The 72,089-nt window shown below is 37.7% G+C and overlaps 1 protein-coding gene and 3 long non-coding RNA genes across 7 annotated transcripts; 2 read left to right on the forward strand and 2 right to left on the reverse strand.

The window, feature by feature from the left end:
• Nucleotides 1–7,884: 7,884 nt before the first annotated feature.
• LOC125386883 lies at nt 7,885–10,014 on the reverse strand. Of its 3 annotated transcripts, none has more exons than XR_007227423.1 (3): nt 8,951–9,995; nt 8,002–8,313; nt 7,885–7,911 (listed from the first exon to the last, which is right to left on the reverse strand). It is a non-coding gene; the product is annotated as an uncharacterized LOC125386883 (long non-coding RNA). The 3 variants fall into 3 exon arrangements; XR_007227422.1 differs by having other exon boundaries at nt 8,014–8,313; nt 8,951–9,994; XR_007227421.1 differs by having other exon boundaries at nt 7,885–8,313; nt 8,951–10,014.
• An 18,137-nt stretch (nt 10,015–28,151) lies between these two features.
• Nucleotides 28,152–32,818, reverse strand: LOC105666981. 2 transcript variants are annotated; one of them, XR_007227417.1, is made up of 5 exons: nt 31,292–32,818; nt 30,343–30,654; nt 30,076–30,252; nt 29,919–29,990; nt 28,152–29,816 (listed from the first exon to the last, which is right to left on the reverse strand). It is a non-coding gene; the product is annotated as an uncharacterized LOC105666981 (long non-coding RNA). The 2 variants fall into 2 exon arrangements; XR_007227416.1 differs by having other exon boundaries at nt 30,355–30,654; nt 31,292–32,817.
• Nucleotides 32,819–37,777: 4,959 nt separating this feature from the next.
• Nucleotides 37,778–41,202, forward strand: LOC125386884. Its single transcript, XR_007227424.1, has 3 exons — nt 37,778–39,306; nt 39,944–40,243; nt 40,346–41,202. It is a non-coding gene; the product is annotated as an uncharacterized LOC125386884 (long non-coding RNA).
• Nucleotides 41,203–59,062: 17,860 nt separating this feature from the next.
• Nucleotides 59,063–60,919, forward strand: LOC100650530 (maltase A1-like). Its single transcript, XM_020864299.2, has one exon. The coding sequence runs from the start codon at nt 59,087–59,089 to the stop codon at nt 60,803–60,805; it is 1,719 nt and encodes a 572-aa protein (XP_020719958.2). The 5' UTR covers nt 59,063–59,086; the 3' UTR covers nt 60,806–60,919.
• Nucleotides 60,920–72,089: the final 11,170 nt, after the last annotated feature.

A 72,089-nucleotide genomic window follows, 5' to 3' on the forward strand; every position in this document is an offset into this window, starting at 1 on the left:
GAACTTTGTTGTTGCACTGAACCCTTGGCTTATTTGGATATTTAATCAAACTGTAAATAACGCTAATTGTATCGAATTTAATGTTAGAAAACTCAATATTTTAGTTACACCCGAGGACGTGTGATAGTCAGAATGGCCGTGTCGGAGATGAAAGAACACCGGAACCCCTCCCTGGATTCGCGGGAATACCGTAACGTTGTAACTTAGATTAAACAAATGCCGCTCCGACTATTCGAGATTTATGATCATGAGCTTGGGCTCGAGGCGACAATCAGTCGCCGAACGTAGCCGCGGTCAAAGGGATGAACGTTTTATCTAACAAAGGCACAGAGTAACTCTATACCTCTCCTTAAAAGAAATAGCCGTAGCGACACGTGGCAGTAAATACTTCAATAGTTTCTATCCCGCGGCCCGCCACACGCAGATTTTGTTCTCCGGGTAAGATGATCGCCGGGTGTCGGCATGTCTTTGTAGTGTATGTTTAGCTAACGTGAGGACCCGCTATAAGATCTTAAGATTTAGTCAAGCGAAGTCCTTCAAATAGACTTTGTTGCAACTACGGGAAGATAAGAGAAACCTATCTTCCGCGAACGATGCCCCCCGTCAACAACCTCCCCTCAAGGGCGGCCAGCATCTCTTTCAAAACGCCGATATGGAGATCGACCAATTAGCAACAGCGCTAATTTCCCTCACCTTTGGAACGAAAGCATTCGTTGACGAATCCGAGGATCTCATGCCCTTAGACACACCCATTATAGTTTTCCTCGACGGCATCATCGAGACGGAGATTCATTCTTTCGTACGATCTCATCGACGAATGACAGTACCACCTTACAACCAGTGAATACCTCACATCTAGTTAACAAAGAGTTAGACTTGAACTGTGCGAGAACATACGTTTATCATCCCGTGACCGCGGATTCGTTTCGAACCTAAGGTCATTATCACTAGTGCTACGAGTGCCTAATCTTGTTGATAAGCCTGTGCTAGTAAACTCTTTATTGTATCACGGCAATGGCTAATTGTAATGAGAACTCATCAAACGCCCCTCTCCATAATCCTGACCCTAATCCGACATATACAAATACCAGTGAAAATGACTGGTTCTAAATTTTATAAATGTGTCAACCCCCGTTTAGGGATTATGGTCCCAGATGGATCGATATACCAAAAATGTATTACATAACATGGAATTGCTTCCGTAAGAAAGTAATAAATCAGTAAATGTAAAAATATTCTATTATTACATATCTTTTAAAAACCTGTCATTTTGCCTGATCTTGGCAGAAATAGATTCGTGTTAACTATCGGTATTTCTAGTGTTGGTGAAAAGATATAGAATGGATTCGGAAATACAAATAATTCCCTTTATTTAGCACACAATTGTTATACATATATTTTATACTCTAAAGACCTCAAAATCCTACTCGCACGCACGTGTCACGTAAAAATAAAGAGAAATTTTATTAGGAAGGAGAACACTTTATTCTTATTTCGTTTATACAAGTATAAGACACTTCCGAACTCTAACCGTGACCGTACGAGAGTGAGTCCCTACAAGCTTTTTACTTTCGGTCATCTGTTCTCTCATTACCCCCCACTACCCTGTAGGCGTACGTGACCGTTGCTACGCTTCTGGAACATTTTATGGTAGGACCGTTAGGCCATAAATGAATCCTTAGGTACTCTGCCAATATACATTGTCGCCAAGGTCACCATGTGTTCCTCTCGTCGGTGCATCGGGTGCGAAGTATGCCGACCGGGACACCATCCTGCCCGAGGTGTGTGTGTGTCCTGGTCTCTGATGTAATTTACGTTACATACCTCCCTCCTTAGATTGATTTTGGTCCTCTAAAATCTCAGTGTTTCTTCAGGATTGTTTTATGGAGGCTAATTGGCTAAAAGTGTGTTTTCTTCTTTGTCTTAATCGACAAGACAAAATAAAAACAAAGTGCATAACAGCTACTTATGGAGAAGGTGAAGACCGTCCTGGAAAATAAGGTTTAATACGATTACCATGTATTTTCCTAATCGAGTCATTCACCATTATTTCGTAATAAGGGGTTTTTACTTTTTCAATGGTGTATGGCCCTAGCCATTCAGTATCTAACTTGTGTTTTTTATGATCATTATGAACTAATATCAAATCTCCTTCTCTAAAAATGGATTGAGGTTTAATAATTTTTTTTCTTTGATCTCTTTGGTATCTTTGTTTACTCTTCATTAGAGTTTCCCTGGCTTTAAGTAGCTTGGCATCCCATTCTCGTTTCCTGAAGCTGACCTCATCAGCGTATGTTCTTTGCGGATTTTGGGATATGGTAGATGGGAGATTGGCCTTGTGTCCAAATGTTAGTTCGAAAGGGGTATCATGAACCATAGTGTTATATGCTAGACACACAAAATTTAGGTTTTGATCCCATTCTGTTTCATTATCGTTTTGTATAGCTTTTAACATGTCGGATATTACAGCATGTGTTCGTTCTAGGCTTCCGTTGGATTGTGGATGGAATGAGGTGGTTTTTATGTGTTTGATCTTAAATGCTTCTTCGTATCGTTGCATTAGCTCGCTAATGAAACTTTATCCTCTGTCAGTTAATATACGTTTCGGTGCGGAGAATATATAAATGTAATGATTCAGTAAAGCATTCCAGATTGATTGGGTCTGTTGTGTTTTTAGGGGCACAAGTATTAAATATTTGGTTAGTTCATCGTGTATAGAGAGAATGTATTGGTTTCCTATCTTGGTCTTTTTCAACGGGCCTATCACATCCATAGTGATTTTGTCGTTAGATTCTAACGAGGTGTCGGTTATCTGTGGTTCCTCCTTTCCTCTTATCCGAGTAGTCTTTGATGTTTGACATGTCGCGCAAGTTCCTATTCTGCCTTTTATTCTGTCTATTAGATGTGGGATATCATATTTGCCTCGGATTCTGTCGTACGTCTTTTGTATTCCGGGATGTCCTACCAAGTCATGATTTTCTTTTAGTACTTGTTCTATTTCCTCTTCGCTTAAACTCTGTATTGGTTCGTAAGCAAATTCTATGTCGTCGCGTTGGTCATTGAAAAATAAAAGAAATCTTTTTATGTGTGCTTTGTCTTGTGCGTTTAAGTTATTGTCTCCTATTCCTATCTTTCTATTTGTTTTAAGTATGTCTGATATTTTCTGTAACCATACGGTTTCGTCATATGGGCCCAGATATGGTTTTGTTAATTGGAAAAAGTTGTCTTTGTTAGATGTTAGTTTCAATAATTTTGGTATTTCTTCTGATTTTTCCCAGTCTCTGAATTGTCTTAATAAAACGTCAGTTTGTGTTATCGCGTGTACTCTGGATAGGGTGTCAGCGGCTACGTTTTCCTTTCCTTTTACGTACTCTATATCGTATTCGTATTCCTCTAATCTCAATCTCCATCGAATCAATCGACTAGAGGGGTCCTTGCAGTTGTGCAGCCATTTAAGGGCTTGGTGGTCTGTTTGAATTTTGAATTTGCGGCCTAATAAATATTGCCTAAATCTTCTAACTGCCCAAACGATGGCCAATAATTCTTTTTCCGTCGTAGTATAATTTCGTTCAGGGGGGTTTAATGTCCTTGAAATGAAGCAACAAGGGTGTCCATCTTGTGAAAGGATGGCTCCTAGACCTTCATTACTGGCGTCCGTTGTTAACGTAAATGTTTTCGTATAGTCGGGGTATTTTAGTACTGGTGCTTGGCATAGTCTTTCTTTTAATGTATCGAAGCTAAGTTGTGTTTTGTCAGTCCAGTGGAATTGTATGTCTTTCTTAGTTAGTTCCGTTAACGGTTTGGCAATTTTCGAGAAATTCCTAATAAATTTTCTATAGTATCCGGCTAACCCAAGGAACGATTTTACATCCGTAGGATTTTTGGGTAGTTTGAAATTCTTTACTGCTTCTATCTTTTCAGGGTTAGTTTTTACTCCGTTTGCTGTCACTAAGTGTCCTAAATATTCCAATTCGGGTTTTAGGAATTCACATTTATCCGGTTGTACTTTTAGACCTACTTCCCTGAGTCTTTGGAGTATAATGGCTAAGTTTTTATTATGTTCCTCTATCGATTGCCCGAATATAATGATATCATCGAGATAGACGAAACAATGATTATTAATTAAACCTCTTAACGCGGTGTCCATCATTCTTTGAAAGGTAGCGGGTGCGTTCTTGAGCCCGAATGGCATTCTGTTATAGTGGAAGTGTCCTTGTGGTGTGCTAAATGCAGTGTACTTCCTCGAATTCTCATCCATGGGTATTTGGTGGAATCCCGAGGATAAGTCTAAAGCGGAGAAATATTTTGCGTTCCCTAGTTGCGATAGTATATCGTCAATGTCGGGTAATGGATATGCGTCTTGGTCCGTTAATTCGTTTAACTTCCGAAAGTCAATCACTATTCGCCACTTTTGTTTCCCCGACGCGTCGATTTTCTTTGGGACGACCCAGACGGGAGAGTTATAGGAAGAGTCGGAGGGTTCTATAATCTTTTTGTCTAACATTTCCGTCATTTGTTTGTTTATTTCGATTTTATGGTATTCGGGAGGACGGTAGGATTTTACGTTGATGATTTTATCTTCTTTCAATGTAATGGAATGTTTAGCAAGAGATGTACACGGTAATGTTTCGCTGTCTAAATTAAATACATCCATGTAATAGAGAAGAATCTTTTCTATAGGTTCTCTGAGAGGTTTTTCTATGTGCGATAGTCGAATCGAAGATTTGAATTTTTGGATTTGATCTATGGTATTTGTATTTTCGATAATGTTAGAAACTTGAATTGAGGACTTACCACCATTGATAAAGCACACTGGCGTTGGCTTCCCTTCGAGGTATACAATTTTTTGAATGGTTTCTCCTGGTGCAAGGGTTGGTTCTTGTTGCAGCAGAAGGGTGTTGTTATCTAATTTCAATGTTTCGTTGGAGATTTCGAATCGATATTGATTCAAACCGGGTAAGCCTAATACGCCATCTTCTATAATTGGGAAATCGTCATCTATTAAAGAGAAGTCTATCTTTTTGTCGAACAAATTCAATTTGACTTTGGAATTAGATTCGTATTCGGAATGTCCCATGGAGAATTTCTTTGTGTCTGGTATTGTTGTCTTTCCTGGGTAGCATCTTTGTTTAAGCAAGTTGATTCCTGCCCCGGAGTCAACGAGAAATCGCAATCCTGGTCGTCCTGGTAATTGTAATAGTATTGTGGGTAATCTTCCTGAGGTAGCATTGTTAATTCTGATTGTTCTTGAACGTGGTTTATTCCTGGAGGGGCTTTTCTTTGAGGCGGTATCGGAAAATTTTGGCATTGATTTGGAAGGTGTCCCAATCGATTGCATTTGGGGACATTTCGCTTGCGTCCTTTCGCTTAATGGTCTGTTCCCAAACTTCGTAAAATTGTTCGTTCTTGGTAGAATATTTTGTGTGAGTGAAGTTTTATTATTTGTGTTACTTGTAATAGCGAGGCGATTGTCTACTGGATGAGAAGCCTGGTTACGATAAAATGGCGGGGCGGTTGTTTGTCGCGTCATTTGTCTGCGAGAGCTGTGCTCGCGAAAGTATCTTTCCATATTCATTGCTTTCCTTTCTGCTTCGATGAGATTTGGGGGGAGATTAGCCATTAGCGCCTGCCCTATTTCTGGACGAAGGCCTCTTACATAGTCGGTCACAGAGTCCATGTATAGTTGCTCGTTCATCACCCGTCGAGTTAGTTCGTCTCTATACTCGTTGGTAATGCTGTGTTGGAGTTTGTTAAAAACGCTTCGAAATCTGATGTTATAGTTTTGCACGCTCTCAGTTAATCCTTGCCTCATTCCTCTTAATTCGTCCTGTTGTTCTCTCACTGATACTTGCGCAGCTACATTACGTCTCAATGCTTCATACAGAGATTCGAATTCGGTAATACGAATATTGCGGATTGCCATTGCGGCTTTTCCTACAATCTTCTCTATTTTAATCATTTTTAGTAATAGTGTTGGTTCGCTACACATCATTCTTACTTCTTGTATTTCATGAATAAAATCCTCCACGTCTATATCATCCTTTCCGTTTAATATCGGAATGCATTTTAATGCACTCTCAGCTTTTAGCTCTGGTTGCGTATATTGTTCAGGAAAAGTCCTTTCCCAGGATGGTTGAGGTGGTGTTTGCAGTAATGGGCGAGGTTCTCGAAGGACCGATTGATCTTTAGCGGTGTGGGTTACTTCGTCTACGGTTATTAGGGAACTGGCCTCCGATACATTTCCCGTTTTTGTGTTTGCTACAACTTCATCCATACGCAGTGTAAGCATACTCATTTGTTGGGTCAGTCTCTCATTTTGCTTCTGCATTGCATCAAGCAAAGCTTTAACTGTTGAGTCTATTCCGCTGTTAGTTAAAGCGGCGCTAACAGTTTCGGTTTTGTCTTCTCGTGGCGTTGCCATTGTTATACTAATTGTGCTGTCTGTTCTCGATCTGTATTTGACAAAAGAATCCAGGGCTTGCTCACCTTGATCGTTTAACCCGTAGGAAAGGTTCCGTTGCGGTGTTCCTTTGTCGAAACGTCGAAAGTGTCTGCTCTGTTACAGTGGTCCACTGATCCTCAATCTTCAAAGTTGACCGTAGCCCGAAATGCGTAATTTCGTTTTCTTGAAGTTGATGGATCCTGGCACGGATCGCCAAAATGTCACGTAAAAATAAAGAGAAATTTTATTAGGAAGGAGAACACTTTATTCTTATTTCGTTTATACAAGTATAAGACACTTCCGAACTCTAGCCGTGACCGTACGAGAGTGAGTCCCTACAAGCTTTTTACTTTCGATCATCTGTTCTCTCATTACCCCCCACTACCCTGTAGGCGTACGTGACCGTTGCTACGCTTCTGGAACATTTTATGGTAGGACCGTTAGGCCATAAATGAATCCTTAGGTACTCTGCCAATATACATTGTCGCCAAGGTCACCATGTGTTCCTCTCGTCGGTGCATCGGGTGCGAAGTATGCCGACCGGGACACCATCCTGCCCGAGGTGTGTGTGTGTCCTGGTCTCTGATGTAATTTACGTTTCACACGCTTGTTGTCAACCGACTCTTCCAGATACTTCTAACGACTGCTCTTGTCTTATGTCTCAACCAAGGCCTGGACGTCCTCTGACGCTTACACACACATTCACATGTACAGTGTACATGTTCCCAACAGTTGGTCGGCGAACGAACGTATCCTTAACGAATGTTTTCACAATCAACGCCGGATATAAAGATTTTATATTTCTAAATAAAATTCTAATATTTATTTATTCCTACGAATTATTCAATGCTCAGTATTGCTATCATTCAACTAATTCTACTTCGATGCTATCAAGAATATAATTCTATAATTATAGTAACAAAAACTTATATGCATGTAGTATCGTGGACAAAGGGACTAAGATATCGGTCGAACCATTAACAATGTCGCGGAAGTCGAGGCGTCGTCGGGTCCATCAATGTGTCGTCGGTCCTTCAAGCGAATAGTTTCGTAGAAAAGGCCTACGTATCCTGGCCACTTGCCTTCGCAGAACACATGCGAGGTGGGGATAAGAAAGGACAAAGGGTTGCTAGCTCAGGGGGTATTAGTTAGTTGGGAAATCGGACAGTGTGAGTTGAGAAGTCAGAGAGAGCGAGTGCAGAAGCCGGAGAGTGAGTAGAGGAGCCGGAGAGTGTGAGTGGAGGAGCCGGAGTGTGAATCGAGAAGTTGAGAGCCGAGTATGATAATACGACGTACGACAGTATTGTAATCAGTTTGCTGTATGGAATATTACTTGTTAAACCAAAACATCATTACTTGTCCTTCCTCTAAAGACTCAACTCCTCTAAAGACTCCTTGTCAGTGAAAGACATTACTTGTCTTTCCTCTAAAGACTCCTCAAAAGAAACTCAACATGATTTTCTTCGGATCTGTATTATGATTAAATTTTATTATTCAGTGCTCTAAAATGTTCCGTAAACGCTTCAAAATAATCAGTAAATATTATGAAATCAACTTACAACAATTATTACCTAATTTCTGTAATCTCACGAACATCCATTTATTACTAGCAGTTACTACCAACATTGCCTTCTGCGAAACAGTTGCAAAAGTACCCTCAATTGGAAACTAACAGACGTATCCTTGGGATAATTTCCGACTTTCTTATCTTTTTAACTTCATCCATTTCCGTAGTAATTTCGGTGGTTTCCGATTTTTCTGCTGCCCTACTGCCACCCTCTTGGTTCCTTACATTGGCCGTGATTAACGCTATTCGGAGTGCGTTGGAAAGGGCTCCAGGTATTTCCATACATCCCATTCTTGAATTCTCTCTAAAAAAGAAAGAAAAACGAACTTTAAGACCAAATTTCTTTTAGTGTCCTTCTTACAATTAATTGAAATGTTCTGTATAGCATGTTTTCATTTTTTAAAAATATGTTGAAATCACGGACTATGATGTTTGTTACCCAAATTTACAAATTTATAATATAAACGTTAGCATCTTACAATTATTTTAAACTGTTTTCATCAGAAATAATCGTTATAATTACACAAACTTCTTTGGTTAAAAATTCCGTCACCGATAATGATTATCAATAACTAAAAATAGTTCATTACAGTTATGGTTATGGATAAACAAAAACAATATTTATCGTTAAGAATAGTTATCGATAACCGTAGAAATGTCCACTGATAATGATTATTTGTAATCAGAACACTCGAAAATTAATATTTTTGAATCACTTAATTTTTTCAAAACATCTGTTACAATTTAGTAGGTTTCTTTATTGCCAAGGAGAGGTAACTTTTTTTTCAAATAACTTCTCTCGTTAGAATTTTGGGAATATTTGCTATTTTTGGCCACTGGTTGAAACATTCGAAATTCTCCATATTTTTTACCTTTTAAACTTTATTTACTCTAATTGTTTTTAAGATGCCAATTTATAATGTTCTATTACTCGTAAGTACCTTTAAATATCGATAGGACGTTTTATTGTAATACCACGTACATATGTTGAAACCACTAATTTCTTAACAATTTTTGTGTATAAATTGTACGTATATTTAAAAATATTAGTTAAATCTGTGTTGAGAATATTGGATCTTAATAGCCGAAATAATAGTATAGGAACACTAAATATACACTTTGAATTTATATTAGAATAGTTATATATTTATTCGATAAACGATTCCAAAGATATTCATCGATACACATTTGCACGCGTCTCAGCACTTTCTCCCATAACAGATTGTTAACTGGACAGTTTACATTCCTTTGTTTTCGAGACGCCGCGCACACACATACTTCCTCACACTGATATTCGCACACAAGTCCAATCTAGTCTAGCACATAAAATTATACATATCTCAATAATATGATTTCAAGTCATTGCTAGATAGAAATGTCTTATTTCGCTCCTTTTATAAAATTAAAATGTTCTATCTGAAGCATTTAATTCGTTAATACATTTTTATCTATTTATTTATTTTTTTTTCATTATCTAGTGCTATCATCTATGTATTATTTACCTGTATGCTTAGTTATAATTCTAGGTAGGTGTAGGCTGTTACGAAAAGCTGACTAAATTAAATCGAATAAAGAAAATTAAGAATCACAGGAAGAAAATGTAAAACCTCAGTCTTTTCAGTTTCGAACTGCATCTAGAAGTTTCAGATGGTAGCGTCTCCTGTATGTCTCAGACTCATTTGCATATACTGAAACAATGAAGAAACACGCTTCTGTTTTCCAATAAGGGTCATTCCACATCGAATCTATCATTTTTTGACGTCGAAGATAGGAATTTTTTCAGTGAAATATCATATAATTTACACGAATTTCTCATTTTCCTGAAAATGGAATTCAGAAACGGTTTTTGTATTGGAGTTGCTCCTTTTGAGCTTTAATCTGTATGGTTTGATATATTTAAATAAAATTTTGTTTGCATTAAAAGATCAGTATTTTGTGATGTTGGAAATTATAAAGACACGTCTGTCTTTCAATTTTGAAAATTTTACTTCTAACTGATTTTCGAATATTGAATCCGCCTTAAACGTATGTAAGTACATGTCTGACAATCGTCTACTTCAATAGCAAACTGCAGACGTAAATATATTGCAATCAATTTCGATCATGTTTAAGAAATGTGGACAAAATCTTTTGTTTCTTTTCAAGCGAATGAAACTCTATTAGAATATATTGAGAGTAAATGTGTTCTGTATTTCTGTGCGGTGTGCAAAGTTTAAAAGGATATATTAATTCTTTCTTGTTGTTTATACAATTGATATTCAAAGTAACACGTTTGGATATTGATTAAAAATTCATTTTTGATTGAAAATAATCTCACCAAACGCTTGGAATGCCCATTTATATTTAACTTACTTTACTGGTCTTTTTTTGTTCTGAGGTGCTTTGCAATCTGAGCACGCTTTTCCTGGAAAGAGTGCTAGACAAGGCTCTATTGTCTAAGGATGGAATTTCCTTAGCCGTACTGCCGCGTGTTACGCGGTTGCGTCTGAAATCCCTAGTCTGAGTCTTAAACCCGAATTCTATGGGTAACATTGTTTGCCTGCCTGCACCACTCACATAGCAACACCAACTGATATACGCGTCCGACGCTTGTGTTGATACACATAGCACACACGACTGTACTAATATCATTGACAGCAATGCTGCTATTTTTCGACAAACGAGTTTTAAGTGTTGCGTCGGGTGTTTAGATACTACGTGACCTTGTAAAGATTTCGATAAACAACTGTATAATGTGTACCTTTTTTAGCGTTTATTCACAAAACATTTTTAATATAATAATAACTATATAATAATATAATATAATGATAATAATAACATAATCGTATGATATTGACTGAAATGCAACAGGTTAATAAAATATTAGTATCTCCTTTCATACCACAAAAAAAAATTTTTTTTTTTTCTTTTCCGTGGAGGAAATCTTCATAGACACCTTTACGACCCATGTAATGTGTAGTGGGCAGAAGGTAGTGCCGGATTCTTACCGGCTAAAACCTCCACGGGCGGGGCGGTAGACCAGTGCGCGAGTTATCTTCGGACCCCCTGGGTGCTTAACATAAAGCACCCTTACCAGGGCGAAACTCCCAGAAGATACACACCCACAACAGACGGCAAAGGCGGGGCTGACCAAGGGATCAGGCAAGGGCCTGTTGCATATAACTTTCACCCGAAAGTTGACTTGTATCAAATTTGTACTATATTCAATCTTAATTGCCGAGGACTCAAACTCGCGACACGTCGTCTTCAGTACTGGGCTTTAACGAGCGTAGCTGCCTACCCCGCCGAGCTTCTAGCTGATTGGAAAGTATTTGAATCTTAAGGTGGCAATGTATATCATAGGAAGTATTCTAATTAGCCTTATCTTATATAATATATTATCTTATGTAATAAGAATTTTCTTCTTTGTCGAAATTGAAAGATTAAAATATAGCACCTGTTCATTTCTTAAAAATTAATTTACATACAAAATGTTACTCACACATACATGCCTGTATTTATCATATTTCTTAATTATTTTACTGTTACGATATATTGCATTCCAATTTTTGTATTAGACATCTTTAAATTAATTGTAAACTGCTATTACTGAAATATTCATTACCGTTCTGCAAACATATTTCATCGTAAAACGAATAAAGCACGACTTGATCTTGTCTAATTTTTTTTCTCTCTTTCTTTCTACGAATTTTATTTTTCATCCAACTGGCGTCTACTGATTGTCAATTGCGATTCTACACGGTCGCATTCTAATCTCTACTCTTTCGTTCCCTTCAGGTATCTACATACCTTTTTCACAGCGGTCAAATGTATTGCTTTTGAGTTCTGATTATATTGTGACAGTTTACTTGCCGTGTACAAAATATCTCGATCCGATAGCTATATATTGGGTTGGCAACTAAGTCATTGCGGATTTTGTCATTAGCTGGTATTGACAAAATCCGCAATCACTTAGTTGCCAATCCAGTAAATCTACTGCCACTAATCTCAGTAGTCTCGGTAATTTTTTGTATTTGGTCTTATTCGGTGTCAGGACCGGCACACTTCAAACTCGACTGGCTGATGACTTTTCTCCTTCTCTTCTTCTTTCTTTCCTCATTTTTTTGTAATTCTGGCAACCCTGTTTCTATTTCTAACAGCATGTGGTCCGACTCTGTTCTTTTTCCTACTTTCATGTCGATTATTTCTTCTGTCGCCTCCTGATTGCCAATCACATAATCTATTACCGAGTTTTCTCTCTCCCCAATATATGTTCACTCCTCTCCATCATATCTCTTCCATTGATTATCATCCAGCCTCTCTCTTCCAAGTACTTTGGCAGAGTTCTTCCTTCCATGTTTATTGTCTTGTCTTTTGATCGCAGGTTTTTTCTTTCCCTAGATCCTCGTTTATCGGCCCTCCCTCTTCTCCCGTTCTTGCATTCCAGTCTCCGCCGATGATCATCACGTCCTCTTCTCTTCCGTCTACTCTTTCCTCTATTTCTTTCCATGTCCCTTTTGTGTCTTGATTATAAACTACCATTACCCTATACGTCTTATTATTGTATACTATATTTCTTTCCACTATATTATCATTTATTTCTTTGTATTCTATTTCTCTCAGTTCCTTATTTATACCCGTTATTATTCCCTCCTTTGCTCTTCCTTTTTTACTTACTTTCATTGCTGCCCTGCATTTCCAGTCGTATTCTTTGAATAGTCTATATTTTAGTTTTTCACTCCTGCTCGGACAGCCGAGGAGGACGGACGTGTCTAGACGGTCGTCCTCTCCAGGTATAAGTGAATAGTGAAAAAGTGCTCCAAAGTAATAGTGCTGCAAAGTGATAGTGAGGAGGAAATAAAATAACAATGCAGATACCAACTATAAACATAGCAACAAAAGGTGAAACATATTATATAAAAACCAAACAAATTAACATGGAGACAGAAGAAACAAAAGAGCATCGGGGACAGGAAGATAGCAATTCAGAACATGAAAGATACTACCAGGATGAAAGCTGGAAGCCAGCGAAGGCTAGCAAAAAACGTAAAACAACCACAGACACAAGTGCCATAGGAAACTCAGTCACAGAAAAGCAGCGATGGCTGCAAGAATTACCACTAAGTAACTCCTTCAACCCACTAACTGAAGAAATAGACGCTGACCCCGTAAGTAAAACCATTATCCAAACAAACCATATTACAAAACCACCACCAATCTTTGTCGAGGCCCAAATAATAGACCCGCTCATTGATCTACTAAATAATCTAGAAGAGAAAAACAATTACACAATAAAGCAAACAAAATTGGATCAAGTAAACATTCAAACAAACACACTAGAATCATTTAGGAAAGTTATAAAAGCATTAAAAGAAAAAAATGCTATCTACCACACTTATCAGCTTAAAACGGAAAGGAGCTATAAAATTGTCATAAGAGGATTGCATCCTAAAACCAACGTACATAAACTAAGCGATGAGTTAGCTAAAATTGGACATCAAACAAGAACAATAAACAATATAACAAGATTCGACACTAAGCAACCACTACCACTATTCTTAATAGAACTTGAACCCAGAATCAATAACAAGGAAATATATGATATCAAACAAATACTAAACACAATAGTAACAGTCGAACCACCACGACACAAAAAAGATATACCTCAATGCATGCGGTGTCAACAATACGGACACACTAAAAACTACTGCAACAGAAGCCCAGCCTGCGTCAAGTGCGCAAAAAATCACTTAACTGCACACTGCCCATATTCAGGAAAAATAGAAAAAGTTAAATGCTCCAACTGTAACGGTAACCACCCAGCCAGCTATAAAGGCTGTGAAGTAAGAAAACAACTACAACGAAAACTGTTCCCGCCCCTACGAAGCAGGACAAGCACTAACACACAAGCCCATCATGACAGCACAAAACCTGAAATATTACCAAATACAGAGCAAGCAATAAATACCAAACCTATCAGCACCAACACCATTGGTGGTCTAAGCTATGCTCAAGTAACCAGCCAACCAACACACACACATAACCAATACCACAGCAATAGTAACAACGACACTGCAGAAATCAAAGAACTGCTCAAACAATCCATAAAGAACACCGAAATGCTAACCAGAATGATAAGCGAACAAAATGCAGTACTCAAACAGCAAACCCAACAAATCACAGTCATGCTACAACTAATTACAAACGTGCTAAGCAAAAAATAAAAACGGACACTCTAAAAATAGCAGCCTGGAACTCAAACGGCCTACAACAACGGGCCCTCGAAACTAAAACATTCATATACAATAATAATATAGACATACTACTTGTCTCAGAAACACACTTCACTACAAAAAGCTATTTGAAAATACCATACTACACCATATATGATACCAAACACCCCTCAGGAAAAGCTCACGGAGGGACAGCAGTGATAGTCAGAAACGATATCAAACATTATCTTCACAGCCAAGTTAATAAAGAATATTTACAAGCAACCACTGCTACAGTTCAAACTAGCAGCAACTACTTCCAGTTGTCAGCAGTATACGTGCCTCCGCGACACAAAATAACAACACAAATGTGGGAAGAATACTTCCAGGACCTAGGGGACAAGTACATCGCAGCGGGAGACTACAACTCAAAGCACACGCTCTGGGGATCAAGAAACATTACACCTCGAGGTAGAACACTGGAAAAATACATTAGAAATAATAACCTCAATATATTATCCACAGGAACACCGACACATTGGCCGACTGACCTGAACAAAAAACCAGATCTTCTGGACTTTGCAGTTACAAGGGGACTAAACACAAATAAACTAAAAATAACACCCAACCTCGAGCTCAGCTCCGATCATACACCCATAATAATTGAATACAGAAACAAACCAATTCACTATAGCAAACCAGAAACACTATGCAATAAAACCACCAATTGGCAAACTTTCAAAGAAATAATAGAAAGCAAAATAAACTGCAACATCCCGTTAAAAACTCCTGAACACATAGAACAGGCAGTAGCAACATTGACAGCAACTATTCAGGAAGCAGCAAGGACAACCACTACTCCCGAACCAACCAGCAGACAAACAATAACAATCCCGCAAGAAATACTCGACAAAATCAAAGAAAAAAGAAAAGCAAAAGCAAAATGGCAAAAATACAGAACCCGAGAAAACAAAAAACACTTAAACAAACTCGCAAAGGAAATAAAAAACAAAATAAAGGAGCACAACGATAACGAATTCTCAAAGTTCATAGGGACACTCTCCACACACGAGAACACCAACTATTCACTATGGAAAGCCACGAAAAAAATAAGGAAGCCAATAATACCCGTCCCGGCAATCAGAAAAGCAGATAACACATGGGCAAGAAGCAACGAAGAACAAGCTGAAGAATTCTCCAACCACCTCTACAACACATTCACACCACACATTACCAACAACAGCAACCTCAAAAGTCATACGGAGGAGGATCCACAAACCACTGCTACCACAGCCGACGAGGAATACACCATACCTAAAACATCGGCACAAGAAATTAGAAACATAATTGATAAAACAAAAAACAACAAAGCGCCAGGAATCGACCTAATTAATGGTAAAATCTTAAAAAACCTTCCGCCAAAAGCAATAAGACTAATAACAGTAATATTCAACGCAATTCTAAGAATTCAATACTTCCCCAAACCATGGAAATTAGCACAGATCAAAATGTTACATAAACCAGGCAAAGACCCGCACCAAACTGCATCTTACAGACCAATATCACTGCTTCCAGTATTTTCCAAAATACTGGAAAAGATAATATACGACCGCATAAAATCAATAATAGAGACAAAAAAACTAATACCGGATCACCAATTTGGTTTCAGAAACAAACACTCCACGATAGAGCAAATGCACAGGCTTATAAACGAAATAATAGTAGCACTAGAAAACAAGGAATACTGCACAGCCCTCTTCATAGACATAGAGAAAGCATTCGATAAAATTAACCATGAAAGTCTACTACAAACAATTAGGAAACAATTCCCGGAGCAAATACACCACTTAATAAAATCCTACCTAAGCTGCAGAACCTTCGTAATAAAAATCAAGGACACACATTCTCAAGTTAAAGACATCAAGGCCGGGGTACCACAAGGAAGCGTCCTAGGCCCAATACTATACACATTATACACGGCGAACATACCAACAACTACCAACAACACAGTATTGACATTCGCGGACGACACAGCTATACTAGTCAGGCATACTAACCCAGAAACGGCAGTCAAAATACTACAAGAACACATCGTAAAAATAGAAAATTGGCTACAAGAAAAACAAATAAAAGCAAACCCCAATAAATGCAACCATATTACATTCACGCTACGGAAAAAGACACCACCAAACATCCTATTGAACGGCACGCATATAACGCAAACAAAGCATGTCAAATACCTAGGACTCCACTTAGATCAAAAACTCACCTGGAAACTACACATCAAATCAATAGTAGAAAAAATACAGAAAACAAGAAGACAAATGCATTGGCTAACAGGCCGAAAATCCAAACTAAGCACAGAAAACAAGTTAAAAATATATAAAACGATCATAAAACCAATCTGGACGTACGGAATACCACTATGGGGGACGGCAGCAATGAGCCATATAAACAAAATAGAGGTAATACAGGCTAAAATCCTCAGGACAATAGTAAACGGACCTTGGTACGTCAGAAACGAAGATATACGAAGGGACCTGGGAATGCCAACGGTCAAGGAAGAAATCAACAGATACTCCGAGAAATACAAATGAAGAATAGCAACACACATAAACCGGCTAGCTTCGGAAACATACAAAATCACAAATATGGACAGAAGACTAAAAAGGAAGCACCCAGCAGACCTTATAAAGGACATAACCTAAGAAACACGAGGATGGTACCCCGCTGGGGGTAGCCACCAACATGCTAATTTAACCGTTAAAAAATTCCACCAAATGTCCAAATTGGACAAATTGTGAATTTTAATAAATAAATAAAAAAAAAAAAAAAAAAATTTTAGTTTTTCGCAATTGTCTTCCTCTATCCATGTTTCCGTGAGTCCGATCACGTCGAATGACTTCAAATATTCCCACACCTCTTTGTCCTTAATTATTAACCCTGCTACATTCCAGAAGCACATTTTCATCCCCTTTGTAGTCCCCCCCTTTTCCCCTTTTTTCATTTTCCTTCCCCTCTCTTTCTTTCTTCTTCCAGCCTCTCCTCATTTTCGTTCCACCTGTACCATCTACTTTCTATTTGTAATTTCTTACATCCTATCCTGACATATTCGCCTTTTTCTCTTCTTACTCTGCCTATCCTTCTTATTTGTTGCTGTACCTCCCTTTCTTTTCTTGTCAGATCGTCATCTCTGTATAGCCCCTTTCCCAATTTGCTTTTCTCCTTCATTGCCCTTATTTTTTCCTCCAATGATTTTATCGTCGCCACTATTATTGTGTTTTTGTCCCCCACCCTTATCATATGTGTTCTTTCTACTTCTGCCTCTATTTTCATTTTTTCTTTTATGAACTCTTTTACTGTCTCTTCATTGCTTCCTTCGTTCCAGTCTGCTCCTTTGATTACTATGATTCTTCTTCTCTTCTCTTTCTCTCTGCCCTGTCCTTCTCCTCCTAGATTCTTCTGATTCTGCTCAATAGTTTTTCCCTTTCCCACTCTTCTTTCTGTCTGTCTGTCTGTCTCTCTCTCTCTCTCTCTCTTTCCCTTCTTTTCCCTTTCCATTCCATTTCCCTCTTCTTCTTTTCCACTTGCCTTCCGAATATACCTTTTATTTCCTTTATCATTTTCTCTATTTTTTCCATCATTACCACCATTCCTCTCCCCCTCTTTGGTGTCTCATTTTCTGACAAGCTGTATTTATCCAATGTATTTTTTTAAATCTACCTTATCTCCTGCTTTACCCTTGTTCCTTGGTCTTCGATGTTTGTCGCCATCTGTCGTTTCCCTACATTACTCTGTTTGAAGCGCTTGTAACATCCTAACCTCTTCTCTTCTAGTTTTTCTTATTTGTATCTCTCTCTCGTTCCTGTCTTCTTTTCGCTTTTCTTTCACTTTCTCCTTGTATGCTCACCCTTTATTTTCCCTTCTTCGTGTTACTTTGTGTTTCCTTCTCCTTTTTCCCTTCATATTTCACTTTTTCCACAGCGCTATCTGTCCGCGTGTTACCCTCCGAAACCGAAAATCCATCATTTGTAATGATTATTCGTAATTAGAACACTCAAAAATTAATATTTTTTAATCGCTTAATTTTTTCAAAACATCTTTTATAATTTAGTAGGTTTTTTTATTGCCAAGGAGAGTTAACTTTTTTTTTAAATAGCTTCTCTCGTAAGAATTTTGGGAATAAATATTATTTTTGACCACTGATTGAAATATTTGACGTTCTCCATATTTTTTACTTTTTAAACAAAGTCAGAAAGTTCTATGTTGCTTATAGGGATCTAGGAGCAGCCTAATTTATTTACTCTAATTGTTTTTTAGATATCTTTACCAATTTATAATGTTCTATTACAAAGTATCGTAAATTAAATAGTCCTACCTTTAAATGACGATCGGACATTTTATTCACGTTGAAACCACTAATTTCTTAACAAATTTTTCTAGCTTTCATTTCTCTTCATTATTTTCTCCTTACTACGTTTGTCTTTACGTGTAAATTGTACGTATATTTATAAATATTAATTAAATGTGTGTTGAGAATTTTGGATCTTAATAGCCGAAATATAAGTATAGGAACACTAATTTTACACTTTAAATTTATATTAGAATAGTTATATATTTATTCGATAAACGATTCCAAAGATATTCATCCATACACACTTGCACGCTTCTCAGCACTTTCTCCCATAACAGATTGTTAACTGGACAGTATACATTCCTTTGTTTTCGAGACGCCACGCCCACACATACTTCCACACACTGATATTCGCATACAAGTCCAACCTAGTCTAGCAAATAAAGTTATATATATCTCAATAATATGATTTCAAGTCATTTCTAGATAGAAATGTCTTATTTCGCTTCTTTTATAAAATTAAAATGTTCTATCTGAAGCATTTAATTCGTTAATACATTTTTATCTATTTATTTATTATTTTTTTTCATTATCTAGTGCTATCATCTATGTATTATGTATGCACCTGTATGCTCAGTTATAATTGTAGGTATATGCTGTTACGAAAAGGCGACCATATTAAATCGATTAAAGAAAAGTGCCTTACGCGGTTGCGTCTGTAATTCACAGTCTGAGTCTTAAATCCGAATTCGATAGATAACATTGATCGCCTGTCTACACCACTCACATAGTAATATACGCGTCCAGCGCTTGTGTTGATACACATAGCACACACGACTATGATAATATCATTGACAGCAATGCTGCTATTTTTCGACAAACGAGTTTTAAGTGTTGCGTCGGGTGTTTAGATACTACGTGACCTTGTAATGATTTCGATAAACAACTGTATAATGTGTACCTTTTTTAGCGTTTATTCACAAAATATTTTTAATATAATAATAACTATATAATAATATAATATAATAATAATAATAACATAATCGTGTGATATTGACTGAAATGCAACAGGGTAATAAAATATTAGTTTCTCCTCTCATGTCACAAAAAAAAAATTTTTTTTTTTTTTTTTTTTCGTGGAGGAAATCTTCATAGACACCTTAATACCCATGCAAAGTGGTGGAGCATAAGGTAGTGCCGGATTCTTACCGGCTAAAACCTCCACGGGCGGAGGATCAGTAGCCAGTGCGCGAGTTTCCTCGGGCCCCTGGGTGCCTAACATCATCAAGCACCCTTTACTAAGGTGCACTCCCAGAAGATACGTGCACCTACAACAATACTGCAAGAGCGGGGCTGTCACTTGCCTGTTGCATATTTTTCTTTTCAGAAAAATTGTATATTGGGCTTTTATCGTTATCCGTAATCCTCCTGAAGTACCGAGGATTCGAACTCGCCACACACACCACGCGTCGCTTTCAGTTCTGGGCTTTAACGAGCTTTTTTTTTTTTTTTTTTTATCTCTGTTTATTTGTTCCAGGTTATTTACATATTTTTTTTACATCATTTTTTTCCAGAATAAACGCTGAATTCTAATTGTAGGGTGGTACAGGCAAGAGTACCGATACGCGGCGGTACGACGTAGCCATGCATTATTACATTCTTTTCTCTCTTTTTTTTTTTTTTTTTTTAAGATTATTATTGCTAAGTAAAATAAAATTAAGCCGCTGTTGCGCTGTGCCTATGTACGATATTTTAATTTATGTCCTGAAAGCCTGGACGCAAAAACAGGACAGTTCGCTAGCCTATTAGGGAGGGGTTGGGAGGGGATGGACTGGGAGGAGCGGGGAGGGGTGTTCTGTGGGATTAGTATAATATTTGTTTATCTATTTACATATTTACATATTTACACTTTGATTCGGTGAGCGTTGCCGTTCTGTGGCTCTTTATCTTGTTGTTTTTGTTGAGGATTCCGTATCCACCAGTATTTTTTTGTGTTTTTTCTGTGTTTGTCTTCTGTATCCTTTTGGGGGAGGGCCATGTTGTATCTCCACCTAGTGTCTGCCGTGCGGCCATCTAGGTTTTCCTCGTATTGAATAGATTTCATTCCTATTTTCCTTTGCATATGATAAATTATGGGTATGTTGTTTTGGTCTTGGAGATAGTTTTTTTCGTCTAGGTATAGAAAGGCTTCGGGGGGGATGTAGCCTGTTAACAGAGTGTTTTTGAAGTATGCGTCGTTTGGGTATAAGCAGCCGAAGATTAGGCTGTTTTCTTTGATCTTCGCGGCTTGCGAGAAGTGATTTCTCGTTAGTTTTAGGATGTGACAGTCGATGCGGTGGATGTTGGCTAAGTCGTATATTTTTTTATTTTTTACGTATTTTCTGTATCCGCTGTGTTCTGATCTGTAAATGCTCAGGCAAGCTCTGATGCATTTTCTTTCAAATATGCGAATTTTTTCCATTATTGACGCAGGTATGTTGTACCATATTGGGCAGCCGTAGGTTATAATGGGTCTTATTAGCGATTGGTAGCACATGATTTTTACTTTGCTATCGAGAAGTCTGGAGTAAAACAGCCTTTTTGTATTCCAAAAGGCTTTGCTGGCTTTGGAGAGTTGGATTTCGATGTGTTGCTTATAATTTAGTTTTTCGTCTATGTTTATTCCTAGGTATTTTACGCAGTTTTTGTGTGGTATGAGGTTCTCTTCGTTTGCTTTTTCTTTTAGGCGGAATTTCCTGACTTGTTCCCTTTCTGCTGGGCCGATTTTGCTTGTTCTGGGTCTGAATAGTATGGTTTCGCATTTGCTTGCGTTAATTTTTAGTTTCCATGTATGATAGTAATCGCTGATTTTGATGAAGAGTTCTTGCAATTCCGTTCTTATCGTTTTGGTTTTGCGGCCTGTTACGTAGATGATTAGGTCATCCGCGAAGGCTATGGAGCGTTTGTGTGTGGATGTGTTGAGGTTAAAGAGGTTTAGTAAGTCGTTATTGTAGATGCTGAAGAGTAGCGGGGAATTTACTGTTCCTTGTTGCAGGCCGTTCTCTATGGAGAATTCTTTGCTTGAAGTGTGCGAGCCGTCGGTCATTATGAAAGTTTTGTTTGTTACCATGTCCCATACTATTTTGATTAGGTATTCGGGGAAATTCTTTTTGATCATTTTATAAATGAGCCCTGGGATCCAGACGGTGTCGAAGGCTTTTTCGATGTCTATTAGGCAGGCGGCTACTCGCTGGTTTGCGTTAAGTGCCCAGCAGATATCAGACGTAAGTTTGTTTATTGCGTGGATTGTGGAGTGTTTGTGGCGGAAGCCGAATTGGTTTTCCGGGATTATCTTATTTTTTGAGCAGAAGGCTGCTAGGGGGTTGTTTATGATCATTTCGTATACTTTGCTTATGTTGGGGAGGAGGCTTATGGGTCGTAGGTTTGCAGGTGATGAGCCGTCTTTATTTTTTTTTGTAATGGCTATGAGTTTGGCTTTTTTCCATTTTTTGGGGAAGTACGTGTTGTTTAGTGCATTATTAAACAGTACTGTGTAGTACCATTTTATTTTGTTTGGTAGGCGTTTGAGCGAGATGTTTGGGATGCCATCGAAGCCGGCGGATTTTTTGTTGTTTAGCGTGGAGAAGATTGTGCTTAGTTGATTGAAGTTTGTGAAGTAGTTTATTTCTGGGTCGGGCTGTTTGGGGTCGTCCGATGTGTTTTCGTTTGAGAATGTGCAGACTGTTTTGTTTAGCGCTATGTCTTGTTTTATTTTATTTTTTAGTATGTTTGTTTCGGCGATGATAATTCTGTTTAATTGTTCTCGGCCCATGTGTTCGTTTTGTGTGTGAGTTTTGGCGAAGTGGGTGCCGATAATGTCTAGTTTTTCCGTTGTTTTTGATATTATGAAGTTGCCCTCTGCGTCTTTGTTGGTGTTGTGTATCTCGATGCCTGCTTCTTGGATGAGGGAGGCTTTTTCTGGAGGCAGTTTGAGGGGCGGGATGGAGTTTTGTTCCTTTGGTCTGAAGATTTGATTTATCTGCGGGAACATGCTAGCAGAGTCTTTTTTGGAGATATTTTTTATTTTGTTTGTCCAGTATTGATTTATAGAGTTTGCGAATTCTTGTTTTAGTTGTGATTTTATTTCGTGTAGCAGGTACTTTAGGAATTCTATGTCTTCTCTTTTGTCGTAAGAGTAGTTGTGTCTTAGGTGGTTTAATTTCGATAGTATGTAGCTTTTATCTCGTTGTAGTTTTTTTATTTTATAGTTTATATATGGCTCGCAGGAGTCTTTTTTTTTAAATGTCGGTACGGATTCTTGTAGGGCGATTTGTATATGTTTTTCTATTTCGTCTATGAACGAGTCGATTTGTCTGTCTGTTAGGTTGACATTGTTGTAGATTTTTAGGTCACAGTTCTGTTCGAGCAGGTTTTGGAACTTTTTCCAGTCTGTCTTTTTGTAGTTGTACCTGGGTGTTTCGGTCTGCGTTTCGAGTGTTAGGTAGTCGGATGTGTTTTTGCTTATCTGAAATACTATGGCGTTATGGTCGCTGTCGTAGTCTATGGTTTTGAGAGTGTTATTTGGTCGTAAGTTTTGGAATTTTATTCGGGCGTCTGCTAGGCATATGTCTAGGTAGGAGCGTCCTTTTGGGTAAGAGGGTAGCTCGGAGCCATAAAGGTTTGTTTTGTAGAAGATGCTTTTATTGTCTAGCCAGGTTCTGACGGAGTTTCCTCTCGTGTTGTTTATTTCGTTTTTCCAGCTGGTATGTTTGGCGTTAAGGTCACCGGCTATTATGTAGTAGTTTTCCTGTTTGTCGAGCTGTAAAAGTTGGAAGAGATTGTCGAATTCGTCGTTAAATTGTTTCTGGTTTCCGTAGGCTGCGTAGGCTGCAGAGATAAATAAGTTTTCCTTATTGTTTATTTTTATTTTTATGATCGTCGTCTCTAGGATTTTGAAGTTTGTTATTTTGTCGTTTTGTATTGTTTTGAACTTCAGGGGGTTTTTTATGAGGATTGCCGTTCCTCCTCCTTGGGTGGCGTTTGGTCTGTCATGTCTTATTATAGAGTAGTTTTTGTATTGCACCTTATGTCTATAGTTCAGTTTGGTTTCTGAGATAAGTACTATGTCGGGGGTTTCTTTCTTAATTAGAGTTAGTAGGCTGTATCTTTTTTGGTTTGAGATTAGAGAGTTGGCGTTTATTGATATGATTTTCAGATGTTTAACTTTTATCTGGTTTGTTTTCTGCTGTGATTGGTGGGCGGGTGTGTTTTGGCTAATCTTCGTCTATATTTTCGATGATGTTGAAGATGGAATCGATTCTTTCTTCATGCGTATTTAGTGCTTTTTTGATTTCGTTTAGTTGGGTTTGTTGGTCGTTTAGTGCTTTTAAGATGCTTTTTTTGAAGTCTTCAATGACATTTATTATGCTTATTTGGGGTGCGTCTATTGTTGGGTTTGGGTTTTGTTTGGCTTGTGCCGCTAAGTTTGTTACTAGCGGGCTTGTCTCGTTTATACTTGTTTTTTGTTTTACTATATCCGCGAACTTTAGCTCGGGGACGTACTTACGGCTTATTTTGGCGATTCTTTCGGTTTTTGATGTTTTTGCTTTGGTGATTTTTTCATTAATCTTTTTCCGGAGTTCGACGAGTTTTGGACATCCTTTGTAAGATGCAGGATGTCCGTAGTTTTTGCAGTTTACGCAGTAGATTTTTTCTTTGCTGACTACTGCTTCTTTTTTTATTTTGCACTCACCTGGCCCGTGCGGTTCAGTGCATTTTACACAGCGATAATTTAGGTTACAGTTTTGTGCAGTGTGGCCTATTCGCTGGCATTTGTAGCACTGCGTGATATCGTTGTTTTTTTTTATTTTTTCCCATGCTATTTTTAGATGGTTGAGTCTGTTTATTTTTAATAGGTTCCCGATATTGCTATCGGGGGAGACTTGAATTATATAGATTGGGAGCAATGTGTTGTTCTCCCTTGATTTTCTTGTTGTGAATCGGGTCACTTTGGTGAAGTTGACTTCTTCGATATTCAGGGCTTTCAGATCTTCTAGTATTTCCGCTTCTGTGTAGCTGTTACCTAGACCTTTTAGTAGATACGTATGGGGTTTTTGAGATTTTGGAGTGTATGTGAAGTAGGCCGTGTTGGCTGCAGTCAGTATTTTTTTTGCATTTGTGTAGTCATTTATGTTTTGGAGGTAAAGCACATGCTTACCTGAGTGGATTCTTTTGATGTGGAAATTCTTGATTTTGAGTGAAGTTTCCATGAGTGCTATTGTATCTTTTGGGTCTTGTAATGTTATTTTGATGGGGGGTGGCCTGGCCCCTTTTGCCGATGTGGGGGGGTCTGCCTGTTCTTCAGCGGGGTGGCTGGGTGGCAGGCCTTTATAATTTTGGTTTTTCAGTAATGTTGAATGTTGTGGTGTTGTTGTTTTTTTTGGCGGAGCGGCGGGGGAGGTACTTGTCCGGGCGGCATTGTTTTTGTTCGTGGTTATCGGTGATGTGACCAGGGGTGTGGGCTGTCTGGTTGCTTTTTTCCTTAGTAGGTCGTTTTTTTTTTTTAATGTTTCGATGATAGTTTCCTGCGACTGCGGTGCGCAGGGGTCTTGAGCTTGGAGGGCTTCAAATCTATTTTTTATTGGGATTGCCATTGGTTGGGGGCTTCTTTTTTGTTTCATGTTTTCGTTTTTTTCGTGACACTCTTCTTGAGAATCGCTTTCTTTTTCTTTTAAATTTTCTTGTCTGATTTCTTTTTTGTTCCTGCTTATCAGGTTTGGAGGCGGATTGAGTTTCCGCGTCTTTTGTGCAGCGGGTTTTATGCTGCTATCTTTAATTATCTGTTGCTTTTCTATCTTCCTTTTGACCCCCTTTTTTGTCGGACTTATGGCGGATTCCGCCTCCTTGGTTTCAGTCTCATTCCTTTCCTCTTCTATTTTTGTATTGTTTGTAGTGTGGGTGATGTTATCACTATTTTTTCACTGCTTAGCACTCTTTTTGCTTTTTTTTTTTCACCGCTCTCTCACTGTATACTGTACACTGAATAGCTTGCTGCGCTCACTGTTTGGGCCTACGCCTGGTAGACCCTTAGGGCCGAGAGGTCCGGCCTGCTCGGAGGATCACGGTCAACTGGGCTTTAACGAGCGTAGCTGGCTACACCGCCGAGGTTATAGCTGATTGGGAAGTACTTGAATCTTAATGTGGCAATGTATATCATAGGAAGTATTTTAATTAGCCTCTTGATGTATTATACATTATTATGCATTATATGTTATCATTATAATTAACTATATATAATTAATCGCTAATATACAAAATGCGATAAACAGAATAGAAAATTTGTTAATTCTATTTATTTATTTGAAGTTTTATTGTATTCTATTTACTGTATATGTGTGCACTGTTTTTATAGTAGAAATTATTATGTTTATCTTTATTGATTTTTCCCTTATGCTTGGAAAAAAATTAGATATAGTCTTTAAAAAATTTCCTATATCTTTTCTTTTCAAATCGTTTCTTGGTTTCTTGTGAACATTCTCTTAATCACAGTAGTAAGGGGACTTATACATTTTCTACTTTCTTCTTTTTATAATAAATTTGTCTACATTGAAACAAAACAGATATTATTTATAGCTAAATCTTTTGCTTCTAGAAAACATTTTAATGAAGATGATCTTTAATTAAATTTTTAATTAAATAGGAAATGAAAAGCTGATCGATATTTGCAACTTCATATTATACTAATCATTTATTTTATTATTTAAATTTCGCATTTTATCAATTGAGCAAAGCATTTTTTAATTTCTCTCATTTTTACGTTCATGGAGTTGGTGCTCTGCTGTTTTCTTAAAAAGTTTCTCGAAAACTTCGGCTGTAGTTTCTTTCAACATTGCTACTTTAAAAACATTATGTAAGATATGAATAAGACAAAATTGATAAATGATCCAAACTAATTATTAAAGTAATGTAATTATCGTGGAAAACTCTCGAGGAAATTCTAATGAGCCATATGCTCTTGACCCTTTAGGTCATTGAGCTATTAACAAGTTGAATGCCACGAGGGTCACCGGTGACCGGCGCATCAAGATTAGTAGAAACACATAATTTGAACAAATGTAAATAGTTATCAATTTTTTATTATTACTATCGTTATTACAATAATGTGATGAAATTAATGCAGTATACAACATTTACAAATAGTTTTATTTATGCCTGAAATATACATGTATTATGTGTGCCCCCTCCCCCAATCAGTGGCTGTTGAAAGTGTTTTACTTTTATCGTGTTTTACTTTAATGAACAATGACCCTAAGGGACGTTTCGTCTTGCAAGATGTCTGATAGCAATTAAGGGCCTTGACAGTAAAGTAAAAAATGCTAAATATTGTGACTGTTCTTTAGGATTGTCGCGGGTCCGAATAAGTATGATGAAGGGATGAATGATGGTTTATGGCAGAACCCCAGACTTAATAACATAGGACAATTATTTAACAAGGCGAACGAACAATATGAGATAATTGATAATCGTAAAAATAAGTGAATCGAGTGACTTTGATGATTATCCATCGTAACATATCTCTTGTAGATAACATTTCAATAAAAACTTCATCGTGGTGCCACGGCCAAAGCTTGTAAAACTAGCGTTGTATTCGACGTGTTAAGAAAGTGTACGTGACCGTCTTGAGTCAACAGTTGTAAAACACGTGTACGTCGTAGTAATACCGAAAACTCTGGTATAAAACGGAAGTGTTGATGGAGAGAAGGGTCAATGATCAGTAGTCAATAGTCGTAGTTAGGATTATAACTTAACTGTGACTAGTGGCAGTTGCGAGTAGTCGCTCAGAAGTTGTGGGCTGTTGTAAGTTGTAAATTGAGCTGTGAACTATCAATTTAGTATCACATTACTACATTAAGTTCTAATTAAATAGTTATAATTCTCTATTTTAATCGCAATAAATAAATCTATGTAACAAACAAAGATCACTATAATTCTGATTTCTATAGTAATAATTAAATTATTATCTATTTAGATTGGAAATGACTTGCCTTTTATACATAAAGTAAAATTTACTTATATTTATTAAATTAATTAAATTTACTTATAAAATTAGTACATTCGAAGCAACAAGAAATTTGTTTAAATGTTCAATCTGTCGACGAAACGTATTTGTTTACAGTCTTTACTCGTAACTATCTCGTTGATATGAGACCGTTTCACGGAAACTATTCGTTCAGCTTCCTAAAGATCTAATGGGGCGAAGAATAAACACGTGATATAATATATAATGTCCTAAACTTTTAAGTTTACGTAAAAATGATCGTAAAAATAAACTGCAAGTTTTCCGCCTGTATGAAGTTAGCATCTAGTTTTTTAAATGTCATATTTTTTAAAGCTGTTCCAAATTATTCTACGTTTATTCTACATTGTTCCAAACAAATAATGATTTATCTAAAAAGGTTTCAGAAATAATCCCAAAAAAGCGAATGTCTTCATAGTGAATATTTTGATTTTATATAGAATAGTATTACAGTAAAAAGTTCTTCTTTGCAACACATACATCACTAGAACAACCCAGAACAAAAATTTGAAGACTGAACACGGTCCAACAAGCGACATCGATGCAAGAGCAAAAGCAGCTTTACATGCGTGTCCAGTTTTCATATTTTTGCTCTGGGTTGTTCTAGTATTGTAGATAAAGAAGTAGTAAGAAAAGAGGATTCTTTTATTATACGGTATTATTGTCAAAACGAATAGGAATGTCCTTAATTTAAGGAATTTGTAATCTGAATAAATAAGTTAGCTAAAAGGATTTTTGTTGTATACTTTTAATTATCGGGCAATGAATGATTATATTTAACACTAGAACTACCACACCAGTGAAATTGACTGCTTTTCAATTTTATTTTGAAATTCCCTATTTATGCTATATCTTTTTTTCTGCAATGATATAATGACTTTCACAACGATAACTAAAAGAATAATATAATTTATTTCATTTTGTTTTTTATGTGTTCAAACTGAATATAATTTCGTATGAAGGCTATATATACAAATACCAGTGAAAGTGACTGGTTCTAAAATTTTATAAATGTGTCAATCCTCGTTTAGGGGTTCCAGACGGATTAATATACCAAAAATGTATTACATAACATGTAATTGCTTCTGTAAGAAAGTAATAAATTAATAAATATTAAAATATTCTATTATTGTGTATCTTTTAAAGACCAGTCACTTTTCCTGGTTTTGGCAGAAATAGCTTCGTGTTAACTATCGGTAGTTCTAGTGTTAATCGGCGAACGAACGTATCCTTAATGAATGTTTTCACAGACAACGCCAGATATAAAGATTTTATATTTCTAGATAAAATTCTAATATTTATTTATTCCTACGAATTATCCAATGCTCACTATTGCTATCATTCAACTAAATCTACTTCGATGCTATCAAGAATATAATTCTATAATTATAGTAACAAAAACTTATATGCATTATTTTACATATCAGGTAATTTGAGGAGGCAGATTTTTTATTGTTGTTGCAAGTTGCTCTACATTAGTCCAAGATTGTTCCAAACAAATAATGATTTATCACGAAAAAAAGTGATTTCTTACTAGGCCCATTTTTTTGAAAATCGAGCACTTGAAGGTTGTTTTAGATTGTTGTAGTTCTTGTAAACATTGTTCCAAGTTATAATTCGAATATTACGTTTAGTTTCGGATTTAATCGATGAAATTTGTCCAGTGCATGCAATTGAACGCATGCATATCTAGATACGTTGCTAGTTTCAAACAACCACAAGTTTTAGCTTCGTCAGCTCAATTTTCAGCCGTATTACTGTCCAAATTTACAAAGCTACATTATATCATCTGCTAATATATATTCATGTTATACTATTTAGAGAAATTGTTCGAGCCTTGAATAATACATTATGGAAATGAATGATACGAATCATACGTTGTTGTTTTGTTAACAATAACAATGTTCTTGTTAATACTATTAGTAAGTAAATAATAAAGATTGAGATATATATCGTATTATTTTTCATTATGTAAATATAAAACTTATTTAAGAAATTACATATAAGAGGACACAGTTCACCGATTTTCATGATTTTGAGATGTGTCGAGGTCATCATTCTGGACAACTTTTTTATACATATTATCGCTACTTGGCTTTAGTTTCCGAGATATTCGCAAAAAGCTTTAATACAATTTATGTTATAATTACATTTCATTTTGGAGCAGATAGCCACATTTTTATGCAGTCCAACCTAAACTTAACCCACTGGAAAAAGAGATAATCATTTTTAATATTATGTAAATAAAAAAGAAAAATTAATTAGTCAGGCAAAATTGTTATACTTTACATAAAATATAAAGTTCAAACCTATTATCTTGGAAAATGAAGCTTCAAATGAAAAAATATTATCCTGCATTGTCTATTCCTTTTTCCATGTCACTGCAAGTACAAATGGCATTACCTACACATAGATCTCGATTCTTATCATCATGCTCTCTCTTGCAAAATATTCAGTGAAACTTACAAAATCTTTACAATCAACATCATCTAATTATATCCGTTTACCAATTGCATTATTAATTACACGATATTCTGTGCAATAAATTTATACTAGGTATCCTTCAGAAATTCATCACAATTTTCATCAGATCTACATATTTAGATACCATTTTTCAGAAACTCAACATGATTTTCTTCGGATCTGTATTATGATTAAATTTTATTATTCAGTGCTCTAAAATGTTCCGTAAACGCTTCAAAATAATCAGTAAATATTATGAAATCAACTTACAACAATTATTACCTAATTTCTGTAATCTCACGAACATCCATTTATTACTAGCAGTTACTACCAACATTGCCTTCTGCGAAACAGTTGCAAAAGTACCCTCAATTGGAAACTAACAGACGTATCCTTGGGATAATTTCCGACTTTCTTATCTTTTTAACTTCATCCATTTCCGTAGTAATTTCGGTGGTTTCCGATTTTTCTGCTGCCCTACTGCCACCCTCTTGGTTCCTTACATTGGCCGTGACTAACGCTATTCGGAGTGCGTTGGAAAGGGCTCCAGGTATTTCCATACATCCCATTCTTGAATTCTCTCTAAAAAAGAAAGAAAAACGAACTTTAAGACCAAATTTCTTTTAGTGTCCTTCTTACAATTAATTGAAATGTTCTGTATAGCATGTTTTCATTTTTTAAAAATATGTTGAAATCACGGACTATGATGTTTGTTACCCAAATTTACAAATTTATAATATAAACGTTAGCATCTTACAATTATTTTAAACTGTTTTCATCAGAAATAATCGTTATAATTACACAAACTTCTTTGGTTAAAAATTCCGTCACCGATAATGATTATCAATAACTAAAAATAGTTCATTACAGTTATGGTTATGGATAAACAAAAACAATATTTATCGTTAAGAATAGTTATCGATAACCGTAGAAATGTCCACTGATAATGATTATTTGTAATCAGAACACTCGAAAATTAATATTTTTGAATCACTTAATTTTTTCAAAACATCTGTTACAATTTAGTAGGTTTCTTTATTGCCAAGGAGAGGTAACTTTTTTTTCAAATAACTTCTCTCGTTAGAATTTTGGGAATATTTGCTATTTTTGGCCACTGGTTGAAACATTCGAAATTCTCCATATTTTTTACCTTTTAAACTTTATTTACTCTAATTGTTTTTAAGATGCCAATTTATAATGTTCTATTACTCGTAAGTACCTTTAAATATCGATAGGACGTTTTATTGTAATACCACGTACATATGTTGAAACCACTAATTTCTTAACAATTTTTGTGTATAAATTGTACGTATATTTAAAAATATTAGTTAAATCTGTGTTGAGAATATTGGATCTTAATAGCCGAAATAATAGTATAGGAACACTAAATATACACTTTGAATTTATATTAGAATAGTTATATATTTATTCGATAAACGATTCCAAAGATATTCATCGATACACATTTGCACGCGTCTCAGCACTTTCTCCCATAACAGATTGTTAACTGGACAGTTTACATTCCTTTGTTTTCGAGACGCCGCGCACACACATACTTCCTCACACTGATATTCGCACACAAGTCCAATCTAGTCTAGCACATAAAATTATACATATCTCAATAATATGATTTCAAGTCATTGCTAGATAGAAATGTCTTATTTCGCTCCTTTTATAAAATTAAAATGTTCTATCTGAAGCATTTAATTCGTTAATACATTTTTATCTATTTATTTATTTTTTTTTCATTATCTAGTGCTATCATCTATGTATTATTTACCTGTATGCTTAGTTATAATTCTAGGTAGGTGTAGGCTGTTACGAAAAGCTGACTAAATTAAATCGAATAAAGAAAATTAAGAATCACAGGAAGAAAATGTAAAACCTCAGTCTTTTCAGTTTCGAACTGCATCTAGAAGTTTCAGATGGTAGCGTCTCCTGTATGTCTCAGACTCATTTGCATATACTGAAACAATGAAGAAACACGCTTCTGTTTTCCAATAAGGGTCATTCCACATCGAATCTATCATTTTTTGACGTCGAAGATAGGAATTTTTTCAGTGAAATATCATATAATTTACACGAATTTCTCATTTTCCTGAAAATGGAATTCAGAAACGGTTTTTGTATTGGAGTTGCTCCTTTTGAGCTTTAATCTGTATGGTTTGATATATTTAAATAAAATTTTGTTTGCATTAAAAGATCAGTATTTTGTGATGTTGGAAATTATAAAGACACGTCTGTCTTTCAATTTTGAAAATTTTACTTCTAACTGATTTTCGAATATTGAATCCGCCTTAAACGTATGTAAGTACATGTCTGACAATCGTCTGCTTCAATAGCAAACTGCAGACGTAAATATATTGCAATCAATTTCGATCATGTTTAAGAAATGTGGACAAAATCTTTTGTTTCTTTTCAAGCGAATGAAACTCTATTAGAATATATTGAGAGTAAATGTGTTCTGTATTTCTGTGCGGTGTGCAAAGTTTAAAAGGATATATTAATTCTTTCTTGTTGTTTATACAATTGATATTCAAAGTAACACGTTTGGATATTGATTAAAAATTCATTTTTGATTGAAAATAATCTCACCAAACGCTTGGAATGCCCATTTATATTTAACTTACTTTACTGGTCTTTTTTTGTTCTGAGGTGCTTTGCAATCTGAGCACGCTTTTCCTGGAAAGAGTGCTAGACAAGGCTCTATTGTCTAAGGATGGAATTTCCTTAGCCGTACTTTTTTTTTTTTTTTATTTATTAGAATATTTACAATCAATTCTCGTTGAGACTTTTCAGTAACTTAATTTGGCGTGATACAATGACATGGATTATAATAACTTTATATTGTTGATTCTAGTAGGACTAAGGATTTAATCTAGTGGGTATTTTCTTTTTAGTCTGCGGATCTGGTCCGTCGTGTCCAGTAGTTGGGTGACTAGTGGGTTGTGGTGGTTGTTGACTCTTGTGTTATATCTGCTTCTGGACTTGTGTATTTCGTCTTTGACTGTAGGTATCTTGAGGTCTCGGTGTATTGTTTCGTTGGTAACATACCAGGGTGCATTTAATAGGGATCTTAGCGTTTTCGATTGGAAGCGTTGGAGTATTTCAATGTTGGAGTTACTTGCTGTTCCCCATAGTTGGATTCCGTAGGTCCAGACAGGTTTTATTACGGCCTTGTAGAGGGTTATTTTGTTCTGTATGTTTAGTTTGGAGCGTCGGCCCGTGAGCCAATAGAATTTTCTTAGTTTTTCCTTTAGTTGCTTTGTTTTTTCCGAGATATGTTTTTTCCAGGTTAGCCTCCTGTCCAGGGTCATGCCCAGGTATCTTACGGAGTCCTTGCTTGGGATTATTGTGTTGTTAATGGTGACCTGGGGACAGGTTTGTTTTCGGAGCGTGAAGGTTACATGGGAGGATTTTTTTTTCGTTTATTTTAAAACCCCCGCAGTTCGCTGTTGAGTGCCGAAGCGTGCAGACGTGTCTCTAGTGCCCAGTGAAGTTCGAAAGCAACACGTGTCACCCAACCGTCGAAAGTGAACACAACGTCCTTCTATCCTCCCAAGTGTTTCCTATCCGCCAGAGAGAAGAAAAGCCTACGCACCTAACCCCTACCCGAATCTTGCCTCATAGCCTCACGACTAGTTATTTTTATTGAAATAGCTAGCTCGATGATGGCCCAGCAATCACCACCGTGCTCGCCCACGCAAACCTACAACTACCCCGCACTACTCCCCCCGTGGCAGAAGTGCAGCAGATCCCCACGCGCCAACGACGCCAATAAGGCGAAAAAACGTAAAATTGAATCACCAAATACAAACTCAAACCAACAGCAAACAACACAAATCAACACCCACAACAGGTTCGCAATACTAGAATCCTCAAACGACGCCATAGAAATCGCAGGCCCGCCGCCAAACCAACAAGCACCGAGAAGCCCCCCTCCCCCACTAATATTTGTTAATGATGTCATCGACATCCAGACAATGACCAAGTCCTTAGAGAGAGATATCTCCAAGGAGGACTATAACCTGAAAATAACCAACAATCAAGTAAAAATCCTGCCGATGAATCCAGAAGCTTACAGGAAGCTCACCAAGACACTCAGGGCCCTGAATGCTAACTTCCACACCTACCAACTCAAAGAAGAAAGACCTTTTCGGGTGGTGCTACGAAACATCCACCACTCCGCAGACATCGACGAACTAAAAATAGAACTATCGAAACTCGGCCACGAAGTCACAAATGTCAGCAACATAAGGCATAGAGTCACAAAAGACCCGCTATCCCTATTTTTCATCGATTTAAAACAGAAACCAAACAACAAGGAAATCTACAATATCAGTCGCCTAATGAACGCCATCGTTAAATTCGAACCACCGCAAACCAAAAAGGAGATAGTCCAATGCAAAAGGTGCCAAAGATATGGGCACACGCAGAAATACTGCAACCACACCTTCCGCTGCGTCAAATGTGCAGGTACACACCCCACCGACCAGTGCAGGAAATCACCGGAAACCCCAGCGAAGTGCATCCACTGTCAAGGTGACCATCCTGCCAACTACAAAGGCTGCTCAGCCTACAAAAGTCTGTACTCAAGCAAATACCCCAAACTTAGAACAAAAGAGGAAAATCACCAAACACCCAGCTCGCCGAAATCCACAGTTATCCCAATCCCCCCAATCAATCAAACACCCAGCCCCATCAAACTCACCACTCCCTCAAACTCCTATGCCCAAGCGGTACAAGACACTCAAAATACACCAAATAGCCACAGGGATCCTCCCCAAAATAGTGCCCCCACCTCACCTAACACAGACAACGTCTCTAGACTAGAAAAGCTAATAGAGAAACAATCAGAGCAAATAAACAATTTGCTATCGCTATTAACATTCATCATGGATAAATTAATACGCCCAGACACAAAATAAAACCAAGACGCATAGCTCTCTGGAATGCCAATGGTCTCGCGCAACGCAAACTTGAGCTAGAACTCTTCCTAAAACACCAGCTAATCGACATATTGCTCATATCTGAAACCCACTTCACCGACAAAAACTACCTGAACATAAACGGATACAAGTTCTACCATACCCAACACCCCAGCGGAAAGGCCCACGGCGGCACCGGAATCATAATCAAAGCAAACATCAAGCACTACGAACTTCCACCATTCCAGAAAGACTACCTCCAAGCAACAAACGTAGCAATAGAAGACTATCATGGTACAATCACCACCTCAGCTGTATACTGCCCTCCCAGACACTCCATCGCCAAAGAAGACTTCGACCACTTCCTGGACACCCTGGGCAACAGATGCATAGCCGGAGGAGACTACAACGCTAAACACACCCAATGGGGTAGCAGACTGGTTACAGTAAGAGGCAAAAACCTCCTCAACAGCATAATATCCAACAACCTCAACTACCTTACCACATACGAACCCACACACTGGCCCACCGACACAAACAAAATACCCGATCTCCTTGATTTCTTCATAACTAAAAATATCTCGCCAAGACACGTCCAAATCAATTCCTCGGCTGATCTCTCCTCTGATCATTCCCCCGTGATAGTAACAGTCAGTTCAACTATCATCGAGAATACACCTAATGGCTCCATTCATAACCAACACACCAACTGGCAGCTCTTTAGAGAAGTCTTTACCCACACATCTTCAGCCTCCATCTCACTAAAAACCAATGACGAAATCGAAGCAGCCACGGAATACCTAAATGCGAGCATAATAAACGCTATCCGCGTCTCCACACCGGCAAAAACGTCCATCAGCAATCACGAATACCCCCAGTACATACTAAAAAAAATAGCAGAAAAACGTAGACTAAGAAGGATATGGCAGACCCATAGAACACCGGAGGACAAACGCAAACTAAACAACGCAACTAAAAAACTATCCAAAACCATAAGGAACTACAATAATGACCGTTTTCACAAATATCTCGCCAGCCTGTCCCCCACAGCCGACTCAAACTACTCACTATGGAAAGCCTCCAGGAAACTCACGCGCCCCCCACAAATAATACCTCCAATCCGCCGCCCGCAGGGTGGATGGGCGCGTAGCCCTATAGAAAAAGCCAACCTATTTGCCAAACACTTGACTGAAGTATTCCAACCCCATTCCTCCATAGCCGCAGCGGACGTCACCGAATACCTGCACATTCCCTTCCAAATGTCCCCTCCTATCCAACCCTTCACTTCTGCAGAGATCATAGAAGCAATCAGTCGCCTAAACCCCAAGAAAGCAGCAGGTCACGACCTAATAGGAAATAAAGCAATCAAGGAACTCCCCATAAAAGGGATTGCACTCATCGCATCAATCTTTAACGCCATCCTCCGCATTGAACACTTTCCTAAGGCGTGGAAAATCTCACTAATCACCCTCATCCCCAAACCCGGTAAACCAATATATGAAGCCAGCTCCTATCGCCCAATCAGTCTCTTACCTACCCTGTCTAAACTATTCGAGAGAATGCTCACGAACCGTCTCCTTCCACTCCTAGAAGAATTGAAAACTCTCCCAGATCACCAATTCGGCTTCCGAAAACAACACTCAACAGTAGAGCAAATCCACCGCATAACCCACATGATCAGCCAAACCCTTGAAAAGAAAAAATACTGCTCAGCCGTATTCCTAGACATCCAACAGGCATTCGATAAAGTATGGCATGAAGGGCTACTCTACAAGCTTAAAAAAATCCTACCCCACCCATACTACTCCATCTTAAAATTCTACCTAACCAACAGACAATTCATAGTTAAATGTCTAGGCGCCACTTCCGCAACATTCCCAATAGAATCCGGCATACCGCAAGGTAGTGTCCTCGGACCCCTACTATTCTCCATCTACACTGCCGACTTACCCATATCAAACGAGGTAACAATAGCAACATTTGCCGACGACACAGCACTATTAGCTACCCACGCAGACCCGGCAATTGCCTCATCCACTCTCCAGCGAAGTCTCGACTCCATGGAAAAGTGGTTCCAAAAATGGGGTTTTAAAATAAACGAAAAAAAAATCCTCCCATGTAACCTTCACGCTCCGAAAACAAACCTGCCCCCAGGTCACCATTAACAACACAATAATCCCAAGCAAGGACTCCGTAAGATACCTGGGCATGACCCTGGACAGGAGGCTAACCTGGAAAAAACATATCTCGGAAAAAACAAAGCAACTAAAGGAAAAACTAAGAAAATTCTATTGGCTCACGGGCCGACGCTCCAAACTAAACATACAGAACAAAATAACCCTCTACAAGGCCGTAATAAAACCTGTCTGGACCTACGGAATCCAACTATGGGGAACAGCAAGTAACTCCAACATTGAAATACTCCAACGCTTCCAATCGAAAACGCTAAGATCCCTATTAAATGCACCCTGGTATGTTACCAACGAAACAATACACCGAGACCTCAAGATACCTACAGTCAAAGACGAAATACACAAGTCCAGAAGCAGATATAACACAAGAGTCAACAACCACCACAACCCACTAGTCACCCAACTACTGGACACGACGGACCAGATCCGCAGACTAAAAAGAAAATACCCACTAGATTAAATCCTTAGTCCTACTAGAATCAACAATATAAAGTTATTATAATCCATGTCATTGTATCACGCCAAATTAAGTTACTGAAAAGTCTCAACGAGAATTGATTGTAAATATTCTAATAAATAAAAAAAAAAAAAAAGTACGGCTAAGGAAATTCCATCCTTAGACAATAGAGCCTTGTCTAGCACTCTTTCCAGGAAAAGCGTGCTCAGATTGCAAAGCACCTCAGAACAAAAAAAGACCAGTAAAGTAAGTTAAATATAAATGGGCATTCCAAGCGTTTGGTGAGATTATTTTCAATCAAAAATGAATTTTTAATCAATATCCAAACGTGTTACTTTGAATATCAATTGTATAAACAACAAGAAAGAATTAATATATCCTTTTAAACTTTGCACACCGCACAGAAATACAGAACACATTTACTCTCAATATATTCTAATAGAGTTTCATTCGCTTGAAAAGAAACAAAAGATTTTGTCCACATTTCTTAAACATGATCGAAATTGATTGCAATATATTTACGTCTGCAGTTTGCTATTGAAGCAGACGATTGTCAGACATGTACTTACATACGTTTAAGGCGGATTCAATATTCGAAAATCAGTTAGAAGTAAAATTTTCAAAATTGAAAGACAGACGTGTCTTTATAATTTCCAACATCACAAAATACTGATCTTTTAATGCAAACAAAATTTTATTTAAATATATCAAACCATACAGATTAAAGCTCAAAAGGAGCAACTCCAATACAAAAACCGTTTCTGAATTCCATTTTCAGGAAAATGAGAAATTCGTGTAAATTATATGATATTTCACTGAAAAAATTCCTATCTTCGACGTCAAAAAATGATAGATTCGATGTGGAATGACCCTTATTGGAAAACAGAAGCGTGTTTCTTCATTGTTTCAGTATATGCAAATGAGTCTGAGACATACAGGAGACGCTACCATCTGAAACTTCTAGATGCAGTTCGAAACTGAAAAGACTGAGGTTTTACATTTTCTTCCTGTGATTCTTAATTTTCTTTATTCGATTTAATTTAGTCAGCTTTTCGTAACAGCCTACACCTACCTAGAATTATAACTAAGCATACAGGTAAATAATACATAGATGATAGCACTAGATAATGAAAAAAAAATAAATAAATAGATAAAAATGTATTAACGAATTAAATGCTTCAGATAGAACATTTTAATTTTATAAAAGGAGCGAAATAAGACATTTCTATCTAGCAATGACTTGAAATCATATTATTGAGATATGTATAATTTTATGTGCTAGACTAGATTGGACTTGTGTGCGAATATCAGTGTGAGGAAGTATGTGTGTGCGCGGCGTCTCGAAAACAAAGGAATGTAAACTGTCCAGTTAACAATCTGTTATGGGAGAAAGTGCTGAGACGCGTGCAAATGTGTATCGATGAATATCTTTGGAATCGTTTATCGAATAAATATATAACTATTCTAATATAAATTCAAAGTGTATATTTAGTGTTCCTATACTATTATTTCGGCTATTAAGATCCAATATTCTCAACACAGATTTAACTAATATTTTTAAATATACGTACAATTTATACACAAAAATTGTTAAGAAATTAGTGGTTTCAACATATGTACGTGGTATTACAATAAAACGTCCTATCGATATTTAAAGGTACTTACGAGTAATAGAACATTATAAATTGGCATCTTAAAAACAATTAGAGTAAATAAAGTTTAAAAGGTAAAAAATATGGAGAATTTCGAATGTTTCAACCAGTGGCCAAAAATAGCAAATATTCCCAAAATTCTAACGAGAGAAGTTATTTGAAAAAAAAGTTACCTCTCCTTGGCAATAAAGAAACCTACTAAATTGTAACAGATGTTTTGAAAAAATTAAGTGATTCAAAAATATTAATTTTCGAGTGTTCTGATTACAAATAATCATTATCAGTGGACATTTCTACGGTTATCGATAACTATTCTTAACGATAAATATTGTTTTTGTTTATCCATAACCATAACTGTAATGAACTATTTTTAGTTATTGATAATCATTATCGGTGACGGAATTTTTAACCAAAGAAGTTTGTGTAATTATAACGATTATTTCTGATGAAAACAGTTTAAAATAATTGTAAGATGCTAACGTTTATATTATAAATTTGTAAATTTGGGTAACAAACATCATAGTCCGTGATTTCAACATATTTTTAAAAAATGAAAACATGCTATACAGAACATTTCAATTAATTGTAAGAAGGACACTAAAAGAAATTTGGTCTTAAAGTTCGTTTTTCTTTCTTTTTTAGAGAGAATTCAAGAATGGGATGTATGGAAATACCTGGAGCCCTTTCCAACGCACTCCGAATAGCGTTAGTCACGGCCAATGTAAGGAACCAAGAGGGTGGCAGTAGGGCAGCAGAAAAATCGGAAACCACCGAAATTACTACGGAAATGGATGAAGTTAAAAAGATAAGAAAGTCGGAAATTATCCCAAGGATACGTCTGTTAGTTTCCAATTGAGGGTACTTTTGCAACTGTTTCGCAGAAGGCAATGTTGGTAATAACTGCTAGTAATAAATGGATGTTCGTGAGATTACAGAAATTAGGTAATAATTGTTGTAAGTTGATTTCATAATATTTACTGATTATTTTGAAGCGTTTACGGAACATTTTAGAGCACTGAATAATAAAATTTAATCATAATACAGATCCGAAGAAAATCATGTTGAGTTTCTTTTGAGGAGTCTTTAGAGGAAAGACAAGTAATGTCTTTCACTGACAAGGAGTCTTTAGAGGAGTTGAGTCTTTAGAGGAAGGACAAGTAATGATGTTTTGGTTTAACAAGTAATATTCCATACAGCAAACTGATTACAATACTGTCGTACGTCGTATTATCATACTCGGCTCTCAACTTCTCGATTCACACTCCGGCTCCTCCACTCACACTCTCCGGCTCCTCTACTCACTCTCCGGCTTCTGCACTCGCTCTCTCTGACTTCTCAACTCACACTGTCCGATTTCCCAACTAACTAATACCCCCTGAGCTAGCAACCCTTTGTCCTTTCTTATCCCCACCTCGCATGTGTTCTGCGAAGGCAAGTGGCCAGGATACGTAGGCCTTTTCTACGAAACTATTCGCTTGAAGGACCGACGACACATTGATGGACCCGACGACGCCTCGACTTCCGCGACATTGTTAATGGTTCGACCGATATCTTAGTCCCTTTGTCCACGATACTACATGCATATAAGTTTTTGTTACTATAATTATAGAATTATATTCTTGATAGCATCGAAGTAGAATTAGTTGAATGATAGCAATACTGAGCATTGAATAATTCGTAGGAATAAATAAATATTAGAATTTTATTTAGAAATATAAAATCTTTATATCCGGCGTTGATTGTGAAAACATTCGTTAAGGATACGTTCGTTCGCCGACCAACTGTTGGGAACATGTACACTGTACATGTGAATGTGTGTGTAAGCGTCAGAGGACGTCCAGGCCTTGGTTGAGACATAAGACAAGAGCAGTCGTTAGAAGTATCTGGAATAGTCGGTTGACAACAAGCGTGTGAAACGTAAATTACATCAGAGACCAGGACACACACACACCTCGGGCAGGATGGTGTCCCGGTCGGCATACTTCGCATCCGATGCACCGACGAGAGGAACACATGGTGACCTTGGCGACAATGTATATTGGCAGAGTACCTAAGGATTCATTTATGGCCTAACGGTCCTACCATAAAATGTTCCAGAAGCGTAGCAACGGTCACGTACGCCTACAGGGTAGTGGGGGGTAATGAGAGAACAGATGACCGAAAGTAAAAAGCTTGTAGGGACTCACTCTCGTACGGTCACGGCTAGAGTTCGGAAGTGTCTTATACTTGTATAAACGAAATAAGAATAAAGTGTTCTCCTTCCTAATAAAATTTCTCTTTATTTTTACGTGACACGTGCGTGCGAGTAGGATTTTGAGGTCTTTAGAGTATAAAATATATGTATAACAATTGTGTGCTAAATAAAGGGAATTATTTGTATTTCCGAATCCATTCTATATCTTTTCACCAACACTAGAACTACCGATAGTTAACACGAATCTATTTCTGCCAAGATCAGGCAAAATGACAGGTTTTTAAAAGATATGTAATAATAGAATATTTTTACATTTACTGATTTATTACTTTCTTACGGAAGCAATTCCATGTTATGTAATACATTTTTGGTATATCGATCCATCTGGGACCATAATCCCTAAACGGGGGTTGACACATTTATAAAATTTAGAACCAGTCATTTTCACTGGTATTTGTATATGTCGGGTTGGCGTTAAGGTTAGAGTTAGGGTTAAGGGCGTGAAACGAATCCCTATTGACGCTAGACGTGATCGTTATGCGATAGAGGAGATATTTACTAGTGCAAATATGACTATGACGGAATTGGACAAGTAATCGCGATAATTAGATACTCGAGAAGCTATTGACAATGATCCTAGGCTCAATAACGAATCCGCGGTCAACGGGATGACGAACTTTACCCTTCGTTAGCGTCTAAGTTACACTGTATGTTAGAGCAAGGGGCAATTATTACGTATACGAAAGACAGGTCGATTACTGATGAGATCGCACTAGAGAGTGTGACTCTCTGTCGCGGTGACGCTGTCGAAGAAAACTATGATGGGTGTGCCTAAGGGCACGAGATCATCGGATTCGCGGAGAAAAGTCTTCGTTCGAAGGGTGAGGGAAATTGACGTTGCTGTTAATTGGTCAATTTCCATGTTGGTGGTTAGAGAAAGATATTAGCTGTCCTTGGGGAAAGTTGCTAGCGAGAAGCGTCGTTCGTGGAAGGATAGATTTCTCTTATCTTCCCGTAGTTGGGGCACAGGCTATTTGTCTATTTGAAAGACTTTGTATAATTGAAACTTAATATTCATAGCGGGTACTCGCCCAGCTAAACATATACTGTGAAGATGCGTTGGCATCTGGCAATCATCTTACCCGAAGGACAAAATCTGCGTGTGGCGAGCCACGGGGCAGAAACCATTGAAACGTTTACCGTCGTGCCCTGTCCCAAGTATTTCTTTTAAGGAGAGCTATAGAATTACTTCATGCCTTTGTTAGACAAAACGTTCATCCCTTTGACCGCGGCTACGTTCGGCGACTGATTGTCGCCTCGAGCCCGAGCTCACTATCATAAATCTCAAATAAATACAGTCGGATCGAATGACAACAGTTTCTTAATACGGCTATGGTGAAATCTAAATTACAATACTAGGGGTCTTCCCAAAGTTCCAAAGGGAAGGTTCCGGTGTTCTTTCATCTCCGACATATATAATATATTTTGCCATTGCTTTTATATAGAATAGCAAATTGGATGTGGAAAATGACGTTGAAAAACCGTGTCACGACTTCTATTTCCCTTAAATGGTCCGCAGCTAACTATAAGTATCGGTAATAATACCTGTGATTGAAATGATCTCGTGATCTTTGCGTGATCTTAGTCGATAATAGCACAATTTTAATTAAGATCGACTTTGATCGCCTGTCACACAATATCGACAACTTCCGCCGATCTTCAAATGATATTAAATACTAACGACGTAACTGTCACGACCGGCATACTTCAAATCCGATGGACCGATGATGGAGATAAAGATGTGGCGGCCTTGGCGACAACATATATCGCCGAAGTGCCTAATGAGTCATCTATATCCTAATGGTCCTTCCACCGAATGTTCTAGAAGCGTGGTAACGGTCACGTACGCCTACAGGGTAGTGGGGATATTGAGGGATAACAAACAAAGAAGAAACAGATGCCACCGAAAGCCAAATTGTAAGAGCTTCAGTTGGAAAGTCACGGTTGGAGCTCAGAACAAAATCGCAGTCAGTGTAAATTCAGAATACAAGAAATAAATTCTCTTGTTTTTTTGTTACCTTAATGTTTTTCTTTTCGTTCGAGCTACCCCTTTTTTATTTTACGTGACATAACCGTTATGAACATTTTGTTTGTCAATTTTAAAATGACCTTAAGCCTGAGTGGTACGACCTGGATAATTTCCGATAATTACGAGTGCGTTGAAGCAAATTAATCAAATTAATGTTTTATAATTTGCCAATCAATGGCAAAATTTCTCGGCTGTGTGTTTTGTTTGAGCAAATTTTACGGGTTTCTTCGCAAGCTATCGCAACGTAATTACGCACGGCACATTGTTAGAATATTTTGACTCTGAATGAAAAACGGGAATTAACGGGATGCGTTGCCAGATTTTTCTTTCTCTCTCTCTCTCTCTCTCGCTCTCTCTCTCTCTCTTTCTTTTTTCGCTGATCGATCATCTCATTGATAACACCACTTATGTAACAACAAAACGGCAAGTATTGGCCCGTTTGTCGTTTGGCTAAATAAACAATACAATGGAAAGATCACCGCGATAGCGTTTCCATTATCGTCGATACATTATCGTACAGAGATCTTACACTGTTTGCGCCAATATCAGCCACTGTATGTTATCAATTAAAATGAATTTCAAACTATTTCTTGTAATCGATAGTGACCCCTCGACTTATCCATTGAGATCCAAAGAAAATATCGATAATGAGGTTGTTGAAATTTAGAAAAGCTATATTCGTATATGTAAATTACAAGAAAAAGTATACAATAGTAGAATTATTCGGTCTAAACATATCTTTTAGTCTTTTACTCTTTTGATTTTAACAACGAATGACGAATCTACAATGTTCTGTGAAAAAACTAACGGCGTACCTAATATAAAAATTTTGACAATCGGTATCTTTGAAATAGATATCGCTGGAATGAGTGAAAATCAAAATTTTGCCTGGAAATATTTTTGACTTATATCGTTCCGCTGTGATATCTCATATCGTATAACGTTTGAAATTTATGCCCCGATGACATAAATTTTGGCAATTACGCCTGTGGTTCTACAATGTAATACAAATAACCGAGATAATTGAAATGCGGGCTGACTTTCACGTACATACGATATTTCTAACCCTTTGAGTACTGTGGGCGCATATAGGTGTCTGGCGAAAGCTATCGGTGTGGACTAAGGACATATATATGCGTTTTCTGTAAGTGCCCGGCATGGACTAAGGACGCATGTATGAGTTTTTCAATTTTTCCGAACACCTACGCAGAAGTAATACTATTACGTTTGTGTGAAATAAATATAAATGCATTCCTTACGGCAGTAAACAAATGCCAATAGTGGCTCGTTGTTGTTGAAGTGGTCACCACTTGTAAGAAAACTCTACATCTGGTTTTTTTAGTTTCCTCAAGCACTGAATTTTTCACACACAACTAAATTATTAACTTGTGTTATATTTACTAAATTTAGTTTTCTAGTTTATTGTTTTCTAGTTTATTACCCAAATTCTAGTTAATTGTAAATTTCAATATTTATAATAAATAATTAAAAATAACTAAAAAATAACGCTCTTGAATCATTTAATCTCGTGCAAAAGAATTACTGTAACTTATTACGATTTGCGCTTTGAATAGTCAATCAACAGAGTTCAGTCTAACGAAAAAGTATTCCGTCCACAGCGATCGTCAGCGCTAGACGCGCACCGTCCGTACGGACGGCATAGGTCGCGGTATCCAGCACTCAAAGGGCTAGGAAAACGCGTCAGCGAGAGGCGTAACTTCTCGCTACGATTCTGTTAATCGACGCCGCGAAATAGTCGTTCCCCTGTTTCGGTTGAGATAACAGAGGTGGTTCAACTGAATGTAACACTGTATTAACAGATTAATATAAAATAATATATTTAACAATAATGTGGTGAATGTAGTACAGAAAATTGACTCAACTATGCGCTCGTCGATACGTTGTATATGATCCGGCGGTCAGATAAGACTATCTGCCTGCGACACTGTAGGGCCGCGAGCGACGGTTAGAAAATACAGCCTGTGGTAAGCCTCGTGGCATAACACAGATAATGTTAAAAAGCTGTAAAAACATTAATTTGACGAACCGCTTTTCCAGAAAGTTTCTCAATTATGTTTTCATTCGATACTCTTATTAGGAATACGATGTTGTAACTTGTGTGTGAAATTACTAACATTAATTACTACATCTTTACTTTTGCATATCTGTGACCTGGGGACCGCTGTTACGAAGAGAACAGAATTTAATGAAAATGTTGAGAATAAGAAGAGGTCCTTATTATTGTGTCCTTGAATATAAATTTTGTTCTGGGTTACAAGGTCTAGAAACAAAAGAGCTATAAGTAGTGTAGTATCGCGTAAATATTAGGTATACGATTTCTTTGATACTATTTATTATATTTTAAATTAGTTATACAGATATTAATGAGACAGACAACGATGGTTGTTTAATATGGAACTAATAGTAACAATCTTATTCTATCTTGGCTACTCACGCAACTTCGCAACGCTAACAACTCTACTCTCAACAACGCAACTCGACAACGCTAACTCTAACAACTCTACTCTTCGACGCCTCGATTAATTCTGACCTCTCGACCTACTCTCACTTTTCGATTAACCGCTCCTTGGATTCAAATCGTTCCCCTCCATTAGCGCTATTTTTCCCTTTTTCTAATTCCGTCCTGTTAACGCTTCGCAAGAACTAGGTGACTTAGGTCACACAGGCTTTTTCTATGTAAATTAATAACCGAAGGACAGACGACCTTGTTTTGCTTAGTTTCTAACCAGGTTTTTTCCTCGCGATACTACAGTAGATTTCTATTGCTGTTTCTTGTAGCCTTCGGTTAGAGCTACACACCAAGATTAACTTTTTGGTAATGTCCATTGCTATAAATATATGAACGTGCTCCCTATCATATGCTATTGTATCGTAACACTGAGAGAGCGAGAATCTGGATACCTATGCTTATTTCGATACATTTTTCTATTATAAATTCATCCACTCGTTCCTCTATCAGTCAACCTCAACATCTAGGAGATAAATAAAGAACACAGTACCGTAAATTGTTTGACAAAGATCTCCTTACCCCTCTGCATGTGTTCAAAACGCAATCACAATGGATTTCGTTAATGGAATGTTCCGCTCGTTTCGAAACGTAGTTCCCTTTTACGCGTGTCGATTCTACTGGGCTGATCCTGATAGCTGAAACTATTTGCTCACGTCCATAAATATTGATTTTATTGATCATCGTTCCGTGAAGTAACGTACAGAAACGTGGGGAATTTAAAATTTCGCACGAAAGTATATCGAGATTTGTTTGATGAAAAGAGAATTTCAATCGGTGTAATTCTAAAAGCTCCACGGCTATTGTTGGAGAAACGGTCATTGTGAAATTTTTCTTTCTCTTAACACTCTCTATAAAACAAATGTTATAATAGTTAAATATTTTGTTTCTTAGTACTTTTCAAGATTTCCGCATCATCATAAATTTTCTTCTCTTTTCTCGATAAATCGGAACATTTTAAAAAGATTGAAATGATTCAAGGGATCTGGTCCGCTTGAAAATTCATTTTGTACTTAGTTCCAATTTCGTTTTCAATCACAATCCTCGTTTCCAGTAAAATCGCCTCTTACATTGGCTACTACTGAAATACAGCTAGTCGTTCATAGCGCACACAGCATGTAGCTATACATTCTTCCTATTAGAACAATTTTTCTTTTATACGATGCCGTTTATTTAAACATACAACTCGCTACCTTGTTTTCCTTGTTAATCACATCCAAAATTTCTCTATCCCTTCGCTTTCGAAACGCATGAGCTGAAAATATCTGCGTTAAGAGAATCCATTTGCATAACTAAATCGAAACACCATCTGCATCACCACCCTCGGCAAATACGTTAAACGCCTTCGACTTGTATAAATCAATCTAACCCCTAAACTATCTTTACACTTTCGAGACTAATCTTCTTCGTTTTTTTTTTTTTTATTTATTTATTGAAATTCACAATTTGTCCAATTCGGACATTTGGTGGAATTTTTTAACAGTTATATTAGCATGTTGGTGGCTACCCCCAGCGGGGTACCATCCTCCTGTTTGCTAGGTTATGTCCTTTATAAGGTCTGTTGGGTGCTTCCTTTTTAGTCTTCTGTCCATGTTTATGGTTTTGTACGTTTCCACAGCTAGCCGGTTTGGGTGTGTTGCTATTCTTGATTTGTATTTTTCTGAGTATCTGCTAATTTCTTCCTTGACCGTTGGGATTCCCAGGTTCCTCCGTATGTCTTCGTTTCTGAAGTACCAAGGTCCGTTTACTATTGTTCTAAGGATTTTAGCCTGCATTACCTCTATTTTGTTTATATGGCTCATTGCTGCCGTCCCCCATAATGGTATTCCGTACGTCCAGATTGGTTTTATGATCGTTTTATATATTTTTAATTTATTTTCTATGCTTAATTTGGATTTTCAGCTTGTTAGCCAATGCATTTGTTTCCTTGTTTTCTGTATTTTTTCTACTATTGATTTGATATGTAGTTTCCATGTGAGTTGTGTATCTAAGTGGAGTCATAGGTATTTGACATGCTTTGTTTGAGTTATATGCGTGCCGTTCAATAAGATGTTTGGTGGTATCTTTTTTCGTAGCGTGAATGTAATATGGTTGCATTTATTGGGGTTTGCTTTTATTTGTTTTTCTTGTAGCCAATTTTCTATTTTTAGGATATGTTCTTGTAGTATTTTGACTGCCGTTTCTGGGTTAGTATGCCTGACTAGTATAGCTGTGTCGTCCGCGAATGTCAATACTGTGCTGTTGGTGGTTGTTGGTATGTTCACCGTGTATAATGTGTATAGTATTGGGCCTAGGACGCTTCCTTGTGGTACCCCGGCCTTGATGTCTTCAACTTGAGAATGTGTGTCCTTGATTTTTATTACGAAGGTTCTGCTGCTTAGGTAGGATTTTATTAGGTGGTGTATTTGCTCCGGGAATTGTTTCCTAATTGTTTGTAGTAGACTTTCATGGTTAATTTTATCGAATGCTTTCTCTATGTCTATAAAGAGGGCTGTGCAGTATTCCTTGTTTTCTAGTGCTACTATTATTTCGTTTATAAGCCTGTGCATTTGCTCTATCGTGGAGTGTTTGTTTCTGAAACCAAATTGGTGATCCGGTATTAGTTTTTTTGTCTCTATTATTGGTTTTATGCGGTCGTATATTATCTTTTCCAGTATTTTGGAAAATACTGGGAGCAGTGATATTGGTCTGTAAGATGCAGTTTGGTGCGGGTCTTTGCCTGGTTTATGTAACATTTTGATCTGTGCTAATTTCCATGGTTTGGGGAAGTACTGAATTCTTAGAATTGCATTGAATATTATTGTCATTAGTCTTATTGCTTTTGGCGGAAGGTTTTTCAAGATTTTACCATTGATTAGGTCGATTCCTGGCGCTTTGTTTTTTTTGTTTTATCAATTATGTTTCTAATTTCTTGTGCCGATGTTTTAGGTATGGTGTATTCCTTGTCGGCTGTGGTAGCAGTGGTTTGTGGATCCTCCTCCGTATGACTTTTGAGGTTGCTGTTGATGATAATGTGTGGTGTGAATGTGTTGCAGAGGTGTTTGGAGAATTCTTCAGCTTGTTCTTCGTTGCTTCTTGCCCATGTGTTATCTGCTTTTCTGATTGCCGGGACGGGTATTATTGGCTTCCTTATTTTTTTCGTGGCTTTCCATAGTGAATAGTTGGTGTTCTCGTGTGTGGAGTGTGTCCCTATGAACTTTGCGAATTCGTTATCGTTGTGCTCCTTTATTTTGTTTTTTATGTCCTTTGCAAGTTTGTTTAAGTGTTTTTTGTTTTCTCGGGTTCTGCATTTTTGCCATTTTGCTTTTGCTTTTCTTTTTTCTTTGATTTTGTCGAGTATTTCTTGCGGGATTGTTATTGTTTGTCTGCTGGTTGGTTCGGGAGTAGTGGTTGTCCTTGCTGCTTCCTGAATAGTTGCTGTCAATGTTGCTACTGCCTGTTCTATGTGTTCAGGAGTTTTTAACGGGATGTTGCAGTTTATTTTGCTTTCTATTATTTCTTTGAAAGTTTGCCATTTGGTGGTTTTATTGCATAGTGTTTCTGGTTTGCTATAGTGAATTGGTTTGTTTCTGTATTCAATTATTATGGGTGTATGATCGGAGCTGAGCTCGAGGTTGGGTGTTATTTTGAGTTTATTTGTGTTTAGTCCCCTTGTAACTGCAAAATCCAGAAGATCTGGTTTTTTGTTCAGGTCAGTCGGCCAATGTGTCGGTGTTCCTGTGGATAATATATTGAGGTTATTATTTCTAATGTATTTTTACAGTGTTCTACCTCTAGGTGTAATGTTTCTTGACCCCCAAAGCGTGTGCTTTGAATTGTAGTCTCCCGCTGCGATGTACTTGTCCCCTAGGTCCTGGAAGTATTCTTCCCACATTTGTGTTGTTATTTTGTGTCGCGGAGGCACATATACTGCTGACAACTGGAAGTAGTTGCTGCTAGTTTGAACTGTAACAGTGGTTGCTTGTAAATATTCTTTATTAACTTGGCTGTTACGCCACGAGGCTTAACACAGGCTGTATTTTCTAACCGTCACTCGCGGCCCTACAATGTCTCAGTCAGATCGTCTTATCTGACCGCCGGATCACATACAATGTGTCGACGAGCGTGTCACGTAAAATAAAAAGCAGGAGGCTCGAACGAAAAGAAAAAATTAAAATAACAAAAAAAACAAGAGAATTTATTTCTGAATTTACACTGACTGCGATTTTGTTCTGAGCTCCAGCCGTGACTTTCCAAGACTGAAGCTCTTACAATTTGACTCTCGGTAACATCTGTTTCTTCTTTGTTTGTCATCCCTCAATATCCCCACTACCCTGTAGGCGTACGTGACCGTTGTCACACTTCTAGGACATTCGGTGGAAGGACCGTTAGGATACAGATGACTCATTAGGCACTTCGGCGATATACATTATCGCCAAGGCCGCCACATCTCTATCTCCATCATCGGTCCATCGGATTTGAAGTATGCCGGTCGTGACAAGCGCATAGCTGTCGCCAAGCAGCGAGTTCTCGAAACGTCGAATTTGGTCCGTTACGTTTTCCACGCAAGAACAGACATACGTGATCATAGGCGCGAACGGTGGCGTGACCTAAGTATAGTGGGGGTCGTCTTAAAGATGAGACAAAGAAATCATCCAAAGTCGATCAGTTCCTTGTGACGCGTCGAATGTTACACATTGAGCCAAACATTCGCTTATTCTATTAAGTATCATATCGTGCTACGTCCACCAAGAGACTAAGCTCAATTGTAAGAGCCTTGCTCTATATTGTATACATCTATATTATCTGCGTGCGATAAGGTTGTTAATTGTTGATATCTTTTCAATCGTGTAGACTAATTGTTGGAAATATACATTATTATAATTCTGTGACTCTCAGTGTTATACCGCATCAACCACCCCGATTATCCTAACCGAAATACGGGGATCGAACTATTCGTGGTGTCGATTATTCTAATCGTAACGGGAATTTACGACTCTCGTTGACGCGTATTCTAACGACCGCGTCTCCCCGCAATAGCTCGAATTTTACATGGTCCTTCGAGCCGGATTCAGTGTCAAGTGAAGAGTGCACGCCAGTGACACCCACTACAATACAGTGCCACGTGAATCCAACACAACCAGCAGCGGAAGCGTTACCACCCCAGCGAGGTCAGTAACGTTAAGGGTCGGCATATTTGAAGAGGTATAATTCGGTGGTTGAAACGCAACCACACATCCTCCTACCGCAAGGTGGACAATCGCCAACAGAAGTAAGTCCAAACGATTTCACTATCAATTACATAAAAAATAATGGCAACCGGAGACGAGCTCGCCAACTTGCGTCGTCGCCGGGGCTACTGTAGCGCCCAGTTTACACGCCTCGCAAAAAAACTGGAAGACATCGAACAATCAGGCTGTCCGGACGAGATCGACTTGCTTCAAATTAAAGAACGTCTAGAAACCTTCGAGAAGGAAATCCGTGCATTACAACACCAGATCGTAACTTTAGACGAGGGAGAGATCGCGGGCGGCAGTGAGCTAGCGGAAGAATACGAAAGGCTGCAACGCCGAGTAGCCAAACAATTAATCAATACACGACGAAGTACGCCGTCACAGTCGACAAGCGGCGAATCAGCCGTCGGCCGCGAGTCCGCGTCGCTCAAACTACCGGAGGTTCGCATACCTACATTTGATGGCGCCCTCGAAGATTGGCAGTCGTTTCACGATGCCTTCTCATCAGCGATAGATAGAAATGAAAATTTAGCACCGATTCAGAAATTTCATCATCTCCGAACAGCCCTGACTGGCTGGGCCGCGCGAAGCATACAGTCATTACCCATCACCGACGCAAATTACGCAATCGCCATGGACGCTCTTAGGGAAAAATTCGACTGCCACCGTCAGATCTGCATGCGTCACTGGGATTTGCTTTTCGACTATCCCAAAATAACTAAAGAAACACCCGAAGCTATAGACGATCTTATCGAGACAGTCAAAGTACATCTCCAAGCGTTAGAAAGACTCGGGGACCCAGTCACGTCAAACGCCATTCTCATAAAGCTTGTCACGTCGAAGTTACCCTCAGCCGTTGTTCGCGAATGGCAACATACCCTACCGGACAAGAAATTGCCGCCATATACGCATTTACTAGATTTTCTGAAAACGTAACGGACCAAATTCGACGTTTCGAGAATTCGCTGCTTGGCGACAGCTATGCGCTTGTCGACACATTGTATGTGATCCGGCGGTCAGATAAGACGATCTGACTGAGACATTATAGGGCCGCGAGTGACGGTTAGAAAATACAGCCTGTGTTAAGCCTCGTGGCGTAACATTGGCTGTGTAGATAATGTTTGATATCGTTTCTGACTATCACTGCTGTCCCTCCGTGAGCTTTTCCTGAGGGGTGTTTGGTATCATATATGGTGTAGTATGGTATTTTCAAATAGCTTTTTGTAGTGAAGTGTGTTTCTGAGACAAGTAGTATGTCTATATTATTATTGTATATGAATGTTTTAGTTTCGAGGGCCCGTTGTTGTAGGCCGTCTGAGTTCCAGGCTGCTATTTTCAGAGTGTCCGTTTTTATTTTTTGCTTAGCACGTTTGTAATTAGTTGTAGCATGACTGTGATTTGTTGGGTTTGCTGTTTGAGTACTGCGTTTTGTTCGCTTATCATTCTGGTTAGCATTTCGGTGTTCTTTATGGATTATTTGAGCAGTTCTTTGATTTCTGCAGTGTCATTGTTACTATTGCTGTGGTATTGGTTGTGTGTATGTGTTGGTTGGCTGGTTACTTGAGCATAGCTTAGACCACCAATGGTGTTGGTGCTGATAGGTTTGGTGTTTATTGCTTGCTCTGTATTTGGTAATATTTCAGGTTTTGTGCTGTCCTGATGGGCTTGTGTGTTAGTGCTTGTCCTGCTTCGTAGGGGCGGGAATAGTTTACGTTGTAGTTGTTTTCTTACTTCACATCCTTTATAGCTGGCTGGGTGGTTTCCGTTACAATTGATGCATTTAACATTTTCTATTTTTCCAGAATATGGGCAGTGTACAGTTAAGTGATTTTTTGCGCACTTGACGCAAGCTGGGCTTCTGTTGCAATAGTTTTTAGTGTGTCCGTGTTGTTGACACCGCATGCATTGAGGTATATCTTTTTTGTGTCGTGGTGGTTCAACTGTTACTATTGTGTTTAGTATTTGTTTGATATCATATATTTCCTTGTTATTGCTTCTGGGTTCAAGTTCAATTAAGAATAGTGGCAGTGGTTGCTTTGTGTCGAATCTTGTTATATTGTTTATTGTTCTTGTTTGATGTCCAATTTTAGCTAACTCATCGCTTAGTTTATGTATGTTGGTTTTAGGATGCAATCCTCTTATGACAATTTTATAGCTCCTTTCAGTTTTAAGCTGATACGTGTGGTAGATAGCATTTTTTTCTTTTAATGCTTTTATGACTTTCCTAAATGTTTCTGGTGTGTTTGTTTGTATTTTTACTTGATCCTATTTTGTTTGCTTTATTGTGTAGTTGTTTTTCTCATCTAGATTATTTAGTAGATCGATGAGCGGGTCTATTATTTGGGCCTCAACAAAGATTGGTGGTGGTTTTGTAATATGATTTGTTTGGATAGTGGTTTTATTTACGGGGTCAGCGTCCATTTCTTCCGTTAGTGAGTTGAAGGAGTTACTTAGTGGTAATTCTTGCAGCCATCGCTGCTTTTCTGTAACTGGGTTTCCTATGGCACTTATGTCTGTGGTTGTTTTGCGTTTTTTGCTAGTCTTCGCTGGCTTCCAGCTTTCGTCCTGGTAGTATCTTTCATGTTCTGAATTGCTATCTTCCTGTCCCAGATGCTCCTTTGTTTCTTCTGTCTCAATGTTAATTTGTTTGGTTTTTATATAAAATGTTTCACCTTTTGTTGCTATGTTTATAGTTGGTATCTGCATTGTTATTTTATTTCCTCCTCACTATCACTTTGCAGCACTATTACTTTGAAGCACTTTTTCGCTATTCACTTATACCTGGAGAGGACGACCGTCTAGACACGTTCGTCCTCCTCCGCTGTCCGAGCAGGAGTGATGGGGGCGAATTCTTCACAGCTAACGAAAACCCTTCAGCGTAACCGACCATCTCATTTTCCTCGCATGAGATTCTGCTGCAACCCCGACTCACGGCTTGTCTGACTCCAAGACCCGGTGTAATCAGCTGCCAGACATTGCTTCAGACTCACTTAGAACCGGCCCAACGAAATATCTCAGAACAACGACTACCAACTGTCCCTCACAAGATATAGACACGGAGCTGACCTCTCTGGTTTCAACGAAATGTAATTCCCTTACGCGAATAACTTTTTTCTCTTTCATTTAACCCCGTTGCTTTATCAGGGCCGATGCGTAGCAGCATGTACGTAAAAAGCTCTGGTTTCAACGAAATGTAATTCGTAATGTAAGGGTGATGTTTCGGACCCGTGTGTTGCAGCAATAAATGACAAATTCTAGGCGACGATCGCCGAAGGATATAATGTATATTTATTGAAATAATTCGTTGTCCCTATTATTCTAATGCAAGTAACGAATGGCAATTACTTCGCACCGTCCAATTTCAATGTTTGTTACTAAACATAACGGGGCAATGATCACGAACGAGAAATTAAATTTTTCCATTTTCACAGGGCATAGATGACATATTGCGTACTCGCGTGTGTTGCGATAATTATTCGAAGAACGTGCTTTCGTTTAACTTCATGGTATTCCAACTATGTTGATTTACCGGATGGACTGTTGCGTACTAAAAATTTAATTAGAATCGCATTGCCTGGTCGCGTGTTGTGCTTTCGATAGTAATGCATGCGCGGGCTAATTAATTTGCAGTCCCGAATGCGCGACTGTTAAGCATTACGTGTGTAACGACGCTTTCCCCTGTGCCCGAGTTCCAGCTATTCTCTTTCGTTCCCGGCAATTTGTTCAATGCCTATCGGAAAGTACAATGAGTTTTACGCATTCCACGAACCAAGGAAATAAAATATCATTTGAAAAATACATGTACAGCTTTTGGAAAAAGAAATCTATTTTAATATACATGTTAGATTTATATCTATTATCTCTCTGTTTTTTTTTTTTAACGATATAGCGTTGGTTATTAATTTTCATTTATATGATTTACCAAATGACCCGCTCAGAAGCCATACTCTGATCAACTCCATGAATGGAAAAATAAAGCAACGCGATGGTGTTTCGAGTATTTTTTAACGTTTACTTAAAAATTTTACAATTATTTATGTCATCTATGCGAATAAGCTTGTGAAAATAAATTAGTTATCGTTTTAAAAACCTTACGAAAAGATAAATATAAATAAATGCGATATGACAGATAAATATTACTTGAAAATCATATTTTGATTTCAATATATCCTTTATATTTATATTGATCGATTATATGACGTATATACCTTCTTGTTTTTTTTTTTTAATGAATATAATATAGAATTGATTATTAGCTTTTGCTTATATGATTTTTGAGATAACAATGGACGAATCTTGGTGCGTATGTTCATTGAAAAATGCTGGTCTGCGTCGAATGAAAGTCGAGTTGCAAAGGGTGGATGCAGGAAGGATAAGGAAAGGATTATCCCTTAAAAGAGTTGGGAGACAAAGTCCTATGGAGTAGCGAGCTACAACCGCGAACGAGGGCTAATAACCTAGGAAGTTAATTACGGCCGTAAACTGCAAGGGAGTTGTTTGACTATCCCTTCGCAGCAAGGGTGGCTGACATAACGTGGCCTCGTTATAACAGAGCAGCGCTAATCCTTCGTCTCGCATTGCCCTTTCGAAGCGATCGCACATCGTGAAAAACACCATCTCGCCCTGCGTGCAGCAAATCTATGGAAATTAACTCGAAACCCAGACTTAACTCTTTCCCATAATTATTTTCCATGTTCGAACTTCATTTTGTGATCTGATTCTTTAATACGTTTACCTTCTAAGTTCGTAAATTCGATCGGAGATTAAAGCTCCGATCGAACCAAGTAATTTGAGATGTTTTTATCAAACATAAGGATTCGTTGAGAAACATGTATCAATTCTAGCATAGGCTTAGTTATAATTTATTTCTAACTTAAATTCTCGAAGCTTTGATCGTAAGAGACATCGTGAATTACGAATATTAAATAAAAATTAACGCGTACGAGCCTCGCTGCGGATAAATTAACGGATGATTCTAGTTAAAGCTTCAGTTTAATAGGTGATTATAAAGCTTTCACAGAGAATACTACTTACCGCAATTATTTTGTCCTACAGGATTAATTGCAGGGATGGAAAAATGGCTAGAAAGTTTGGTATAGTTATTTCTATGGTAAATAATGAAACAGCCGCGATTAAAACACGGTCCGAAAAGAGTGAAACATGGTACTGAAGAGATTGATAACCACGAGGGAAGGACGAATGTTTACAGTATGAATAATTCATTGTTTCGGTGAAATTGCCCCCGGCACCGGTATGAACAACGAATGAATGCAGTTCGCAATAAGCCAAGAAGAAAAATACACGCAGAATTAATGCTATGGCGAAACTTTGTTCCTGTGGCGCGGTGCCGCTTCTACACGAGTACCATGTTAGTTGAGGTGATTTATCTTTGAAAACACCAGAGTATATTTAACTACGTAGTTTATTAAAATATACCCTACGTGTACATTAGTCGTATAATACACTTGTTGTCTTGATTCGTGATTACGAATAGATCGGCGCAAAGAAGTATCGGCTTAGCTGCTACTGCTCGTGTCACTCGATAACAAAGAATGCCTCGCTACCCTGTTCGCTATATTTATATCCGTCGGAGTTGACAAAAGGCGTTGGGATTTGAATTTTGAAAATGTTCTCGAAAAATCCCAACGGACGCTGTACTCTCGACCTTGTTTACGAATTTTGACTTTCCGGGTAGTCGACTCGAGGGCATATGATCACGACAAAAACGACGGATTTTGATTAACCTTCGGTAACCGCCTAAGGTTATCGGATCTATAATAAACTCATCTTTCAGTAAACACGATTTTTTGTGTAGCGGGTTCACTGGACGGAAACCGTTATGAATTTTACCGACGAGTGCCGCTACATAGCCCTTGCTTGTTGCGAAATCTACGGGCATGTATATTCCAGCGTAAATAACGAGCAGAAGTATTGCATTCAGCCATTATTATTGAGAATTTGTTCTATCCGCGTTATTAAACGACAGAGAACCATCGTAATCTCGAGCATTAATTAAGCTTAAACGAAAGTTCTAATTAAAAGAAGAAAACTTTCTTGTTTACCAGGTATAGTACGCCTCCTTGTGTACCAACTATTCGTCATTTTTCTTTCGTCTCTGGCGTTTGCCTGCAAGAAATCTACATATAGATGTTTGATGATGGAAAAAGATCACTTTTCTGACAAAAATCGGATACTGGACCGTGGTTCCGGAATCGACGCGGACCATCTTCTATTTCAGCGATGTATCGTTGGCCGCGTACCACCAAAACAATGCGCGTCAGAAAAAATTTTTGGGACCGATCCGGAAAACGTTTCCTTTATCCGTGGCGCGCGAGCCGGATTGATCGGTGAAAAAAATAGGCTGTGACTCGCTTTTTTCCCCTAGCTGAACAGCGATATCATTCAAATTTGAGGAATATTGACAGTCGGTAGGCGCTCTGGTTGATTATCTTTATGCGCGGTTTGTTTTACAAAACAACGTTGTTAATGGCATGCGTGCACACCAGAAACCGATTGAAAATTTCAGCGTTATCGAAGCTTGAAATTTTGATAAATCGTTTCGAATTCATTGCGTGGATCCAGAAAGGAAACTAGGTCACGTCACACTTTGACTTTCAAAAAGAGAAAAAAAAATTGATAAAACCCTGTCAATTCCTCGATTGACTTTCGTCCGACTCTTTATCCCCCTGTGATTAATACCGATGGCTGGTTCAGTTGCTTTTCTTTTCTTCTCAATTATGAAGAATTGTTATCAAGGGTGCCGGTTATAAAAATTCTGTTTCCAATACGATGTATGGAAATAGCTTGCACATAGAGCTTTCAATCTATTGTGACGTGCTACATTTTATAGAATGTTGTGTCATTCTTTCGTCGTTACGCGTTCTTCTCGTTGAGTATCTCTATTTGAATTTGAAACTAACGTTGTTCGCTAATAAATTTTACTCCTCTTTCTCATCTAAACAACGCGATTTCGATTACCTGTTTTGATAAATACCCGTATCGGTTCGATATCGCGGTTTAGAAAACGTATCTCCATCTGGCAAAATCGTCCAGTTTATCGATAATAATCTTTTATCATTTATATAGATTATTTAATTAATTAACATCGAGTTAATGATAGCAATTAGAACAGGATCATGGTACTTGGAAATTTTACAAGAATCACGCATTTTCGCGTCGTTAATAATCGATTTCCTGCAGATACAAAAAAGGGAGAAGATTACAGTGACGCAGAAAAATGGCGAATTTATTCGCAAAGGCGGATCTCGGGCCTTAAATTGGTCTCGGTAAAAAGAAAGTAAGAAACTGATCTGCTAGAGCTTAGCTGGCCGTATAATTAGTCGGGCCACGACAGAAACGAAAGCGGCACGCATAAATGTCTTGAACACGCAAGGTCGTGCGGTTCCAGGTGTTGATCGCCTTTCGAGTAGCTCGTCACTTCGAGGAATCTTATCGTGAACTGCATTCTGTGCAATGTACTCCACTCATTGAAAAAACTTGCTCGATCTGGAAAGTTTCTTCCTCGGGAAAAATCAGAAGGCAAAAAAATAAATTGATACAGGGTCTATGATAAAAGTCAAGTATCTATCTATCTTCTCGTTATCGTTGACAGCTACTCGAAATGTTATTATCTTTGATTGATTGAATAAAAAAATTTAACAAATGCGATTTCAGATAATCGAAGTGTACAGGTAAATAGATAATTAATATCGCCGCGTACTATAAAAGGCCGTCCGTGTTCCTTTTGGTTCAGTAGTCCATCATGTTTCGACTAACGATCACGTCGTGTTTCTTATTGGTCGCGCTAAGCGCGGCAGTAGACGTGAACTGGTACAAGAATGCCATCGTGTACCAAATCTACCCGAGGAGTTTCAAAGACAGCAACGGAGATGGTATCGGTGATTTGAACGGTATCACCAGCAAGCTGGAGCATATTAAGGACATCGGTGCCACTGCTCTCTGGCTATCACCGATTTATAAGAGTCCACAAGTTGATTTCGGCTACGACATCTCCAACTTTACCGACATCGAACCCACTTACGGAACTCTAGCGGATTTCGACAGACTGGTAGCCAAGGCCAAGTCCCTCGGGCTCAAGGTGATCCTGGACTTCGTACCTAATCATAGTTCTCCCGAGCATCCCTGGTTCAAGAAGAGTATTCAAAGGATCAAGCCGTACGACGAGTACTACGTCTGGCGCAACGCCAGGATGGTCAACGGGACCAGACAACCGCCAAACAACTGGTTGAGTAACTTCGGAGGCTCGGCTTGGGAGTGGAACAACGTCCGCAAGCAATACTATCTGCATCAGTTCGCTATAGGTCAACCAGATTTGAATTATCGCAACAAAGGTTTGGATCAAGAGATAAAGAATGTGTTCACATTCTGGATGAATCGCGGGGTCGATGGTTTCCGCATTGACGCCATCAATTTCATGTTTGAGGATATCAATTTTAGGAATGAACCGAGCGCAAACAGAACCGATATCCCTAAAGATGATTACGACAGTCTGGTCCATATTTACACATTAGATCAGAACGAAGTCTACGGAACGCTCAGCAGCTGGAGGAAGCTGATGAACGACCACTCCAACCGTACCAAATCCGATCCTAGGCTAATTCTCACGGAAGCATACACCACTCACGAACGTACCATGAAATACTACGGCGCTGGCTCCAATGTTCCCTTCAACTTTATGTTCATCACATCACTGAACAACCAATCTACCGCGATGGACTACAAAAATCTGATAGATAGTTGGGTGAAATCCGTGCCGAGTGGCAACGTGCCGAATTGGGTCGTAGGCAACCACGATAACCATCGCGTGGCGTCCAGATTCGGCACTGGACGAGCTAATATGATTATCCAAATGGCGATGGTCCTACCTGGTATAGCGGTTATTTACAACGGAGACGAAATCGGAATGGTAGACAGACCATTCACGTACAAGGAGACTGTAGATCCAGCTGGTTGCAACGCTGGTCCTAGCAGATACTTCGTGAAATCCAGAGATCCAGAAAGAACACCGTTCCAATGGGACAATACCACCAGCGCTGGATTCTCCAATAGTACGAAAACCTGGTTGCCTGTGCATCCCAATTATAAGACCTTGAACCTAGCAACTGAGAAGAAAGCAGCTAACTCCCCATATCAGCTGTTCAAACAGTTAATGAACATAAAGAAACGACCAGTAATTGCAAGGGGCTCCTTAAACGTTGCAGTATTAGATAAGCAGGTTTTGGGTATTACTCGTACTCTAGGAAGCGAAACTGTAATCGTTATGCTCAATTTCGGTAGTGAACCTGCCACTGTAAATGCTAGAGCTTCCTTGAAAGTTCCTCTTGCCATGGTAGTTCATATTGCTGATGTTGATTCCTATCCTCGTCCAGGTACCATGGTTTTCACCAATTCGATAACTATTCCTGCATCTTCCTCCGTCATATATACCTCTCCTAATATATATCGTTCCATGAATGAGTAATTTTGATTTTGCATTTCTTTACTGGTTTTAGCAACGTTGACGAATCACCTGTACCATGTTATTAATGTATTGACGATCAATTTTTAATAAACCTTATTCTATTTATTTCATTCATATGGTTGTAATTTTTTAATTGTGCAGTTCCATTTATATCTATTTCGGTGTTATTTTTCAGCAATTTTTCCATCTCTACGTAGAATTATTCGCCGATAAACCTCGGTTCGAAGTAGGCAATAAACTTCCGACGCTTCCCTGCAGCTTTTATGAAAATTTAACGAACCTCCAGCATCACAAGTAGCGAACTTCCATAATTATTTGCGCCAGAAATGGCAAAACTACGTGAATATTAAATGCAAAATCCTGTTAACAAGATCACGACTGTTTAAAACAAAGCGGTTAATTGTACATTACAATTTTTATCGCGTCGCTGTTGTACGCTCGTCCGATTAAAAAGCTCAATCTCCGCTCGCGCGCGCAATATCAAGCCTCGCGATTTTTTACCGCACATCCGTTCCCTACTGCGGCATTCCAATGAATAAATCAATGACTACATTTTTAAAACGTGACGAATTACGTTGGTTTCGTATCGTCAGTGAATCGCAAATTTTGCCGCATTTTAAACGACGGCCCTTGACGGGGAGAAAAGTCGTTAAAGTATAAATTTAGAATCGACCGCCAGCGAAATCAAGGTATCCGATAAAAATAATTAATTCGAAACGCAGCTGATGGCGAGTATTTCCAGTCGAATTTTCCATGCCGTAAATTATGGATGAATCAGACGCGGTTAAAATAGACTTTCTCTGTTCTCTTTTCTTTCACCGATTTCCTCAGCTACGAAGAAAAAGCATCGCGGATGTCGATCCATAGCTCGTTAATTAATCGTCCATTTACGGATTTAATGTGATTGTATTATTTGGCGCGGCAGAACTCATTCATGAATTTTCGAATATTCATAGAATAATTACATCGTGGCGCTCTCAAGCCGCGGGAAGAGACGATCGTGGTAGAGATTTTATCTTCCGTGGTAATGTACTGTAGTATCGCGGAAATATTAGGTATACAATTTCTTTGATACTATTTATTTTATTTTAAATTAGTTAAACAGATATTAATGAGACAGACAACGATGGTTGTTTAATATGGAACTAATAGTAACAATCTTATTTTAACTTGGCTACTCACACAACTCCGCAACGCTAACAACTCTACTCTTAACAACGCAACTCGACAACGCTAACTCTAACAACTCTACTCTTCGACTCTTTGATCAATTCTGACCTCACGACCCACTCTCACTTTTCGATTAACCGCTCCTTAGATTCGAATCGTTCCCCTCCATTAGCGCTGTTTTTCCCTTTCTCTAATTCCGTCCTGTTAACGCTTCGCAAGAACTAGGTGACTTTGATCACACCGGCTTTTTCTATGTAAAACAATAACCGAAAAGGAGGCTACCTTGTTTTGCTTAGTTTCTAACTAGGTTTTTTCCTCACGATACTACAATATGTATAAGATTGAAATTGAAAATAATGAGAATATAGGTAAGGAAATAAAAAGTATATAAGTAGCATGGAAGTTGAAAAAAGATGAAATATATGTAAGGAAATATTAAGTACATGTACAGCATGGAAAATGAGAATAATGAGGATATATGTATGAGATGTAAAGTATATGCACAGCATTGAAATTTGTAATATTGTGAATATAGATATGGAAATATAAAATATATGTACAGCATGGAACTTGAAATGAAAGAAAATATACGTAAGGAAATATTAAGTATATGTATAGCATGAAAATTGTAGAAAGAATAAATCTATGTAAGGAAATATAAAGAATATGTATAGCATGGAAATTGTAATCGTTGCTCGCTCGCTCGTAAAAATCTAGACTAACCTCAAAACCGATCTATTACGTTCGCCAATTTAAGGAGAATCGCCTCCTTATCGAAAAATGCACGCAGGAGGGTGTCACGTAAAATAAAAAGCAGAGGGCTCGAACGAAAAGAAAAAATTAAGGTAACAAAAAAAAAAAAAAAACAAGAGAATTTATTTCTTGTATTCTGAATTTACACTGACTGCGATTTTGTTCTGAGCTCCAGCCATGACTTTCCAAGACTGAAGCTCTTACAATTTGACTTTTTGGTGGCATCTGTTTCTTCTTTGTTTGTCATCCCTCAATATCCCCACTACCCTGTAGGCGTACGTGACCGTTGTCACGCTTCTAGGACATTCGGTGGAAGGACCGTTAGGATACAGATGACTCATTAGACACTTCGGCGATATACATTGTCACCAAGCCCGCCACATCTCTATCTCCATCATCGGTCCATCGGATTTGAAGTATGCCGGTCGTGACAAGGGATTGGTTTTAGGTTAGGCTATAGTTGCTCGAGCGAGCGCAGCGAGCGAGCAACGCATACACGTGTGTCACATACCAATGTTTTGGTACATAGGGACATTGTATTGTTCGCACCAACCCGGGGAGCCGAAAGCTTTTATCGAATTGTTTACTTACATAAGGATACAGTTTATCAATATTTTTGCTCAAATAGCTGTAGTTCAACGTAATACACTAGTGCAGCAAAACGACCAAAATCGCTGGAAAAATTTGGAAATAATGGAAATATATGTAAGGAAATATAAAGTATATATGTAGTATCTGAATGAGTCTTAGAGGAAAGGACAAGTAATGATGTTCTGATTTAATAAATGATATTCGAAGCAACGAAATGATTACAATGCTGTCGTACATCTAATTCTCATAGGCGACTTTCGACTTCCCGATTCACACTCTTCGGCTTCTACACTCGCTCGCTCTTGCTTCTCAACTCACACTCTGCACACCTTTTGCATCCGTCCTCTCCGGCTTCTCAACTAGCTCTGCCTTTAGCGTCTCTTTGCCTTTTCCCGTCCTTCGGAACACGTGTCCCGAAACGCCCGTGGCCAGGGTCACGCAGGCCCTCACTCCTGCTCGGACAGCCGAGGAGGACGGACGTGTCTAGACGGTCGTCCTCTCCAGGTATAAGTGAATAGCGAAAAAGTGCTTCAAAATAATAGTGCTGCAAAGTGATAGTGAGGAGGAAATAAAATAGCAATGCAGATACCAACTATAAACATAGCAACAAAAGGTGAAACATATTATATAAAAACCAAACAAATTAACATTGAGACAGAAGAAACAAAAGAGCATCGGGGACAGGAAGATAGCAATTCAGAACATGAAAGATACTACCAGGACGAAAGCTGGAAGCCAGCGAAGACTAGCAAAAAACGCAAAACAACCACAGACATAAGTGCCATAGGAAACCCAGTTACAGAAAAGCAGCGATGGCTGCAAGAATTACCATTAAGTAACTCCTTCAACTCACTAACGGAAGAAATAGACGCTGACCCCGTAAATAAAACCACTATCCAAACAAACCATATTACAAAACCACCACCAATCTTTGTTGAGGCCCAAATAATAGACCCGCTAATCGATCTACTAAATAATCTAGATGAGAAAAACAACTACACAATAAAGCAAACAAAATTGGATCAAATAAAAATACAAACAAACACAGTAGAAACAATTAGGAAAGTTATAAAAGCATTAAAAGAAAAAAATGCTATCTACCACAGGTATCAGCTTAAAACTGAAAGGAGCTATAAAATTGTCATAAGAGGATTGCATCCTAAAACCAACATACATAAACTAAGCGATGAGTTAGCTAAAATTGGACATCAAACAAGAACAATAAACAATATAAGAAGATTCGACACAAAGCAAGCACTACCACTATTCTTAATAGAACTTGAACCCAGAAACAATGACAAGGAAATATATGATATCAAACAAATACTAAACACAATAGTAACAGTCGAACCACCACGACACAAAAAAGATATACCTCAATGCATGCGGTGTCAACAATACGGACACATTAAAAACTATTGCAACAGAAGCTCAGCTTGCGTCAAGTGCGCAAAAAATCACTTAACTGTACACTGCCCATATTCTGGAAAAATAGAAAAAGTTAAATGCTTCAACTGTAACGGAAACCACCCAGCCAGCTATAAAGGATGTGAAGTAAGAAAACAATTACAACGTAAACTGTTCCCGCCTCTACGAAGCAGGACAAGCACTAACACACAAGCCCATTAGGACAGCACAAAACCTGAAATATTACCAAGTACAGAGCAAGCAATAAACACCAAACCTATCAGCACCAACACCATTGGTGGTCTAAGCTATGCTCAAGTAACCAGCCAACCAACACATACACACAACCAATACCACAGCAATAGTAACAACGACACTGCAGAAATCAAAGAACTGCTCAAACAATCCATAAAGAACACCGAAATGCTAACCAGAATGATAAGCGAACAAAACGCAGTACTCAAACAGCAAACCCAACAAATCACAGTCATGCTACAACTAATTACAAACGTGCTAAGCAAAAAATAAAAACGGACACTCTAAAAATAGCAGCCTGGAACTCAAACGGCCTACAACAACGGGCCCTCGAAACTAAAACATTCATATACAATAATAATATAGACATACTACTTGTCTCAGAAACACACTTCACTACAAAAAGCTATTTGAAAATACCATACTACACCATATATGATATCAAACACCCCTCAGGAAAAGCTCACGGAGGGACAGCAGTGATAGTCAGAAACGATATCAAACATTATCTACACAGCCAAGTTAACAAAGAATATTTACTAGCAACCACTGTTACAGTTCAAACTAGCAGCAACTACTTCCAGTTGTCAGCAGTATATGTGCCTCCGCGACACAAAATAACAACACAAATGTGGGAAGAATACTTCCAGGACCTAGGGGACAAGTACATCGCAGCGGGAGACTACAACTCAGAGCACACGCTTTGGTGGTCAAGAAACATTACACCTCGAGGTAGAACACTGGAAAAATACATTAGAAATAATAACCTCAATATATTATCCACAGGAACACCGACACATTGGCCGACTGACCTGAACAAAAAACCAGATCTTCTGGACTTTGCAGTTACAAGGGGACTAAACACAAATAAACTAAAAATAACACTCAACCTCGAGCTCAGCTCCGATCATACACCCATAATAATTGAATACAGAAACAAACCAATTCACTATGGCAAACCAGAAACACTATGCAATAAAACCACCAAATGGCAAACTTTCAAAGAAATAATAGAAAGCAAAAGAAACTGCAACATCCCGTTAAAAACTCCTGAACACGTAGAACAGGCAGTAGCAACATTGACAGCAACTATTCAGGAAGCAGTAAGGACAACCACTACTCCTGAACCAACCAGCAGACAAACAATAACAATCCCGCAAGAAATACTCGACAAAATCAAAGAAAAAAGAAAAGCAAAAGCAAAATGGCAAAAATACAGAACCCAAGAAAACAAAAAACACCGAAACAAAAAAAAGAAATGAAAAAAATAATTTCTATAATTTATAAAACTCATACATTAAATTTACCATTATCATTTATTAATTTACCTACACCAATCAATATTAATTATATATGAAATTTTGGTTCAATGCTAGGGATATTTTTAATAATTCAAATTATTTCAGGATTATTCTTATCTATACATTATTGTCCTAATATTAATATTGCTTTTTATAGAATTTCTAATATTATAAAAGATATAAATTCAGGATGGTTAATTCGTTTAATTCATATAAATGGAGCTTCATTTTACTTTTTAATTATATATTTTCATATTGCACGAAATTTATTTTATTACTCATTTAAATTAATTCAAGTATGATCAATTGGTGTATCAATCTTATTTTTATCAATAGCAACAGCCTTTTTAGGTTATGTTTTACCATGAGGACAAATATCATTTTGAGGTGCTATAGTAATTACAAATTTAATTTCAGCAATTCCATATATTGGTCAATTTACTGTTGAATGAATTTGAGGAGGATTTTCAATTAATAACGATACATTAAATCGATTTTATTCATTTCATTTTATTTTACCATTTATTATTCTATTAATAGTATTTATACATTTAATAATTTTACATATTACAGGTTCTTCAAATCCTATTCATTCAAAAATAAATATTTACAAAATCAATTTCCATCCATATTATACTATTAAAGATTTAATCACCATTATTTTTACATTTACAATATTTATATTAATTAATTTACAATTACCTTTCATATTAAGAGATCCTGATAATTTTAAAATAGCAAATCCTATAATTACACCAATTCATATTAAACCTGAATGATATTTCTTATTTGCATACTCAATTTTACGAACAATTCCAAATAAATTAGGAGGTGTAATTATATTATTTATATCTATTTTTATTTTATATATTATTCCTTTAATTAATTCTAATAAATTAAAAAATAATAAATTCTACTTCATTAATAAATTTATATATTGATGATTTATTAATATCTTCATTATACTAACTTGATTAGGAGGGCAAATAATTGAATATCCTTATACTAATTTAAATATATTATTTACTTTCATATATTTTATATATATAATTTTATCATTTTATATAAATAATATATGAGATTTAATTTTAAAAAATTAGTTAATGAACTTGAATAAGTTTATGATTTGAAATCATATTATAGAAATAAAATTTTCTATTAACTTAATTAATTAACCTTCAACATATTAACCTTTAAAAATATATTTATAAATTTAAAATTTATTAATTAATTAACCTTTAATAATATTAATAATAATTATATTATTTAATATATATATATATATATATATATATATATATGTCGGAGATGAAAGAACACCGGAACTCCTCCTTGGATTCGCGGGAATACCGTAACTCTGTAACTTAGCATAAACAAATGTCGCTCCGATTCGTTCGAGATTTATGATAGTGAGCTCGGGCTCGAGGCGACAATCAGTCGCCGAACGTAGCCGCGGTCAAAGGGATGAACGTTTTGTCTAACAAAGGCATGAAGTTTTTTTTTTTTTTTTTTTATTTATTAAAATTCACAATTTGTCCAATTTGGACATTTGGTGGAATTTTTGAACGGTTAAATTAGCATGTTGGTGGCTACCCCCAGCGGGGTACCATCCTCGTGTTTCTTAGGTTATGTCCTTTATAAGGTCTGCTGGGTGCTTCCTTTTTAGTCTTCTGTCCATATTTATGATTTTGTATGTTTCCGCAGCTAGCCGGTTTATGTGTGTTGCTATTCTTGATTTGTATTTCTCGGAGTATCTGCTGATTTCTTCCTTGACCGTTGGCATTCCCAGGTCCCTTCGTATATCTTCGTTTCTGACGTACCAAGGTCCGTTTACTATTGTCCTGAGGATTTGAGCCTGTATTACCTCTATTTTGCTTATATGGCTCATTGCTGCCGTCCCCCATAGTGGTATTCCGTACGTCCAGATTGGTTTTATGATCGTTTTATATATTTTTAATTTGTTTGCTGTGCTTAGTTTGGATTTTCGGCTTGTTAGCCAATGCATTTGTCTTCTTGTTTTCTGTATTTTTTCTACTATTGATTTGATGTGTAGTTTCCAGGTGAGTTTTTGATCTAAGTGGAGTCCTAGGTATTTGACATGCTTTGTTTGCGTTATATGCGTGCCGTTCAATAGGATGTTTGGTGGTATCTTTTTCCGTAGCGTGAATGTAATATGGTTGCATTTATTGGGGTTTGCTTTTATTTGTTTTTCTTGTAGCCAATTTTCTATTTTTACGATATGTTCTTGTAGTATTTTGACTGCCGTTTCTGGGTTAGTATGCCTGACTAGTATAGCTGTGTCGTCCGCGAATGTCAATACTGTGCTGTTGATAGTTGTTGGTATGTTCGCCGTGTATAATGTGTATAGTATTGGGCCTAGGACGCTTCCTTGTGGTATCCCGGCCTTGATGTCTTTAACTTGAGAATGTGTGTCCTTGATTTTTATTAGGAAGGTTCTGCTGCTTAGGTAGGATTATATTAAGTGGTGTATTTGCTCCGGGAATTGTTTCTTAATTGTTTGTAGTAGACTTTCATGGTTAATTTTATCGAATGCTTTCTCTATGTCTATAAAGAGGGCTGTGCAGTATTCCTTGTTTTCTAGTGCTACTATTATTTCGTTTATAAGCCTGTGCATTTGCTCTATCGTGGAGTGTTTGTTTCTGAAACCAAATTGGTGATTCGGTATTAGTTCTTTTGTCTCTATTATTGGTTTTATGCGGTCGTATATTATCTTTTCCAGTATTTTGGAAAATACTGGAAGCAGTGATATTGGTCTGTAAGATGCAGTTTGGTGCGGGTCTTTGCCTGGTTTATGTAACATTTTGATCTGTGCTAATTTCCATGGTTTGGGGCAGTATTGAATTCTTGGAATTGCATTGAATATTATTGTCATTAGTCTTATTGCTTTTGGCGGAAGGTTTTTCAAGATTTTACCATTGATTAGGTCGATTTGTTGTTTTTTGATTTATCAATTATGTTTCTAATTTCTTGTGCCGATGTTTTAGGTATGGTGTATTCCTTGTCGGCTGTGGTAGCAGTGGTTTGTGGATCCTCCTCCGTATGACTTTTGAGGTTGCTGTTGTTGATAATGTGTGGTGTGAATGTGTTGCAGAGGTGGTTGGAGAATTCTTCAGTTTGTTCTTCGTTGCTTCTTGCCCATGTGTTATCTGCTTTTCTGATTGCCGGGACGGGTATTATTGGCTTCCTTATTTTTTTCGTGGCTTTCCATAGTGAATAGTTGGTGTTCTCGTGTGTGGAGAGTGTCCCTATGAACTTTGCGAATTCGTTATCGTTGTGCTCCTTTATTTTGTATTTTATTTCCTTTGCAAGTTTGTTTAAGTGTTTTTTGTTTTCTTGGGTTCTGTATTTTTGCCATTTTGCTTTTGCTTTTCTTTTTTCTTTGATTTTGTCGAGTATTTCTTGCGGGATTGTTATTGTTTGTCTGCTGGTTGGTTCAGGAGTAGTGGTTGTCCTTACTGCTTCCTGAATAGTTGCTGTCAATGTTGCTACTGCCTGTTCTACGTGTTCAGGAGTTTTTAACGGGATGTTGCAGTTTCTTTTGCTTTCTATTATTTCTTTGAAAGTTTGCCATTTGGTGGTTTTATTGCATAGTGTTTCTGGTTTGCCATAGTGAATTGGTTTGTTTCTGTATTCAATTATTATGGGTGTATGATCGGAGCTGAGCTCGAGGTTGGGTGTTATTTTTAGTTTATTTGTGTTTAGTCCCCTTGTAACTGCAAAGTCCAGAAGATCTGGTTTTTTGTTCAGGTCAGTCGGCCAATGTGTCGGTGTTCCTGTGGATAATATATTGAGGTTATTATTTCTAATGTATTTTTCCAGTGTTCTACCTCGAGGTGTAATGTTTCTTGACCACCAAAGCGTGTGCTCTGAGTTGTAGTCTCCCGCTGCGATGTACTTGTCCCCTAGGTCCTGGAAGTATTCTTCCCACATTTGTGTTGTTATTTTGTGTCGCGGAGGCACATATACTGCTGACAACTGGAAGTAGTTGCTGCTAGTTTGAACTGTAACAGTGGTTGCTAGTAAATATTCTTTGTTAACTTGGCTGTGTAGATAATGTTTGATATCGTTTCTGACTATCACTGCTGTCCCTCCGTGAGCTTTTCCTGAGGGGTGTTTGATATCATATATGGTGTAGTATGGTATTTTCAAATAGCTTTTTGTAGTGAAGTGTGTTTCTGAGACAAGTAGTATGTCTATATTATTATTGTATATGAATGTTTTAGTTTCGAGGGCCCGTTGTTGTAGGCCGTTTGAGTTCCAGGCTGCTATTTTTAGAGTGTCCGTTTTTATTTTTTGCTTAGCACGTTTGTAATTAGTTGTAGCATGACTGTGATTTGTTGGGTTTGCTGTTTGAGTACTGCGTTTTGTTCGCTTATCATTCTGGTTAGCATTTCGGTGTTCTTTATGGATTGTTTGAGCAGTTCTTTGATTTCTGCAGTGTCGTTGTTACTATTGCTGTGGTATTGGTTGTGTGTATGTGTTGGTTGGCTGGTTACTTGAGCATAGCTTAGACCACCAATGGTGTTGGTGCTGATAGGTTTGGTGTTTATTGCTTGCTCTGTACTTGGTAATATTTCAGGTTTTGTGCTGTCCTAATGGGCTTGTGTGTTAGTGCTTGTCCTGCTTCGTAGAGGCGGGAACAGTTTACGTTGTAATTGTTTTCTTACTTCACATCCTTTATAGCTGGCTGGGTGGTTTCCGTTACAGTTGAAGCATTTAACTTTTTCTATTTTTCCAGAATATGGGCAGTGTACAGTTAAGTGATTTTTTGCGCACTTGACGCAAGCTGAGCTTCTGTTGCAATAGTTTTTAATGTGTCCGTATTGTTGACACCGCATGCATTGAGGTATATCTTTTTTGTGTCGTGGTGGTTCGACTGTTACTATTGTGTTTAGTATTTGTTTGATATCATATATTTCCTTGTCATTGTTTCTGGGTTCAAGTTCTATTAAGAATAGTGGTAGTGCTTGCTTTGTGTCGAATCTTCTTATATTGTTTATTGTTCTTGTTTGATGTCCAATTTTAGCTAACTCATCGCTTAGTTTATGTATGTTGGTTTTAGGATGCAATCCTCTTATGACAATTTTATAGCTCCTTTCAGTTTTAAGCTGATACCTGTGGTAGATAGCATTTTTTTCTTTTAATGCTTTTATAACTTTCCTAATTGTTTCTACTGTGTTTGTTTGTATTTTTATTTGATCCAATTTTGTTTGCTTTATTGTGTAGTTGTTTTTCTCATCTAGATTATTTAGTAGATCGATTAGCGGGTCTATTATTTGGGCCTCAACAAAGATTGGTGGTGGTTTTGTAATATGGTTTGTTTGGATAGTGGTTTTATTTACGGGGTCAGCGTCTATTTCTTCCGTTAGTGAGTTGAAGGAGTTACTTAATGGTAATTCTTGCAGCCATCGCTGCTTTTCTGTAACTGGGTTTCCTATGGCACTTATGTCTGTGGTTGTTTTGCGTTTTTTGCTAGTCTTCGCTGGCTTCCAGCTTTCGTCCTGGTAGTATCTTTCATGTTCTGAATTGCTATCTTCCTGTCCCCGATGCTCTTTTGTTTCTTCTGTCTCAATGTTAATTTGTTTGGTTTTTATATAATATGTTTCACCTTTTGTTGCTATGTTTATAGTTGGTATCTGCATTGCTATTTTATTTCCTCCTCACTATCACTTTGCAGCACTATTATTTTGAAGCACTTTTTCGCTATTCACTTATACCTGGAGAGGACGACCGTCTAGACACGTCCGTCCTCCTCGGCTGTCCGAGCAGGAGTGAGGGCCTGCGTG

Source organism: Bombus terrestris, chromosome 18 (genome assembly GCF_910591885.1).
Source record: "Bombus terrestris chromosome 18, iyBomTerr1.2, whole genome shotgun sequence".
NCBI classification, from domain to species: domain Eukaryota; kingdom Metazoa; phylum Arthropoda; class Insecta; order Hymenoptera; family Apidae; genus Bombus; species Bombus terrestris.

Coding starts and splice junctions, on each gene's coding strand:
- LOC100650530 (XM_020864299.2), top strand. CDS start 59,087: ATGTTTCGACTAACGATCACGTCGTGTTTCTTATTGGTCGCGCTAAGC.